The following is a 62,178-nucleotide window of genomic DNA, read 5'->3' on the forward strand; positions in this document are numbered from 1 at the left end:
CCATGTAGAGCAGACTGTCCTCCAATTTCTCTGTAGCAGAAGGGGCCTTGATCTCCAGATTCTCCTTGCTTATAGCCTCCACATGCTGGGCTTATAGGCATAAACCGCCATGGCTAGCACACAATCTAGCTGTTTTCTAAGTTGAAATGCTGTGTGTTCTTTTCCATAATCTTACCTTTAAGACTCCATAAAACTATGAAAGAGAAGAAAAGTCACAGAGGGGAGAAGAGGCAGAAACAGGAAGGCTAATGAAGGTGTGACTGATTGAATGGTGATATCGTGCCAAAGTCCTTCTGAAACTCAGTTTTGTTAGAGCGGATGCATCAATAACCTTCCATTACTATAACAAAATGGCTGAGGTAAACAACTTACAAAGAAGGTTTATTTTGCCTCGTATTTTTGTGGGTTTGCCTCTGTGGTCATCTGATCCTCCTGTTTTGGGGGCTGAGGTGAAGCAGGACATGACAGTAGATTATATGGCAGAAGCACTCTGGCCACCTAGTCACCAGGACACCATAAACAGACAGGATGAAAAAACTAGAGTCCCATCATACCATCATATCCTACTGAGCATGCCTCCCCCTATACTAGGATCTAACCTCCTTCAGTTAGCTCTGCTTTTTCCTCCCTCCCTTCCTTCCTTTCTTCTATCCTTCCTTCCTTCTGTCCTTCCTTTCTCTTGTTCTTTTCGTTTGTATGTGTCTCCTCATCATTCCCTATGTATGTGTGCACCTGTACACATGTACAGATATATGACACATATGCTCCAGCATACGTGTGGAGATCAGAGAACAGCCTTGGGGGTCAGCCTTTGCCTTCCACCTTTTTATGACAGGGTCTCTTCTTTGTTTTACTCTGCATAATCCAGGCTAGCTGGCCTGCAAACTTCTAGAGGTTCTCCTGGCTCCTCCTTGCATCTCACAGCAGAAACCCTGGGTGGGATCACAGACCCCAGGCTACTGAACCAGGTTGACATGGACTCTAGGGATCCAAACTTAGTTCCTCAAGTTTATATGGCAAGCTCTGTAACCTCTGAGCCATCCCCCCTCTTCTTAAAAGTTCTAAGCCCACTTCTTAAAAGTTCCACCACCTACGATAGTTTCACACTGGGGAACAAGTTTTTATCAGTTGAGTCTCTGGCTGACATTCCAGAGACTCCTTTGGGAAACAGCACAGGGAGATAATACCAGATAATAACAGGATGCAGAGGAGTTACCTCTCCTCATAGTAAAAACAACAGACTTCAATTCCAACAGCAGTGAACCCCTAAAAAGCCAGTTTGTGAGCTTCATGGAGGAAGGAATTGGAGTCACGGGCCTTAGAGCCAGCAGAGCTGCCCTCAAGAGGAAAGTGCGAGACCTGCAAAGTTTTGCTTTGTGTGTTCTAGTACCGTCTTCTGTTTTTAGCAAGCTGAAAGCAGGCACTCTTCATCTGCAGCCGCCCTGGCAGGACATTTACTGCCAGTGGCTCAGTTCTGTTGTCTACATCCAAATTCTCCCACCCCAGAGCTCTGTTCCTGTTCTGAGAAACCACTTCATTCTAACATGATAATGGATGCCACAGCAATTAGAACAATAATCTCTGCAATGTCTATGCCTTCACTCTTAGGACTGCGGAAGCCATTGTTGGACACAACAAAGGGGAGTTTATGAATGAGACTCAGGCTAAAGGCCTAGAGATGATCCCAGAGGATCCAAATTAGCCCAATCAAGTCACACAAGGCTTTAAAAGTGGAGGACTTCCGGTGAGGGTTAAACTGTTTACCATAGAAAGTTTAAGGGCCTGCTTCTCAGCATGCACTAAAGATAAAACATGGTTTATATACATTTTACTATTTATACTATATATAATTTATATGCAATAGGATAAATATCATATATATAGGGTATTTATATACAATAAAATATGCGCACAGACCTTTAACTCCAGCACTATTGGGCAGAGAGAAGAGGACCTTGGTGGCCAGCCATTCTAACCCAAAAGACAAGATCCAGCTTCAACTTCAATGAGAGCCTATCTAGGAGAATAAGCTGAGGAACTGAGGTGTACATAAAATATTCACTGCCATCTATCACACACACACACACACACACACACATACACACACACACTACACACTACACACACCACACATATACACACACACCACACACACACATACCACACACATACACACTACACACCACACACACACACACACACTACACACCACACATACACACCACACATACACACCACACACACACACACACTATACACCACACATACACACCACACACACACACACACACTACATACCACACACACACACACCACCACATACACACCATACACACTACACTATACACCACACACACACACACACACTACACACCACACATACACACCACACACACACACACTACATACCACACACACACACACACACCACCACATACACACCATACACACACACACTACATACCACACACACACACACACACTACACACCACACATACACACCACACACCACACACACACCACACACACACCACACACATACACAAACACACTACACACACACACACTACACACACACCACACACATACACACCACATACACACACCACACACATACACACACACACACCACACACACACACTACACACCACACACACACAACACACACATATACACAACACACACACACTACACAACACACATACACACCACACACACTACACACCACGCACACACACACACCACACCACATACACACCATACACACTACACACCACACACCACAATACACACTACACACCACACACACACCACACACACAGCATACATACACACACCACACACACACACACACACACACACACACACACATTCTTTTAATGGCCTACAAAGGTTGAGCCCAAGGCTTCAAGTTTTACAGAGAAAGAGAGAGAGACAGAGACAGACAGAGACAGAGACAGAGACAGAGACAGAGACAGAGACAGAGACAGAGACAGAGGAACTAGGCAGCCCAGCTAACTGTTTTCCCAGCTGTGAGGCATTACTCTATGTAGAGCAATGCAAGCGCTTTGAGACTGGCTAGAAAAGCCAGGGTAAGTGATGCAGTTGGACTTTTGAAATGGTTGAAAAAAAAAACCAAACTTGTAACATCAAACTTGTCACCTTAGCTGTCATTTAGCATGCTTCGGCATCTGCCCGCTGTATTGCGCAACCGTCTCCAGGCTGCTTTTTGTCTTGTGAAACTGAAACTCTTACCCACTAGGCCGCTCATTTCTCCCTTCTCCAGACCCTAGTAACTCAATTCTACTTTTGGCCTCTGTGAACTTGACTTTCAAGGCTCATCCCTGTCACCACCTATATCAGCACTTCCTTCATTTTTGAAGCTGAACGGTAGATACTCTGTTGTCTTAGGGCATCTATTGCAGTGATAAAACATAATGACAAAAAGCAACTTTGAGAGGAGAGAAGGTTTTCTTCCTCTTACAGTTCCACGTCTTTGGAGGAAGTCAGGACAGGCACTCGAAGCAGGGCAGGAAGCTGAAGGCAGGAATGGAAGCAGAGGTCATAGAGGAGCACTATGGACTAGCTCGTCCCTGATGCTCTCAAGTCAACTGGTAAGAAAGGAGTTAATAGCGTTAAGAGATGCGACTTCTGTCTGGGTCTTCAAAGATAGCACTGTACTCCCTCCACAAGGCTTTTGTGCTTGGCCTTGTTTCTTCTCCCTTAGTCATCTGGGTAAGATGGCACCTGTACTCACCATCTTCGTTTTCCTTGTATTTGGCAAAATTCATTTGATTTTGTCATCTTTTAGCTTAACAGTCTCTCGCACAAGAGTGCATGTTATGCGTTATACAACCATTACCTGTCCACAACACTCCCCCATGCACAGAATCATGCCTGACACTGCTGGTACTTACTACATATCTGTAGAAAAAAAGCATTGTTTATTGTATCCATATAATAGGATACAATATATGTTAGGATATAACAGGGGCCATCAAAGTTGCTCAGCAGGTAAAGGAGCTTGCCACCAACTCTGAAGATCTGTGTTCAATTCCTAGGATCCTGCAAGTTGTCCTCTCACCTCCACACACATGCCTTAGCATGCATGTTTACAACTACACCATATGTGTGTGTGTGTGTGTGTGTGTGTATGTGTGTGTATGCACTTGTATATACATATATATAAATAGAAATTTACAGGAGTTCAAAAATTCGAAGTCATGTCTACCAGCAAAAGAACATTGGATGAAGGTGCATAGTATGGAAAATCCTACACTCCTTTAAAAGTGTTCAGGCCATCTGTGGACATCTGCAAGAAAGAATACCTTCAAAGAAGGGTTGAGTTTTCCAAAGATAAACTGAAAAACAATGAATGTGCTATAATGTTAACTTTATGGTGTATCAAGGATAGCCAGGAGTAATGGCTCACATTTATGATCCCAGAATTAGGGAGGCAGAGGCAGCAGGAGCACCATGAGTCCTACAAAGTACAGGTGAGACTCTGTCTCCTCAGAAAATACAAATTAAATACACCTATTTCTATGGCTGTGGGAAGCACAGGCACTAGCAGTTATGACTGAAGATAAGACTGCAGAGAGAGAAGAGAGACTCTGTGCTTCACTTCATGCATCAGAGATTTTCAAAATGTTTTGCAATTGGCTTTAACTAACTTTCTCAGTTGGGGGGAGAGGAGGACTCACTATATTGGCCGAAGGGTTTGTGGAAATAATAGCCTGGTGTTTTCTGTTTACTTTGAAATGTATAAAGCCAAGAGTGGATTGAGAGATGGAAAGATGATTAGGTAATTATATGAAAATGTGATAAAGCAAGATATTCTTTGTGAGCTCTGAGAGGGTAGCCATGTGCATCTTCATGGTCCTTCGGCTTCTTGGTTGTTGGAAGCCTTCATGATAAAATATAGGTTAGAAAGCTTGCTATGTATTTGATACACATTTATCAAATGCTCGTGATATTAATACATATCTTCTTCACTCACACTGACAGGTACAACACAAGTCAACCTCCAGATTTCCTGGCATCCATAAATCCTAGACCCCAGGATTCCCTGTATGACATCTCACAGAGATTTACAGAGGCCGAACTGTCAGCTAACCAGCAAGGGTTCAAGTTCCAGCAAAATCCAAGTAGTATACTCCACACAGATAGCTGGATAGTCAATCAAGATAGCACTGAACCCCAAGAAGTAATTGCTCTGGTGGCAATGAACAATGTGACTGAGGCTTGGTCCCATGGAAGTCACGGACATAAGAAGTCTTTATACCTAATAGTTCCCAAAGGTGACAGCAGGATTAGCACTCTACTGCTCTTTTTCAATACCCCCAGCTTCTGCTCTTGCCACCCTGAGAAACAAGACAGGAACAGTGGCCATGTGACCATCTATGGAGAACAGAAATCCGGTCAACACAGGTCACAGACCAGGAGAAGAAGCTAGGGATAAGAAAGGACAAAATATGACAATGGGAGCTAACTCTCAGCAAATCCATCTCATCATTGATCATTTAAAACCAGCCACATAGGAAGTGAAAGAAATTATTAGTGATAAAATAAGGTCTACATGTGACCAGACCCTAAACAGTATGGGGTCTATTTGTCTATTCATATCCCCTCAACTTGACCAGAGGCGACCAAAGAGACACAAAGAGGTAGGGTGACTTGGTGAAGGTCCACAGCAAGGTAAGGACATAGATGGATAGATAAGGCCTTGGCCAATGGCCTGATGATTATTCACTGTATGTTCTCTTCGAGCCTGCCAAGTCTTCCTCACCTTTGGTTATGACCTCACCTCCTTCTGCATTTCACGGGCTTAATCGAGCTCTGCTCTCAATAGGCTCCTGTGGTGCTGTCACATGGTTTTGACATGGTTTTCTCTCCTATGAAGCTTGTGATCAGGTACACCTCTCCTCTAATTGTTCTTCCTCTTTTTTGTGATGGGATGCTGGGCTAGATGGAGGGAAAGGATGTAGGCATCCCTGGGGTTTCTTTGCTGTTTCATGAGATAAACAAAAGCCTGGTGAAGGATGAAATCCAGAGTAAAGCATGTGACAAAGTTCTCACCCGGTCTCAAAGGGGCTCCACGATGCCTCAGTCACCCCTCCCAGCCTATCTTATCTCTGGGGATGACTCTTGAAACTTCCAGGAAATACCCATTTGGAGAGTTAGTTCCTCATACACCTCTTATTGTTTAAATGTCTCTTAGATGGCACACATCATGCTAGGCAAATAATACATCAGAACAATGGAGAAAGATGTGGTTACGCTCTTGCGAAAATTCTCTTAAATAAGGGGGTGGATGTCAGATAATAGACAAATCAATTCACCTCAGAAATGAAATAGGATGATCTGACAAACAGCAACAGACAACATCTATTCTTGCCATACTTTGCTTCCTGACTGAAGCAAAGGTGTTCTGGAAACATACATGACCCTCCCTTTGCCTACTAGACTATTCAAATAGGGGATCCCAAGGAATTGGAACTTCCCTGGGAATCTCACTAGACAAGAAAAGTCTAGGGCCCTGGTACCAGCCAGGTCAGTAACTTTTCTCCCACAGTTCTAACAGTTTGTCAGACTACCTTGTAGCGGATATTGGAGCCAAGGCAATCATAGGCTAACTATGGACAGGACCATGTCTTGACCAGGACTCCTTAGTTAATGCACATGTTTGCCTTCTGTTTTAAGCTATGATGATGGACTTAGAGGTGATGGACACTGGATCTTCTTACTCTCCTTCTTCCTCTCCTCCTCCTCTGCTCCTTATTTTCATTCTTTTCTTTTTTTAAAATATGGAACGCTTCACGAATTTGCGTGTATGGCTACCCTGACTAAACCTCTGATGGGGGGAGGCAGTGGAGAGTAACACTTGGTCTCGTAAGATATTTAGGGTTGCTGTATAATAATAAAACATTTACCTGTCTTAGTCTAAGTCACTGTACTGTAGCTGACCTGCCTTCTGTGGGTTGTCTGAGGCTAGAAACTGTTTAGCACCTCATCATAAAACAGCAGGGGATTAAGTGAAAAGATTTATTGCTGGTGCTCCTTTCTCTGGTGAGTCAGCCAGAAACCTCTCTGGCTAAGCTGGTTAACTCTTTGTGAACCAGAGTGGAAGGAAAGGAAAAGAATTAAGATGCTGTATTGAGGCAGTTATGCACAGACACATATACATTCAATCATTCATATGCCTACACTCTGGCCGGGCCCGATTGTTGGTCACAATCAACTCAACAAGTATTCATGCATATTTACATACATATTCATATACCTACACAAACAGATAGACAAAAAGAAATAAAATTTTGATGGATGAACGGGTAGATGGAGCAAAACTCCCCAAGCCAAACCATTCAACCAGCAACTTTATTTCTTTTCTCTGGTCTTTTTATTCCTTCTTAGACAAAAAGTTCCTTAAAAAAATTATCTCAGAAATAAAATGTTACATAAAATAGGGATTACAGATGAGTATTGATATTGATTTCAAAGCAATGTTTCACTGTAAATTATTCATTAAAAGTTCAAAGCAACAGTTTTTACATGGCCTGCACACCTGTGACTTTATCCTTGGACCTAAATGTTTTTCCTTGAACACAAAATTGTCCCAAGTCTATTTCTCTTTTTAGTATGATTATGAAAACCCATTGTATTTCTTATTAAGCAGCCTTTATTTGCTATTCTGTGGAGTGGGCACATTCTATTCTTGATTCTAACTTTATAACATCTTTCAAGCAACTAAGACCAACTCTAAAAACTTTATTCCTAAAATTATTTAAATCAAATCAGGAACTCTATAGAATTATTATCTATTTGTCTATATAGCATCACTACAACATAGTACATCTTCATAGATCTGCAGAGATCTGCTCAAAAGGGTGGGAAAATACCTAGTGCTTGTTATATGTTTAATAATAACAGAAAGGCATATTAATAGCAGGAATCTTTCCCAAATGGATTTCTTCTGGGCCTTGCCTACTAGAGCAAATCTGTCGTAGATTTTTAATCCTAGGCAGACCTATCTCAAGAAGATCACCTGGTAGTTTTTAGCTTCTCCTATGATGGCTCCTGACAAACCTCCTTTATAAGTTATTCTCTATCATATTTCTCTTTGATTGACATACTGAGGGCTGGTGGCAAAGCTTAGATGGTTAGGTCTACTAAGGCCCAGGCTCTGCCCCCCAACAACTTCAGTAACATGCTCCTCTTTTCTCTACAACAACTTTCAGAGAGGGAAACTGTTACTACCTCTGTCTTACAGATCAATGTAGAAAGTATGGCACAAAAGGTTAGCCAATTGCCAATGTCAGTCGATGTGTGTGAGGTTCACACTTGGAGCTGAGATATTACACTTCAGAGCTGACATACATCACTAGCTCGACTAGGGGATGACGTCAAGGAAAGCCTTTCTGAGAAGACCTAGAAGCTGAATCGAGGCACACGGGTCAAGGGGATAATTATCTACAAAGAAGAGGAAGCAATGCATGTCAGTATATATGGGAACATGTGAGGTGTGAGAATCTGCATGGTCTGTGATCTTTTAGAAGGCCTGGGAGGATAGGCAGGGTCCTACATTATTTTTGGTGTTCTTTACAAACCTCCAAGGCACCCTACTTATGCTCATCTGATCATTAAACAGCCAGGTAATAGCAATTGAGTGGACGTTATGACCCATATCCTAGAACCAGCATACAATATTTCCAGGAACTTATGAATGGAGATGAGCCTGGACTGTGTCAAGTGCTCTCTCTATTCAGTCTCTCTGCTGAGGACCAACTTGCCACTTCTTCATTGTCCCTGGGGTTAGGTTTTCTAACACATCATCCCGAGACTCTCTTATTTCCTTCTTTGTCCTCTTCCTCTACCCCAGGATGTACCTCTCCATATGCCTCAACAACTTCACTTTTAGGGAAATCTGATAAGCAAGTTTTCCCTCATCCTCTGAAGTCCTAAAGTTGTATTGGAACTGCAGCCAACTCATCTTCACTTCCCTGTAAGAACGTCCAATGGTTTTCCCTTCCTCCACTCACAAGACTGCCTCAAGCTACTAGCCTTGCCTTCCCGGCCAAAGTTGAAGTCATTAGTTGATTACTGGTGCTCTCCCAAAGGAGTCTAGCCACAGTTGGAGCCTGGGGCCCTTGGTTAACAGGTGGAGGTTTGCAGAGGCCAAAAAAACAAGCATTGTTCCAACCAGCTAAGTTCTTATCTATGGAAATGATCTCACTTGCCTTGGAAACAACCTCTAGGAGAGGGGAGCGGTAAACCCAGTTTCCCCAGAGCTATCAAGTCCTCATTGTGAGCTCCAAACACTGCCTTCCTCTCAGCATAGGCTTGTTACTTTTGTCCTCTGACCTTGGCTTCCACAGCCATCATAGCCTCACCAGAGCTCACCAGAGTGTCTCACAGCTCTCTCTGCTGCCTCTCTACATTGCAACACCCTCTCGTCATCAGCCTGACTCCCTTACAGATGTCCAGACACAGCTGTACCACCAACCCAGGAAGCTATCCATACCTGTCCACATCTCACTGGGTCCCTTAGATCCTTCTCAGAGTTGCCATAGCTACAGTGAATGATATTCTTCATGTGTCTATAACACAATAAAACCAACTTAACCTGGATGATCCCTCTACATGGATCATCTCAATCTGATAACAACTCCACTGGGCAGCATCTAAAATCCTACTCTGTGAGAAAATAAGCAGAATCGTAACGTTGCAAAACTTGGGGTCACACTCTATACCCCTGGAACCCAAGTTTCACCACCAGTCTTCAAAAAATCAATTCAAAACACCCAAATTAATAGCAGAGAGCAGGAAAGGAAGGTTTGTTCAATGTGGCTTGTGGTAGTTTGAAAGAGAATATCCCCTACCCCCGCCCTTAGGCTCAGATATTTGAAAACTTGGTCTCCAGGTACTTGCACTGTCTGGGGAGGTTGTGGAACCTTTAAAGAGGTAGAGCCTTGCTGAAGGAAGCACATCCCTAGGCATGGGTTCTGAGTGTTTAGCCTCCCTCCATTTTCAATTCACACTCTCTACTTGCTTGCATTTTGAAGATGTGAGCTCTCCGCTTTCTGCTCCTGCCTTTAGGACTTGTTGCTATGCCTCTCCACCACAGTGAGCTCTTGTCCCTCTGAAATGGTAAACCAAGGAGTTACAAGCAACCCTTTCCTCCTTAAATTGCCCTTGGTCATAGTGTTTCATTACAGCAGGAGAAAAGTAACTAAGACATCAGGAAGAGAGATGACAAAGTCATGTTGCCCCTCTCTAATACCTCTTTTAGGGCCCTGAAGTGAGACTGACGTTTAAACAGAGAACTAAGAATACATACATGTAACCAGTACTGGTGAAAATGTGGTCCTGCCCAATTTGACCCATCATTGTCTGGATTCCAGAGTCCCAAGATGATGCACATCTGACAAGCTGTCAATACTATGTGGAAACTCTTTCCAGGACACAAGTGCCTGCTCTGGCTGGCTCCAGGCTCACAATATTTTCCTTCTCCTAGCAAGAGATTCCTGGGGAAATTCCCATTTTGTTGGGGGTCAGTTTTTCTCAATAGTCAGATTGAGAGACATGAGTGTCTGTCTAAATATCTTCATGTTTGCCAGGGCAGTTTCAAAAAACGGTGTGCCAATGATGCAACATCAAGTGGAGCAGGTGAGATTCAAACCCAGGCAGTGTGCAGACAGGAGGTGGTGAACCATCAGAATCTCCACTATCTGCTGTGTTCCTGGAATAATGGGTTTACCTCCCGAAGTTCTCAGTCTCCGCCACACACTCTCATGGAATTTCCATGAGAATGAGGTGCAATAGAGTACTTACATGACAGCTTTCACTCAGATCTCCATGTAGGGGGGAGGAGAGACCTGTAATTATTTGCAGATTTCATCAAACTGCACTGACACTACCTGGATCAGCTGAGGCCTCTCCTCATCTCATCTTGACCTCTACCCTTTTTTGCTTTTTCATTTTGAAAGATGTCTTTTCTTTTAAGTTGTGTATATGTGGGGCAGAGGGTATGCATTTGAGTACAGGTGCCTATGGAGACCAGAGGAGGTCAACAGATCTTCTGGAGCTGGAGTTACAAGCAGTTAGCCCTGCCATATGAGTGCTGGCAACTGAAACTACAAGAGTAGTCCCTGCTCCTGAGTGTTGCACTGTCTTTCCAGCCCTCCCCAAGCCCCACCTTTTCTCTTTCATAAGAACAAAAACTATGTTTTTGGAGATAATGTGCCTAGCATTTAAAAAAAAAAGAGGGCAAAGGTCAGACAACATGGACATGTCCCTCCCTCGTAGGTAGGTTAGAGGATAAATGTCTGTCGATATTTGTAGGATGGGGCTTTCCAAAGAAGTGGTCTGAAGAAGGTGTGCTCAGCCAACACCATTCTGTTCTTGCTCTTCTTTTTCTTCTGATTCGGGATGCAAAATCTGGATCACCAGCAGCTACCTTTTAGCCAGGAAGCGAAATTACTGAGCAGAGCAGAAGAAGCAGGCTTCCTGGGGACCTCACGGAGCTACCAACCAGTCCAGCTATGAATTTCAAGGAATGAAGAGTGAAAGAGCTTTTTAGCATCTCTATCTCTTGGACTCTATTACTTGAAGCCCAACAGCATTCTTTACACATTTGCTTTGCTGTAACTGGTGATCAGCAATTCCATGTAGCTCTGAGCTCTTCGTCTGGTCTGTGTCTGCATGGATGGATGACCCTCACACAGCATCTGGTCACCACATTCATGAAGTAACTCTGACTTTTGGCCCTGACTCCCTCACTCCCTACTCCTCTGTGAGTAAAGGAGGTTAACTTAAGAAAGTAAACATCTGCACAACTCTCTCTCTCTCCCTCACTCTCTCTCTCTCTGTCTCTCTCTGTCTCTCTCTCTGTCTCTCTCTCTCTCTCCCTCCCTCTCTCCCCAAGACAGGGAGCCTCTGTCTCAAACAACAGTGGGTTCATTCCTGTGTCTGAGAAACCCAGAGTCAGGAGTCAATTACATGCGAAGGGTGAAATCAGCAGATTGCTTGAGCCAGAGCTGGCTTAAAGCGTCTATGAAGCAACCAGTCTCCTAAGCATTGCCATGTGAGACACTCTGGGAATTACCTCACACATCTCCTGTTCCTTCCCCACATCTAGATTCGCTCCACAGGGTCACTAAGGTCCTGGAGGTGTGAGGATTCCCAGCCCCAGGCCCTTGGATGAGTGCATTGGCTACTAGGGAGAGCAGCCTTCTGGAACCTAAGCTCCCTCATCGGCACAGTAGAATTGACACTATCACCATCAGGCACACCCAAGTCGTGTGTGTGTGTGTGTGTGTGTGTGTGTGTGTGTGTGTGTGTGTGTGTGTGTATTTCTCAGACCTCTGCTTCCACAAATGATAGAAAGTTCCTTCCAATTCCAAATCTGTATTCACAGATATTGTTTGTAACACATGGGCATCAGTCACTGATAAAAGACTATTTTTCAAAATTAAAAAAAAAAAAAAAGGCATTTTCTGGCATGGAAAAGGTAGTTGAAGGGGGTGGGGTTCTACAGAATCCCAGGGAATATACCTAGAACTATGGTGAGGAAAGCCAGGAGAATGGAAGCAACATATATAAGGACTATGAGAAAACACTGTTGGTGGAAAAGTGGAAAGTGTTTGGTTGCTTGCTTGTTTGCTTAGGTTTGTTTGGTTCTTCTGAACACAAAACTACTCCAACTACAGGGGCCTTCTTTACCTTAGATGGTAACTTAACTTACCAATAAATTAACTTACCAATAAAAACTAACTTACCTATAAATTAACTTAACAATAAATAAACAGTATAATTTTGGAAGCATTAGGTTGGGGCTAGAAATAGGCAAGACTCTTTTGCTTTTTGTTCTTTTTTAGGGTTTGGGGGCTTTGGTTTTGTTTTTTTTTTTCCCCAAATGTGTGTTTACATGTTTGTCAAGACCTTAAAAATTAGCTATGATGGAAGGTCTTGAAGACTGTTATAGTTTTCACGGCCCTATTAGTTGATTTTTTTTCATTATCATGATGAAATGCCTGAGAAAAGAGGTTTTTAAAGAACAGAGGTTTGTTCAGGCCTCAGTTTTAGAAGCTGAAGTTTCAAGTAACATGGCACAGGCTCTGGTGAGGGCCTCATGGCTGGTAGCATAATGATGTAGGAGAAAGAGACCACATGATGTAGAAGAAGGCAGATGGGAGAGGCCAGTCTTGCTGCTTTTAACTATGGTAGCAGGAAACTTGAATTCTTTAGAACTACCAATAACATAACTACCTCCCACTAGGCCTCAACTCTTAAAAGTGTCCCTTACCTTCAACACTGTCACATTGGAGACTAATCTCCCAACAGGTAGATTTTTGAGGGACACATTAAAATCCTCATCCAACTAATAACACCCACTATTCCCCTTGTTAGGCCATCATGAAATTAAGAGATTTGGAGATTTCTGTCCAACAGCCAGGTTCTGGCCTTATTATGGATGCCATTCTTAGCAAGGTCAGCTGACAGCTGTCATCCAGCCTTGCCCAGAGCCTTTTGAAGATCAGGAAACTAGGTCTTGGGTGTGGCTACAGGAATGCCAAGCACAGTGTGAATTCCCACCGTTTGTCAATCAGAAGGGAAGCAATACTAACCGAATAACATTATGTCACAGGAGGAGTTGCCCATTAGCTAATTTACCCATTAGTAGCAATTAGTTTAGCTGCTTAGCTCATATTCCCACCCACTCCCACCAACAGAAAGAAGAACCCAAAGAGAAGAGCAAAGAAGCTTTTGTAGTAGTAAAAAAAAGAAGAAGAAAAAGTTAATTTCTTGAACATTAGGCTCAAAGGAGCTTAAAGGGTGAGCTAGTCAGGAGCTGGAGCATTAAAATGTTCCGACTGTGTTTATTTTGTTTGCCCATTGCACTGGCTAGTTTTATGTCAACTTGATGCAAGCTAAAGTCATCTGAGTGAAGGGAACCTCAATTAAGAAAGTGCCTCCATAAGATCAGGCCACGGGCAAACTATAAGACATTTTCTTAATTAGTGATTGACGTGGGAGGGCCCAACCCATTGTGGGTGAGACCACCCCTGAGCTAGTGGTCCTAGGTTCTATAAGAAAGTGGGCTGAGCAAGCTATGAGGAATGTGCCAGTGAGCAGCATCCCTCCATGGCCTCTGCATCAGCTCTTGATTCCAGGTTCCTGCCTTGTTTAAGTTCCTGCCCTAACTTCCTCCAGTGATGAACAGTGATCTGGACGTGTAAGCCAAGTAAGGCCCTTCCTTCTCACCTGATCATGGTCATGACATTTCATCACAGCAATAGTAACCCTAACTAGGACATCAGTGTTGGGATACTTTCACAGCATCAGGATATCTCCACACAAGCATCAATCCTTCTCTTCTCTTTGCTATCATAGACAGCAGTCCACCCTGATTCAATTTTTATCTTGGACATCTCTAGATGCCCACAGTTAACAAAGATCCAAAATTAAACAATTCATAAATTTCAAAGAACTTAAAGCATATGGTTACAACTGCTCTATTTGTTGTCATAAATTACATTTGTCATGGGTATATATCATAAGGAAAACAAAGTGTGTATAAAGCTTGCTAATACCTGTGGTTTTAGACATCCACTGAGGGTCTTGGAATTTATTCCCTGAGGACATGAAGGAACCATTACACCTAATTCCCTCTCATAATCAGGTTATCTCCTGGGCCCAGGAATGGACCATGCCAGGAATACAGAACTTTGGTTCCTATTTTGGTGTCCTTGGGTGATGGGGTAAGCATCTAAATCAATTACCACAAGATATCCTCAAGAAGGAAGGAACACCTAAAAGAGAGAGGATACAAAATAAATAAACAAATAGGTAGATAGATAGATAGATAGATAGATAGATAGATAGATAGATAGATAGATAGATGATAGATAGATAGAGCAGTCAAAAGGGTTATGACAGACACACTTTCTCTCAATCCTGGAAATCTCTGAGCATCTTTTATAAAATGAAGTTAACAGTATCCAGCTCAGAGTTGGAGGAACATCAAATGAGAGTGAGCATGTGGTCCAGGATACCAGAGGCCTTTAATGAGCTTCTGCTTTTTCCTTCTCAGAAGACTTCCAGTACTATATATATTGTCTTAAAGTCTACATCCAAGCCCATGGCTCAGTAAGTCACAGGGTCTATGTGAGAAACTACTATTGTTGTCTTGCTAAATGAAGACATCCATCATCAAGCTGCCTTCTAAATACTTGTGTTTATAGCCTCAGATTAGCTCTGCTCTCAACCTGGGCAGTAGAATCTTCTCTCTGAAGTGGCCAGCAGTTAATGTAGAAACCATAGCTGATCAAAATGCTTCAAAAAAAAATGTCTAGTGAGTGCTCAGCCCTAAGTAGGAACATCGAGTAGGAGCAGGTAGAGAGAATGGGGAGAAGTCCTGTGGAGTTCTGTCTTCTGGGCATCACATGGCCATTGCAGCCATGAATTCATAGAAGCTATGGTTGGTTACCTGCACAGGACCCAGCCAAGAGTATCAGTCAACATCCCAACAGGCAGGACTGGTTGTCCTCAGTGATTCACAGAAGCAGCAATAGAGGAGGAGGAGAGATGAAGGGGGAGGTGTTCTATGGGCTCCTGAGAGGATCAAGAGAGGTGAGTTAGGGGTGAATATGATCAAAATACAGATGTTTTTGTATTTACATTAATGAGGTTGTAAAGGGAAAAATATTCCCTTCCCCACCCTCACCCCCCACACACACACACATACAGGATCTCACTGTGTAGCTCTGACTGAACTGGAACTTACTGTGTAGACCAGCTCCCAGATCCACCTAGTTTTGGGACTAAGTTTGGGCACCACCATACTTAGCAGATTATTCTATATATTTTTTTAAAGTCCACATCCCTTTCCTGAATGAACAGCTCAGAATAAATTAATATGGAGGGGGCTCTCAAGAAGTTGAGCTGTAACAGGAAGAGGTCTGTCCTTGAGCAGTTGCTTCCACACAGTAGTCTAGCATCCCCTCCGCACTGAGCCAGCAGAGACTATGAGTGCCATGCAACAGCTCTACCAGACCACAGTGTGTAGCTGCCATCCCACCTACCTTAGCAGCCAATGCATGTCACAAATGGGACAGCCATGGCAAGAATGCACTGTCACTGACAGACTGACAGGTTTCTCTTTCCTTTCTTCTCCCTTCTTTTATCTTTTGGAGAATACGATACCACCAGCCAGGGCACGAGAACAGTGTGGCCTCATGAGCTAGGTGCCTCCAAAATGTCGCCTTGTGCCACTTGTGGGGTTCATCTTCAGGACAGTGTGACCTGGGTTAGTTTTCTGCACCACCTGTGTACCGAGCATTTATTCACTTGGACTTGCCCCTGAGTATCCATGGGCTTCAGATACACAGTGAGCTGTGGTTTTCTCACTCCTGGCAAGAACAGGAATGTTCATGGCAAGAATTGGAATATGGCACTGTGTATGTAACTACTCTGTCAGGTAGCCTGTGGTGTATCTTACATGGAATAGCTGGATGTGGTGATTCATGACTGTCACTCCAGCTCTCGGGAGAGCTGAAGCAGGAGGATGGAGAATTGAAGCTTAGCCCAGACTAAACAGGGAATTCAAGCCCAGCCTGAGCTATATAATGAGCTTCTGCCTCAATAAAGAGACAATTAAATAAATGAATGATTCCACCTTGCATTAAAGAAACATTACGACTAGCCCAATCTGATCTTTACTAAGACTTAATGCAGTGGGGTCATAGCTATGCTGCTTATGGATGAAAGCTCCCGACATCTCAGGAACGGGGTGGATGGCAATAATTAGGTTCCTGATTACAAAACAGATTGGATGGTCTATCTTTTGTATACTAGACTCTTAAACAATATGTCCCAGAAACTACCAAAGAAATTTTTAAACTGGTTTTAACTCACATTGTGTTTGTCCCTTTGGCAGAAGTCTCATAGAGCTGCTCCTGCTGAGAGTGTATCCCCTCATGAATGCTTACTTCGTTCCTTTTTGATCCTCTCTATCTTTAAGGCCCATTCAAAATAAGCAATATGGGACTGGAGAAATTTCTCAGAGATTAAGAGAGCCACTCTTCTAGAAGATCTAGGCTTGATTCCCAACACACCCATGGTGGCTCACGACCTTAACTCCAGCTATAGAGGATCTGATGAACTCTTCTGGCCTTTGGAGGCACTGGGCATGCCCATCATACACAGACATTCACACAGACAAAATACCTATATGCAGATAAAAAGATTAGAAATCATCAATGGGGCTGGGAGGCTAGCTCACTGGGTAAAAGCTCACCACCCAAGTCTGACTACCTGCTTTTAATCCCCAGAATGCACATAAAAGGCAGAATGTGGCACACATCTATGACCTCGGCATTCCGATGGAGAGATTGGAGGTTGCGAACGGAGAATGTCTGGAAGATCATTGCCCAGCTAGTTTGGAGGAGGGAGGGCAGTAGTAGAAACAAGAGAGACTTTGCTTCATAAAAGCAAGGTGAGAGCCGGGCGGTGGTGGCGCACGCCTTTAATCCCAGCACTTGGGAGGCAGAGGCAGGCGGATTTCTGAGTTCGAGGCCAGCCTGGTCTACAGAGTGAGTTCCAGGACAGCCAGGGCAACACAGAGGAACCCTGTCTCGAAAAACCAAAAAAAAAAAAAAAAAAAAAAAAAAAAAAGCAAGGTGAGAGACAAGAACCAGTGTCCAAAGTTGTCCATGCACACACACACAAACACACACACACACACCAATGATGTTTCTTTTTCTCTGAAGACACAGAAGACTTAAGCTTGCACTTCAGACTTGCTCACAAATTTGTTTATTTTCATGGGCCTGACTATCAGATAGTGAAATACTCTCATTGGTCTCTCGGTTTCATTTCAAGAAAGCCCATTTTCTTCACCATCTGAGAAATGTGGTTACATTCAGGATTTCATACATTTACTTGTGGTAGTGAAATGGATTTGTCAGTGTAGTTTCTGTGTTTAGCTGGGCTATTTCACAATCCGAACCTTTGATGCTTTTTTTTTAAAAAAAAATGAAATACTGACCTTATTAGAGACATTTCATAAATAACGGGAGTCTGTATGACTGGTGACTCCCCAAGGAGACTTATGAAAAGACAGGGCCCCTGTGGCGGGATGCTCACAACCATGTCCACCAAATTCAGTGGGATCTATGCTCCTGGCAGGCAAGTTTAGGTGCATTCTGTCACTGCTGCTTGCTGCCCAGGCTCCCTGCCACGTATTTTGCTGAAGGAGTCCAGGAAAGTTCTTAGGAAGGAAAATACATTGTGACAATCCTTAATCCAAAACTTACTGGGATAGTTTCTTACCCGGTGTCTAATAACCTGTTGCCATGGGTAGAAAATGCTGAGAAACTCAAGAAAAGGGCGGAGAAACTTCAGGGTCTCAAGAGGATAGCTTCTTTCAGACTCTTGTACGGAATACCTTCTCAGACAACAGACATGGGGATCTCAGTACTCCAGGGCAGGAGGGAAGGTTTTACACACTAAGCCAGACACAGATGGGCTCTCTTAGTTCTTCTCATGGCTGTGATAAAACGCATAATACATTCGACTTAAGGGAGGGAGGGTTCATTTTGGCTCCCATTCGACTTAAGGGAGGGAGGGTTCATTTTGGCTCCCATTTGGGAGCACATGCTATCATGGGAGGGGGGACGTGGCATCAGGAGTATGACGCAGGTGGTCAGGTCGCATCTGCTGCCAAGAAGTAGAGAGAGATGGGAGCTGGTCTTCAGCTCCCTTTCAAACCCTTTCTATTCCGTCCGGAATCTCAGTCCATGCTTCAGTTAAACCTTTCAAGCAACACTCTCATCAAAACACCTAGAGATATGCTTCCATAATGATTCTAAATACAGTCTAGGTGTCAATTAAGTCTAATCATCACAGGGGCTGCGGCTGACAGAGTGTGCCTAGGCTTTCTAAAAGGTTATTACCATGTCAAAGGTCAGTGGCTAGCAGGAAACCCTGAGCTGACTACCATAACAATTTTATTGTACAGGGCTTAGAATCAGGACCATTTCCCAATGTGTCCCATAATTGTGTGTATACCCACATTTAAATTTATTATCTTTTTCAATTCTGACAGCTACCCTTAGAGGTCGGTCAAGTTATTATTACTCCTTTCTAGAAAATTAGTGGAAGGAATCGGGTATCTTAGTACATTTTCTGATATATAACAGTAGGTGGGGCCTATAACATGTTTAAAAAAAAAAAGAATCTAATTTGTCCTCAGAAGTGAGCCTAACATCTGTGTCTCCACGTATTTATTCACAAGAGCCATGTAGATTGGGCATATTTCCAAAACCAACCACCACCCCTCATACTGCTAAGATGTCTCTGACTGGCCTCCTGATCTCAAGTACCGCACCCCCCAACCTCCCACCCCCACCCCGTTCCTTCACATCACCAGAACCTGTCCTGTAGACTTAAGGAAAGAGTCGACCACCTACCTCTTCAGTGCTCAGGCCTCTGGGCCTGAAACTGCCCCTTGCTGTGATATGACCTCTCACCTCACAATTCCCTTGCCTGTAAAGGAGGGAGAATCATCACATCCACTGTGTCTGTCTTCTAGGGTTACTATGAGAAAATGCCATGGACTGGGTGGCCTCTAAGCACTAGAGATCTATTCTTACAGTTGGCAGTTGTTCAGGGCAGGTAAAGGATGGCAGGCCTAAGACTGAAGTTCCAAAAAGCCTGGGACTGTTGGATTTGGCCTGTTTCCTCAAACCAAATGTGTTCCTCATGTGCTGCCAACCTAGTGGGAGAGACAGGCCATCTCCTGGCGTCTCTTTCACAAAATCCCTAATCACAATCGTGAGGGTTCTGTTCTCAAGATTTTATCACCCCATAAAGACCTCATTTTCTAATACCATCAGCTTAGGAGCCAAGAATTAGACATATGGATTGTGGCAGCGTACAGCTGTAGATCATCACCTAACATTCAGAGCATTTTAAAGGCTGACCCTTGACTCAGGTGGGGCTCAAGGGCTAAGATAAAAATTAAGTTTTCCATCAATATCGGGAAGAGCAGGACAGGTTCAAATAGCATAGCCATAACCTTCTACGCTGCTCCACCCTGAGGAGTTAAGTCCCACTGGGTGAGCAACCTTCATAGTACCACATCTGTGGTGGTTGGTCTTGGCTGTCAGCTTGATTGAATTGAGAGACAGCTGGGTTTGTGTGTGTGCAAGTGTGTTTCTAGAGACAATGAGACATGAGGGTTCTGACCTAATCAATAGCTTAATCTATTAACAGATTCATGATACAGTGGTATTATCCAGAGGTAGAATTGAGAAAAATAGGTCATGGGGGCATGCCATGGAAAAACATACCTCATTTTCTGGCTCCTCAACAGTAAGGATCCTGTCTCTTCCCTGCTTTTGTCAGACAGTGATCAGCCTCTGTCACAGGTTCCAGACACAATGTAATCATTCTACTTCACCTCAAGCATAAATTGATGAGTCCAGCTGGTCTTAGACCGATACCTCTGAAAATGTGGGGCAAAATAAACCCTTTATCACTTACACTGTTTCTCTCTGGTATTTGTCACAGGCACGAAACATCTGGCTCATGCTTTACTCTCTAATACAGTATTTCTCAGCCTTTGAGTCGTAACCCCACAGGGGTCATATATCAGATATCCTGCATATCATATATTTACATTACTAGTAGCAAAATTACAGTTATAAAGTATCAACAAAATAATTTTATGGCTTAGGGTCACCACAACCTGAGGAACTGTATTTAAGGGTCACAGCATTAGGAAGGTTGAGAAGCTCCGCCCTTGAGGAAAACGATGAGATTGAGTCTAGTGTCAGTCAAAGCCTGGCTTGTTCACATCAAATGTCTCATTCTGGCTTTGGGAGCATTCCACTTGGTATCCATTTCATAAAAAAAAGGAATTTCCACTGCCCCATCCTCATTCTTGGGACACTGAATCAATCCCATCACACAGGGTAGTCCCCTATGGATGCCACAGATATAAGTTCCTTAAGATAACAGATGTATTTTTGGAGGTATGTATCAAGTTGCAGGCCAGCCAGGACCACATAGTAAGATTTTGATTAAAGATGAATTATAAATAAATATGAATGTTTTTGATTTGTAGGAAATAGAAGAATGTTCTTAAAAGATGAATAAAACAGAAAACATTACTTTTTTTTTTAAAAAAAAAAAAAGGAGGGAGAGACTTTCACTAAGAATTGGGTCTCATTAGAAATGCAGATCACAACCATGGGTTCTTTTACCAAAGTCATCTTTCTGTAAGAGTTAGAGATTTCTTCTCCACACTGAAGTGGTTCAGGGGTTCAGTTGTCAAGGACTCAAGAATTCTCACCCAAGATTATGAGGATCCCACAACCCTCAAACTCTCCAGGCCTTTCCAAAAGTGTTCTCGACTTAACAGTTTTTACCAAGAACCACAGTCGAAAGTGAAGCCATTCCAAACCTCCTAACTGTACTTTCCAGGAGTACAGGGATCCACCTGAGGACAGTTGTCTTGCCTAATTAGATACTGGTGAGCCACAAAAACAATTTCCCCAGAGCGTATGGGACACAGAGTGGCAGAGATGCCCACAGCAGTTGATGAAGTCCCACTTTTGGGTCCCTAATGTGCCTGACAGACCTGCTGCCTCTGGTTCTATGACAGGGGAGCACTACTACAGTCCTAACAGAGTCGGGCAAGGAGTCACATGGCCTGGCTGAGAAAAACAACCCTCCGTAAACTAATGTAGAAGCCAGAACTTGATTTCCAACATAAGACCAGTTTCAATCCTGCTTTGAAAATCCTCTAACCTCCATTTCCTCATCTCTGGGGGAAAATAATGTCTGTCAAGAGATACTACCATGCAGTGAGGTCATGGGTAATCAAATGTCAGGGGTCTTTTTTTTTTTTCCTCTGTACCAGTGTTTTCCAGTGTGGCACACAAACCATTAGTAATACATCAGATCATTTTCAGTCATAACAAGCTTTTTCACTTTAATACTTATAAACAATTTAAAGGGCATTAGAAAATTGTAATTTGAGCTAAAGTGAAAAACAGAGGCAAAATACCTGCTTGATAGTTCTTATAAAGTAGGAAGTGGAGAAATAGTGAGGTACCTTCATAGGATATAAACATATAAAACAGCAACAACTTAAAAGAAAATTTTAAAATATTGAAAATGAAACATTATTCCAATATTAATATATTTCACATTTATTTAGTTAATTAGTTAGTTAGTCAGTCAGTGTCTAGGGTGATTACAGTGTTTATGGAAATGTCAGATCAATTTTTAATATATTTTTGCATTGATTTTGCATCATTCCTGTGGAGATTAGAAGACAGCTTGTGGGAATCAGTTCTCTCCTCTTCTGGAATGTGGATCCTAGGGTGGAACTCATTAGAATTAGTAGCAAGCCCCTTCACTCACAGGGCCATCTCAACAGCCGCATGACTACCATGTGAGAACTAATGCCCCTGGGGTAGGAAGGAGGACCTGTGGTCTCACAGTGCCTTCTTTCTAAAAGCCCGGGGACACATCATTTCTAGCCATAGCATCAAATACAATTATCCTTCTCCTAAAGGTTGGCTGCTTTGCCTCACAGTCTTAGTAAATCATGTAATAGGTTGGATTTTCCTATTTGTGTTCATAAGAAAAGCTTGAACACAACTTGGCACCCATTGTGCAATATGTGTGAATCTGAGTCACACTCATCATTTATTGGGCTTATCCCAAACTCCATTGCTATCATTTCCAATTTAATTTCTTTTTTCCTTTGAGTTTTATCACCTTCCTGTATGTTCATAATCTCTCATACTGTCCTGAATTCAGAATATGGGAAAACGTGAATTTCTGAGTACCTAAGTTTCTGTTCTTTTTTATTATTTCCTTTTTGTTTTCTTTGTGATGTGATTTTTCTAGGTTAAAAAGAAATGTTCTTAAATTGGAGGGGATTTTTAATTTGGAATCTTCCTGTGTCCCTAGACTAGTTTTATTTGAGTATGTTTTGGTAAGAGTGAAACAGCCGGCCCCTCAGTGTCATTTAGAAATAGGTCTTTGTCAAATGCATGCCTTTCAATGTTACATAATTATTTAACAGATTATTATCATCATTTATCTGGGCAACCCCATGGACTTTAAAGAACAAGAGGAAGTGAGTACCTCGGTAATAATGAACTTCCTTTTTTTTTCCTCAAAAGCCTAGGTTTTGTGACAACAACAACGGAAAAAAAAAAAAAAAAAACCCAACCTAAAATGATACCAAAATGTGGAATCAAAATGTTCAAAATGCCCTAATGTCAGGGAAGTGCTTTTGTTCCACAATGCACTGATACTCCTAAGATAGTGAATTTCTCATGAACCAACCAACTTTTTTGCCCCAGTAACAGAAGGCTATGTGTTTGTTTTGGTTCCATCCTAGTCTTCTTGATATCTTGGCTCCGTTTTTTTTCATAGAGATAATTCTTACTTTATTTATGATAACATAAAGTCCCAGACAACTTGAGGATGTAGTTACATGTGACAAAAGGCAAAAGCAAAGGTCCAGAGAGACAGCCCAGTGGGCAAAGTGCTTTGGTTGCAAACACGAAGGCTGGATATCAGACCCCTAGCATCTCCCTGGAACGGCTGCATAAAGAGGCATCACCAGAATAGAAAAGGCATCCCCAGAGTGAGCTGCCTAGCTGGATTGGCTGAATTACAAGCTCTTGGTTCAAGTGAGAGACACTTCCTTAATAATGAAGTGGAGAAAAGCCAAGGAAGACCACTGACACCAACCACTAACATCCACACGCATGCTCACATTCATATGCTCAGGTATGAACACACATGCTCTCACACCGAACCCAGTTCCAACAAGCAAAAGATACAAAGATGGTGGTGGCAGTGGAAATTATTAGAAATCACTCAGGTGCATCTGGGGATGTAGCTTGCCTAGCCTAAGACAAGGTCTGAGTTAGATCACTGCTAACACACATCACATATACTGAGCATGGGTCACACTTGTAATCCCAGCACTTTGAGAGTGGAAAAAGAAAGATCAGAGTTTCAAGAACATCTTCAGCTACATAGTAAGTGCAAGGCTACCCTGGGCTATATGAGACTCTGTCTCAAAAGAAGAAAAGCAAACAAACAACAAACAAACAAACAAAAACCCCAAGTATTCTTCAGATGAAGAGTAAATAGCCAGAGAAGCGTGTGTGGGTAGACCTGAATGACTCATGAAAGCAGAAACAGAAGCGTGGTCAGCTTTGTCTCTCTAGCTCTTGCATCATTCTGCCCCTATCTAGAGTATACAGAAAACTCAAGAAACTAAACATCAAATAAATAACTAAATAACTTAATTAAAAACTGGGGTATAGTGAGCCAAAGATGGAGCCCAGGCGACTCTGGGGAAGGTTGTTGTAGATTCCAGCGCGGGAGGACCTGGGCAAGCACGGGCGGCTGGGGAGGTGGCCATACACTGCCGTCATTCTGCCGAGTGGTCCAAGATGGAAAGTCATCAACCAAGTACTAGCAAAGATGATTTAATATTTAATGTCATATCCAGAAAAATTAAACAACTTCCAGAATCAGACAGGAATCTACTTGAATATGGATCAGCATATATTGGACTTAATGCTGCTTTGGGGGGCCTAATAGCAAACAGTCTATTTCGGCGAACCTTGAATGTGACACAAGCTCGAATAGCTTCTAGCTTACCGATGGCTGTGATCCCATTTTTGACAGCAAACCTGTCCTACCATAGTTTTGTGATCTGAACTGTGAAACCTGTACCACAACACGGGGTGCACTAGTTGGTTTTGTTATAGGTGGTCTGTACCCTATCCTTTTGGCCATACCTGTGAATGGGGGCCTTGCTGCCAGGTATGAATCAAGCCCCCTACCACAGAGGGGAAACATCCTCAATTACTGGATTACAGTTTCTAAGCCTGTCTTTAGAAAAATGTTATTTCCTACTTTACTTCAGACTGTGTTTGCATTGTATCTTGGGTCTAGACAATATAAACTCCTCGTAAAAGCCCTTCACTTACCTGAACCTGACTCAGAAATCCATTGGCTTGAAGCAAGTATGTACAGCAAAAATAAAATGGTGACAATAAAAAAAAAAACAAAAAAACTGGGGTATAGGTGACTCACATGCCCGCCACCAAAGCACAAGGACCTGAGGTGAGAGACCCAGAATTCAACATAGAAAGTCACATGCAGATGCACACACCTATAATCCTAGTGCTGGCAGGGGAAGACAGGAAGGTCCCTAGAGTGCAGTGACCAGATAATCTGGCCAACCAACAACTTCCACATTCCAATGGAGACCCTGTCACCAAAACTAAGGTGGAGAGTGATAGAAAAAGACCCCCAAGGTTAACTTCTAATCTTGACCCTGGCTTCCACAACTCCACATGTGCACATGTGAGGCAGGTGCGCACATCACACACACACACCACACACACACACACACATTTTTTAAGAAGAAAGAAAAAAATGCCCAGTAGAAATGAACAGACAATCCTTAAAAGAAGAAATACAAGCAACTGATAAATAGTTAAATGTTCATCCTTAGATGGATCTGAGGGATACAATTTAAAAAAAAAAAAAAAAAAAAAGAACAACTTTAAGGATTCCATCTCACTCCAGTCATGATGGTTATTATCAAAAATAAATAAATAACAGCAAATGCTAGTGGGAATGTGGGGGGAAGGGGAGCCTTTATACAGTGTTAGCAGGAGATAAACCAGAGAGGAAATCTAATTTCTCTAAAAGCTAAAGGCTGAACTATCGTGTGCCCAGCTATACCACTCCTAGACACCTAAGGAGATCATCTCCCATGACAGGGCTACCTGAGAATCCATGTGCACTACTTCTCTTTCCATTATAGCTACGAAGTAGAACCACTGAGACATCCACCAGCAGACAAATGTATAACTAAAATATACTACATACCCATAAGGAAAAACAGACTTACAAATTTCTCAGGAGAATGGTTGAAACTGGAAAATAGACTCAGTGGGGTATACCCAGGTCAAGAAATACAAGCACTGTACATTCTCAATATGTGAGTCCTTGCTGCAGCATTTTCTCTGTCCAATCACATTAGGGCAGTGACAGGCCTGTGACTGAACAGGAATAGAGAGGTGGAGCTAAAGTTGAAGAAGGAAAAAGGTCAGGAGCAGGAGGAGAAGAGAGATCATCATGGAGGCAGACAATGAGGACGAGTCAGGCCCGACGTGGTTATACAACCAAGCAAAGTTTTTGCAAAATAGATTAATTGGGTTAGAATATTGTCTTTATTATTTGGCTCTGAAATTATTGTATTGGCATCTTGTAAATTGTGCTCTTATTATTATATGAATTGATTGGATATTAAGGCCTTAAGAGTCATGCTTTACTTACCAGGTCCTAAGCGCTATCTACAGGAATGAGTGTGGGGGTGTGTAAAGAGTTGCATGTGAGCGAGATGTTGTAAATAGCTGGGAGAAAATCACAAAAGCCCGCCCGGACATGGTGATACCCAGACTGCACTGGCTCCAGAACGTGGCATTGAGCCGCAGGAAATTGAGTTTATGGGGTGGATTCATTTTTTATTATTCCTGCAACAAGTCCTCACTTAGAATGTCTAGGTTTCTCTATGTTTAAGTTGGGATGAGTATTTGTAGAGGCTAGGAAGCCAGAAATGAACTGGGGGTGTCTTAAAGAGTAAAACACTCAAGACCTGAAAATTCAGGGGTAGAACCAAACCAGCTGGGGATGGATAGGTTAACAGGAATGGGGTGAGTGTACTGGAAAATGGGAGAGAGTTAACTAAAACTAAGAGATATGGAAAGGCCATTCAAAAAACCCCTTGCCATATAAGCTAACTAAAAGTATAATTTACAAGAAAAGAAAGAATGTTTCAACGGAGGTATCCTGAATAATGCTGCTCCCAGAAGCAAGTTTTTAAGTTAAAACCCCAAAGTCAGACATGGGATATTCCTTGTGAGTGTTTGATCATTTGAAGTCCCCAATGTCCCCAAAATAATACAGGTTATTGTTACTGTTTTTGTCATTGCCCACCAAAACCAGACAGTCAAACCATAGCACTGAAGACATCAACCTAGTTTGGTTACAGGATATTAAGAAATCAAACTGGAGCCAGGCTGGAAGCCTCTTCCACTACCAGCTAGCGTTCATAGTGCTGGGAGGTGCTAGAAAGCTGAGGGTGGAGGGAAAATATCAAATATCTGCAACCCCTGCGTGTCAGAGTATGTGTGTGTCAGCTACCATAGCTGTAGCTATTGGTAGGGCAACTGATCACCGTCTGACTGGGCTTGAAGCCCAATCCACAGGAGGGAATTCAGGCCTGGTTTTGGAAATCTGGTCAAAAGATCAGAGCTGGAGAGGTTATAGATCCTAATACAGAAGTTAGTGCTGTTCTTATGCGAAATTGACGCACTGTGCCTGTGCAATTATCGTAAAGGTTCTGATTATGCCCAGAGATTAGTGCTGCTCTGGGCTTTCCTCTTGCACTGAGCACTGGTTACTACATAGACTCAGAGCTGGCCAGAGAGCTGAGAATAGTGACTGTTTAGTGTTCCATCCTAAACAGGACACCTGCGTCACCCCTCCCAAGAAGTTTTTATGTGGGGATCCCTGCGAATGCCACAGCCAGCAGAGTAGTGATCCAAGCGAAGCACGAAGGAAATCCAGCTCATCGCAACTTCTAGAGTTTATTTCAGACATATTTAAGTACATTACAATCTGGGGGAAAAGTTCCCTCTTAAGAATGATTCCAATCCCTTGTGCACAATAAAGCTTAAGGAGCGACGGCATTAAAACTCTTTTGCAAAGTGCCCATGACCTCTACCAGGAAGATGGGTTCTTATAGCTTCAGGGCTTAAGATCTGTTGTAGCATTGCCCGTGAAGATACGAGTAGAGGCTCCCGGGCTGTAGAGCACCGTTTGTGGCATCTCCTGTAAGGTTAGGTTCTATTGACTGAGAAACAAAGTGAAGGATAAAAGTCTAGGGAGAGTCTGGAATCAATGTAATGGTCTCCATGATTAAGGTGAGGCTTAGTCCTACAGATACCACAGATCTCCAGGCTATTAAATACATCCACCCCCAGCCTTGGGGTGGAAATGGGTATATACATCCCTTCCACTGAAGAGACAAGCCCACATGCTTAACACTCCTGTTTCTCTAGTGCCTATCTGTGAGCACAAAGACCACATGCCCTCTACATGTATCCACACATATGTACAGGAATACATTCCCAGGCAAGCTGGGAATCCAAGGAGACAAGTCTGACGTCTGGTCTGTAAGTCAGTGGACACATCACCCACACAATGCCCATGTTTCAGTTTAAGTCAAAACACAGGACAAAGTTGGTGTTACAACTCTAATATTTGTAATGGCACTGACATCTTGAGGCTGTGCAAAGATTAAATGAGATGATAATATCAAGGCTACAACAAATGAGCATTGGCTTTTATAAATGTTAGCCTTTATTATCAGACAGCCTCAAGGTATTATTCCCTTCAGTGGGGAGTTAACCTTAGGAAATAATTTCTTTGACGACCATGAAGTTACTCTTAAATTAGTTACAGGGGCTACATCTATAATCCTAGCACATGGGATGTTTGAAGCAGGAGGATCACCATGGGTCAAGGCCAGCCTGAAAACCATGAGTTCCAGGCCAGCATAGGATCCAGAGGTGTTAAGGAGAGTCACAAACTGAGCTGCCCCCAAGTGCTCTAACATCACATGGGCACTTGCCCTTTGGAAAACACTAGACCAGAAGCCCCAGGAGATCTGGTTCCTTTTTCTTGTGCCTTTCACCCATGGTGCCAGCTTCCCAGTAGAGGATTCCAGCAGGGTAGGTGGAGAACCCCTATTCACCTCCCTTCTCTCTCGTAGAGGGATTCCAAATGCTTGTATTGACATCACGCAAACAAGCCCCGCTTTCTATTTCAAAATGAATCTCCCCCACAGCTCACAGTTGAAAGTCTTAAGAGAAAACCACATCTGTCTTCTTTCATTTCCTCTCCAGAAGCCCCTCTATTTTTGCCTACCCAGGAGTGTCTGGCCTCGGAGAGAGGTGAGGTCAGCCTTGCCCTTTTGGCTCATAAGTGAAATATCAGCAGTGGATACAAAAGGAAAAAGAGAAGGAACAAAAAGGCACATGCCTTGCAGAGGGCCTTCTGCCACTCCCTTTCTATCTTTTTTCCTTTTGGATGCGTGAGCACCTAGCCACAGCCTGTCATGGGGGAAGCAGAGAGTCGAGACTGAAAGCTGAGGAGTTTTGAGTGGGGACTCCTGGTCACCAAGATATTGGGGTTTTTTTTCCCCCTCTGTCCTGGCTGTCACCAGTTGAACTGGGTGCCTGCCCACATGGACTTGGATATGAAAATGTCCTCAGGACAACATGGCAGCCAGAGCAGACAGACCAGCTCCCCAGAGAGCCGAGAAAGGCTTCTGACCCTCACTTTCTGTATTGAAACCTCAAATGCTGACAGTACCCACAGGAAGATAGCGGGCAAATTTTACCAGCTCACCAGCAAGCCCTGTCTCTCCTGCTTCCCAAAAAGCCTTAGATCAATGTCCCAGGTTACCTCACTGCTTCCAAAGAGCATTAGATCTTGCTGCACTCACAGTCTAGAGTGTCCTTCTGCCCTATCCCTTGTGTCAAAGTCTACACCCTTAAAGCCAGTTGTAAATGTGGCCTACCCTGCAAAGCCTATGATAATTCTCCCAGTCAAATAATGACAATATAATTGATTAAAATGTTCTCAATGATAGTTGTTGCTGAGCATTTTCTAGGCAGGCGCTGAACTCAAGGCTCACATACATGATCTCAGCCATGTCACAGACTAGGTAATATCTCACCATCTCTGCCTAGGCAACTCTTGACTGATATCATTGCTGTGATATCAGTCAACTCCCCATGTGTTCTCTCTGCATCTCACCAGACGCCAGTGGGGATCAAACAAGCCATTGTAGTCTGGTGACAAGAAAAGCATGTAGCTGAGGTTGTGGAGAAAGAGGAACACTGCTCCATTGTCGGTGGGATTGCAAGCTGGTACAACCACGCTGGAAATCAGTTTGGCCGTTCCTCTGGAAATTAGACATAGTACTACCAGAGGACCCAGGTATACCACTCCTGGGCATATACCCAGAAGATTCTCCAACATGTAATAAGGATGCATGCTCCACTATGTTCATAGCAGCCTTATTTACAATAGCCAGGATCTGGAAAGAACCCAGATGTCCTTCAACAGAGGAATGGACTGTACTACTACAATGGAGTACTACTCAGCTATTAAAAACAATAAATTTATGAAATTCTTAGGGAAATGGATGGATCTGGAGAATATCATCCTGAGTGAGGTAACCCAATCACAAAAGAAAACACATGATATGCACTCACTGATAAGTGGAAGCCCAGAAGTTTGGAATACCCAAAATACAATTCACAAACCACAAGAAACTCAAGAAGGAAGACCAAAGTGTGGATACCTCTATCCTTCTTAGAAGGGGAAACAAAATACCCATGGAAGGAGTTGCAGAGACAAGCTATAGACCAGACTGAAGGAAGGACAATACAGAGACTGCTCCACCTGGGAATCCTTCCCATATTCAATCACCAAACCCAGACACTATTGTGGATGCCAGCAAGTGCTGGCTGACAGGAGCCTGATATAGCTGTCTCCTGAGAGACTCTGATAGTGCCCAACTAATACAGAAGTAGAGGCTCACAGCCACCCATTGGACTGAGCACAGGGTCCCCAATGAAGGAGCTAGCGAAAAGGCCCAAGGAGCTGAATGGGTTTGCAGCCCCTTAGGACGAACAACAATATGAACTAACTAGTACCCTCAGAGCTCCCATGGACTAAACCACCAACCCAAGAGTACACATGGTGGGACTCATGGCTCCAGCAGCATATGTAGCAGAGGATGGCCTCGCTGGTCATCAATGGGAGGAGAGGCCCTTGTCCTGTGAAGGTTCTATGCCCCAGTGTAGGGGAATACCAGGGCCAGAAAGGAGGAGAGGGTGGAGGGAATAGGGTTCTTTTTGAGAGGGGAACCTGGGAAAGAGGATATCATTTGAAATGTAGATAAAGGAAATATCTAATAAAAAATAAATTAAAAAAAAAAAAGAGAAGCCTGAGCACATAGTACCTAGGCACATAGGTTTTGTTCGGTGAGCACTGTGACCTCTTGTGAAAGCATATAGGTCTATGTTGAGAACACCCCAATTTTACACATGAAGAAATTAAGGCAACAGAGAGATACAGTAAACAGCCCACACTCAGAGCAAGGCAGCATTTTACTTCCCTCTTGTTTGGGCTTTGTTTACATTGCCCAGCCACCCTTGTCAATACATGGTACATACGTCTATCTATGGTCTCTCAATTCCTTAGGTAGATATTATGCCCCAGGGCACAAGTATTATCTCCCAGACACTCAACCCTGGATTTTCTTAACTCATAATTTCCTGCCCATCCATACCCTCACCCTATGATTTTGATATAGTCCAGCCTTCCAATCCACGATGAATATTTCAACCATGGAATCTGGCTTCACCTACCCAACTGGGCATGGTCTCCCTGTCTCTTAAATTCCCTCAGCACATATCTGAACTTTGAGACTTTCTTTATCTTGCCTGTTTCGTGGTCTTATGAGTATTTGGTTTCTTTACCCTACTGAACACTGAAGTTCATGTAGAATGATTTTTCCTTTCAACCAAATACAGTAGTACACTGGACTGTTAATAAAAAGTTTTTGAGTAAATGGATGAACCAATTCATTTATTTCAATATTTTTCTTTTTTTAAATTCCTGGCCTCTTGAATGTGTGTGTGTGTGTGTGTGTGTGTGTGTGTGTGTATGTGTGTGTGTGTGTGTGTGTGTGTTGAATATATAGCTTGAATACACCAGTCAGCACCATCTAATTCAACTCACAAACATCTTTTATTTAGTGAGCACAGTATCTTTTTAAACAATTTTTGAATTTGAGTACATTCACATAGGATGTGACTTCCTCCTATTCCTCCAGGGCCACTTCATGTCAGGTACATCACGCTTCTTACATTTTCTGACTTCTAAAGGGCTGGAGACTTGCTGTCCCTGTAAAGGGTGACAAAGGGTCTTTACTTCAAGTCTTAGTTCCAGATCTGGTGGGGAAAAAACAAAAGAATGTGAATAAAAAAAACATTCAGTCCAAATACAATAATTCTGAGGGGATGCAGAAGAAAATGATGTTTATGCATCTGGAACTGTAATTGCACTTGTCACAAACATACACACACACACACACACACATGTACCTGCACACACACATGTTTCTGCACACACATGCATACACACAAATAAACCTTTATAATCACCAAGAACACTGTGTGGTCACAGCTTCCAGAAATGCCTGAGAATTCAAGCATAATATTCTCTCAAGTGTTTTAATCAACAGAGCATTTCCTTAGAATCAACTACATGCTCAATATTGCTCCAGACACTGAGGACAAGATAGCAATGGAAATATATATATATATGGAGGCTCAGCCACAGAGAAACTTACAACCTGTTCCTTCTGGGGAAGAGAAATCTTTATGGCAACAGTGTGTCTGTGGGGGGCAGGCTCAATACACCAAGTTCTAGCTCTCTCAACCTTGGAAACAGCTCTTTGTTGTGGGGCCACTGCTTTAACACAAAGAAAAAGCAGCATCAAAGGGTTGAGAGCCTTGCCCAACCTCCTTCAAGCAATACACGACAGAGTTGATATAGAAGCATCTGGGCTATTGGAAACCTTTATAGTTAAGTGCGCTCTACATGAAAAACTGGCATCCATACATAGTCAGGAAATAAGTTCCAGTTGTTATTTACTAACCTACTCACTACAACACTTTTAGTAACAGTCTAGTGTATGATTGTATATGGTCGTGAGCAAATTTCCTCAAACAGGAGCTTTCAGCTCAGCAGGAAAACAAGGCAAACATTTAGAAGGCCTTAATCCAGACAGGGTAAGAGGGCTGTTCTGACCCGGAGTTGAAATGACTAGCTCACTTATATAGCACCATTTTCCATCAAAACACACACACACACAAACATACACTCAAGTGTTCTTTTTCTACACAGGTTAACCATCACATCCAATTTGTTCATGGCACAATGTGGTAAAATTAAGTGGTACCAGAAGGACATGCCTTTCAATGAGAACTCAAATCATCCCACTCTGATATGTGCTAAGTTTCTAACTTGAAGATGTTTTTTCCTCCCTAAAAGAAATGTTTCTCACTTTGGTCACCTTAAGGCAACCTGGTAGCTCGCCCTTACTCAGCGCATCGTCCTTCTGCCTGAAATATTGACCAATAAGCACGTACCTTACATTTGAGTGATGGACTTCTCTATCCCAACACGCAGAGCAAGCCACCACAATGATGATGTAAGAAAAATGTCCCTCTGGTTTCACCCGTGACTCCAGCAGCCAGGAGGATTTGCATACATTATGTCACACAGAAAGAAAAAGTTGAGTGCACTTCAAGTCAACTAGTTCTACCAGCCATGGTCCTTTGAGACTGTGGTTGTCACATTGCATCATGACAGTGGGGTATTCCATCAGACAGAGATCTGATTACTAAGCCCCACACTTTCTCTCACCAGGAATGGGAACCAGCTGAGGAAGCAGATGAGAACAGTCAAAGGAATGTGCTGAAGGAGCTGGTGTTAGATTTCTTTTGTGCATGTCAACTCTCTTGCTCTTTAATTTCCTCCTGACAGGATGTTCCTAATCACAAGGGCAACGCCTGTACTTTGTCAGCTTAACTGCAGGTCTGACCCAAAAGCTGCCCTTAGAATTGCAGTGTGTTACATACTCATTTCCTCTTGGTTCCACCAGATGCGCTTGCACGCTGTTGGTAGACGGTTGTCCGTTTCTCACCCCTCTTCCTCTCCACCCGAATGAACCAGAAGTCTAGCACTCGCAGTTGATTCTGAGGTGACTGGATACAGTTTCAAAGGGGATGACAACTGGCCTGAAAACACTGCTCAGTCAGTAAAGTGTTTGCTTACTTTGTAAGAATGAAGAGTCAAGTTTAATACTTAGAACCTACGTTAAAACCCACATCGAACAACCTGGGTAGTATGTCTTATGATCCCTGCCCTGTAGAGACAAGGCAGAGATGGGCAGATCCCTGGGGCTTGCTGGCCAGGCAGCTGATCCTAATGGGCACATCGCAGTTCAATAGGAGATCCTGACCAAAAAAAAAAGAAGGTGGCACCTGAGGAACTGCACCCAGCATTATCGTCTGGCCTTCACACATGTGTACATGTGTACATGTACTGCCACACACATGTGTACACACATATACACACATATAAACACGCACACCAAAATTTAAAAAAAAATAGCAAAATCCTTTACACAATTTTCACACACAAAAATAGTGCTTAGATATTATGTGAGAAAGGATTTGATGGCAAAAGAACAGCTTAATTTTACAGTCTGGAAATGATAGCTGTGTGCTTCCCAGATCCTAATGGCTCACCACAAAGTTGCCTATCTTCAGAAGTGCCATAAGGGGTCTGAAGTCTCCAAGGCCCGCTAGTATTTATATCTATATCTAGATCTACCCTATCTATCTCTATATCTATATCATCTATGTATCTATGTCATCTATATCCATATCCATATCTATACCATCTACATCTATATCCATATCTACATAATCTATATCTATGTCCATATCTATACCATCTATAGCTATATCCATATCCATATCTATCAGTCGATCAATAGATACTGGACATTGTACAAGCAAGAGTGTTCTCTGTTTTAATCCTACCTCGTCCTCATACTACATCCCTTTCTATGGTGACAAGTTTGGTGGAGCCCATGCTCTCAGCAGTAAGAGAAAGCAATGGAATCAGTATGGGACAGGAAACAAGGAGAATGTTCTCCAACTAGGTTCCAAAGCTGGAGGAATTGAACTGTCAAACACACGCATGCCACTAGGTAACTGTGGGGATTTGAGAATGAAGTTAAAAAAAATTTTTTTTTCAAAAAGCTACTAAGATGGTTTACAACACCGCGTTTTTTGTTTTTGTTTTGTTTTGTTTTGTTTTTGTTTGTTGATTTTTGAGACAAAGTTTCTCTGCGTAACCCTGGCTATGTGTCTACGTATGTGTGTATATCTGTGTGGCTGTCTCTCTCTCTCTCTCTCTGTTGCCATAAATATTTCAGTTCTGTGCGTTTCCTATCTTCCCATGCTGTGTGCCCGCTTCACAGGGCTTTGTAGCTTCACATCTCTGCACTGCCCACCTCAGCCTCTCTGAGCATCATCCTCACTAGTCTGCTCACACACACACACACACACACACACACACACACACACACACACTGGCCTCATTTCAAATCCTCAAACACCCCCAAGCCCTTTCACATCCTCAGAGCTTCTTGCTGGTCATTTTCTGAGTCTACCTTTAGGTCTGACCTGAGATGTCATTCATCAGAGAGTGACATCCCCTTGCTTCTAAAAGGCCTTCTGCTCCTGCAGTTCTGACATTCTCTGAACAGTGGGAACTCATCCATTGCCTTCATAGGACTACCTTCTGAGCATGCACCTGACCCTCAGGATGGGGGTGGAGGGTCTCCTGTCCCCAAGGATGCACAGATGTTCCAGTCCCTAATAAATGTTTGCATCATGTTTACATATAATTTACACCCATCTCATGAACATTAAATCATCCCTGGGTGGCATACTACACCAAATACAATCTAAGTGGTACCCAAATAGCTATAATTTTAGGAATAAATGACCTCTTAAAAATGTCTCCACGTCTGGCCAATATTTGCTTTTATCCCCCTCAGATATAATCCATACCATTCTAATGCAATACAGTTCAACTATCCCATATTGGTTGGATTTGTGAGTGGGGAATCTACAGATAAGGAAACCTTTTTAAAAGAGAGAGAAATGGGGCTGCTCAACTCATGGTTGTAGTCACAGAAACTTACTTCTGTGCCTGGTGCACAACCATTGCTTGGTGTCAGGTCCTGAAGGACAAATGGCTAACTGGGGTTCTGCCTGTTAGCACAGCAACGCACATGCTGACCCCCAGGCTCTCTCAGCACTTCTTCTCACACCTCAGCCTTAGACTTCTCCAGCTCATGGACTTCCCTTCCCCCGGCTTCTCATTCCTATATAACTGCCATTTCTGCCATTCAGTTTCTTGGCTCTTGGTTCTTTCTCCTCTCTGCTCTCTCTCTCTCTCTCTCTCTCTCTCTCTCTCTCTCTCTCTCTCTCTCTCTCTCTCTCTCTCTCTGCTCTCTCTCTCTGTCTCTCTCTCTGTGTCTCTCTCTGTCTCTCTCTGTCTCTCTGTCTCTCTCTCTCTCCCCTCTCGCTCTCTTGCTCTCACTCCTTACAGCTTGGTTCAATCTACCTGCCATATTCCACCTACTGCTTTCTCCCCCAGCTCTGACTCTTACAGATGCCTCTGGCTGTGCTCTCCCTTGTAACTACAATAAAAACCTTCCCATCAATGGTACCTTGGAGCAGTTGAATCCTCACTTTAGCCAGTAAATAACTCTTAGGGGGCCAACATAGCAGTGGTAGAGCATTTGCCTAGCATATGTGAACTCTAGCTCTGATCACTAGCAGCAGGAGAAAACAAAAAACAAAAACAAAAACAACAACAACAAAAAAAAACAACAACAAAAAACCACCTAAATGGTGGTGCAGAGTGGGGCTTAAAAGGAAGAATCCCGGTGCTACCGGGCTCTCTGCTGTAAGTTACTGCTTCATCTCTAACTTCTCTGTGTGCCCTTGCCCGTAAAGGGCTGTGGGACCTAACTGTTAATGCTCTTAGGCATTCTCTGGCCAGACCCAAGCATTCTGAAGATGTTGGCCGCTACGATTGGGACAGCCTTCAAGGTCTGACTCCTTTTGTGCCCATGTGCCACTCTTAGGGGAAGTTTCTGCTTCAAAAGCTAACAGAGGCATGTAACTTTCGCTAACTTCAGAAGGCAAGACTTACTCCACAGAGTAATACCACTGGGTGAGGAGCCCCAGGCCCATCTGTGTTACAGGCTCAAGCCTAAAAAACCTAAAGGCCCCTGCTTGGCCCAGGTGGGACTTTGATTGCCCAAGTGGACTAAAGAAATGTTGGACAGTGTTAGATTGTTGCCAGTTCCTAGAAAGCACTTGCTGATGGCCACAGTGGTAGGAGTCCTTTATGGAACCTCTACCCTATCAACCCTTTATCCCCTTTCAGTCAGGCCTCTCTTGGTTTTGACCTATAAGCAGCCCAGTCCACCCTAGTGTCTTTCCCTTAGTATCTGGGTAGCCCGGGCCCCAACATCACTCAAGGTTGAAAAGAAAGGCCACGTGGCACCCCTCTGCTCTGGAAGGAAACTCAGCCGGTCCACACCAGACCACAGTCTCCTGTATCAAATGCCTCAAACAACATTCTTCCCAACGACTCTTCTCCTGTTTTCTAATTCCCACATCTCTCGGAAAGCCACTTAGTCCTTAGGTCTTCTGTGCTTGGTTTAGCTGCCTGCACTTTTGCTTCATTAATATAACAAAGAGTGGCCTCTTGTGACAAATGGGGTAGAGGGGCTTAAACCTACAGTCCAGGCATACTACTACAGAGACTGTACTCCTTCTCTGTCACAGAGCAAGTAATCCCTAAAAATCACATCAACTGTGAAAAATCAGTTAGTTAAACAGACAAGCAAAGACAAGCTATTTATTAAAATCTTGCTATGAGGCCAAGAAGGGTGATCTATGCTGACAAGGCTGAGGCACGAGGATGAAGAGTTTGAGGCTAGCCTGAGCTACATAGAAATACCCTGTATCAAAGAAACCAAGCAAAAATTGTCACTGTATTGACACCATAGACTCACAGTGTGCAGCCAACTGCACACAATTTTATGTTATTAAATCTTAGTAAGTGGGCCGGGCGGTGGTGGCTCACACCTTTAATCCCAGCACTTGGGAGGCAGAGGCAGGCGGATTTCTGAGTTCGAGGCCAGCCTGGTCTACAGAGTGAGTTCCAGGACAGCCAGGGCTACACAGAGAAACCCTGTCTCGAAAAGCCAAAAAAAAAAAAAAAAAAAAAAAATCTTAGTAAGCATTCATACAGACTTAGCTTGCCTTTTACATGAAATACAAAGTGATTATTCTATCTATTCCCTGAAGTAGAGATGCTTAGAGTCTCATTTGACACCATAGGAAACAGATAACAAGGGAACTGAGGTCATGTACCTATGATAACATAGGTGTTGGATCAAGCAGGGAACCAAACCCAAGGCAAGTCCAGTCCCATTGTCTAAACACATTGCCGACTCCTTATAGAACTGAGTACTCAAAATTTCCCATTTGCTAAATTTCTCCAGCCTCACCAGTATTCCCACATATCATTTCATGGTCGCTATTGTTGTTCATATACCAAGCACACTGAGCTTCATAGAAAAACCTTGTATCCCTGTATCCGAGAAATTGAACACATAAAAAATAAATTACCACATTAACACTATAGGCAAGCACTAAACTCCTGGGTGACTGATCACACTCTATCTTACCTTGGGCTTCCTCTGCTTCCATACTTCACCCCAGCTAACTGTAACCTCTTGGTTGTTGTGTCTAAGTTTCATGATTTTTCTATCGCCTGATATCAAAGAGGGATTTTTTTTTCTTATTGAGCAATGTAAATAAGATATGTGCCAACTGGCTGTAACATATTCAAATCAAGGCATGAGATCCCTATAAAAGTACCATCAAGGATAAATGAGGAGACTGTTAGAAGACTGTTGGATGGCAATCGCCGGTAATCCCATCTATTGCAGAGGTGGAGGTAGGAAAAGCTCGAGTTCAAAACCAGTCTGAACTACATGGAGAGCTCACACCAGCCTAAAATATATAGTGAGGCTGTCGCAGAATAAAATTTAGAAGATCTGGGAACGTAGTAGTAGAGTCCTTGCCTAGCATGTACAAGAACTTAGGTCCACAGTGATGATGTTGATGATGATGATGACGATGATGCCAAAGATAATAACGATGATGATTAACTTTTTAAAAAAGAGCAAATAATAATATATACAGATAAATAGGATTTTCAGAACAATATGCAATAAAGTCAAATGGGACTTTATTGAACTTCAGAGAAACAGACTCAGCTGTGCATCCCATGCCATCCTTCAGGAGAGAAGATGCTTATGTTGCAGCCCTGATGTGGGGTGAAGCTGCTTCTCCTATAGAGGATCATCTGGGCACCAGGACAGTGAAGTGTCCTGTTGGATGTTGGTTTAATATCCCATAAACATGGGCACGCAGCTGAGTACTTAACCAGAGTGTGTCGTATGGATGAGAAGTAAAAGGAGAACTTCAAACAGTCAAGGAAAGGTCGCCTTGTGGTGCCAGCCTCATCTGCCTACTGTCTTAGCATGGTTCAACCCAGACCAGCTGTTCCCACACACCTCCCTTAGTAGCAGCGTTTCTACATCTTGGCAGGTAGAGAGCCTAGGGCACACCCACTTCCTTCCGGTTCCCACTACACCCATCCCTTCCACTAGGATTAACCTAGAGAGGGAAACACTGTAAGGTCTCCACATGCACACAGCAGCAGCCATGTCCATTGGGAGCATCAACTTCACCCTGCAGTCAGTCCAATTGAGCAGGCCCAGGTGCCCACTGGGATGATGAAACAGTCCCGGCTTACTGCCATGCCCTCTGCCTTCCTATCACTGACCAAGGGAGGAAGTATGAGAGGACAGAAATATCCTCAGAGTCACTGTCGGGAGGAGGTTGGCTTGAATACGTCTTGGTCCCTTTAAGAATGAAGCTAATTCCACCTATCAGTCAAAGCACTGAAGGAGCAGGCCTAAGTCGGAAGGACATGTGGAAACCTGAGTGAGCTCACGTCAGACAACATGGGCTTCTCCAGCCCCACTGCACATCGCAGTAACAATTTGATGACCTGTATGGCCAGAAATGCTCTACCTAGGGGTGCGCTCAATTACATTTGAAATAGAACTGGGATCTGCTCCGAAGTCTGCTTCTGAAGTCTAGATTCCTGATCACTGCCATTTCTATGTCACTCATTCGCCTGTTCTTTCAGACACGTTTTTAAATGAGAAACAAGATACATAGGGCTGGGGAGATGCCTCAGTGGGTAAAAGGGGCAAGAGGTTGGCACAACAAAATGTGCCAGGAATTGTGGTCCTGGGAAGGTGCAGATAGGAGGGTCCCGAGGTTCAATGGCCTGACAGTCCAAATCCATCAGCTCCAGGTTACAAAACTAGGATGGTGAACTAGTAAGATGCCTCAGTAGGTAAATGTCCCTACCTCCAAGTCTAACAACTTAATTTCAATCCCTGGGAGCCACACAATAGGAGAGAACCAACTGCTACATGCCGTTCACACACATGTGCATATACACCTATGAATGTGCACACATGCACACACACACACAAACAAACTAACAAAATATGGCTTAAATTTTTTAAAAACATTAAGATGAAGAGCAATTAAGGTATCCATCCTACATCGAACCTGGCCACCATACACACCCACACTTTCACACATGTACATACACAAGGATGTGCACAACATATGAACATATATAAAAAGAGACCAAATTATTCTTTAAAGAGTGATACATGTTAGTTGTAAACATTTTGGGGAAAATAGGAAGCCAAGCCATTAAAAATAAATAAACAAACAAACAAACAAACCACAAAAATCATCTAGTCGCACAGTGACACATACACTCGGGGTATTCTCCCTGTCAAAGCTTCTACATCTGTAGAGAAGCAGGCATGAGCAACAACTATAGCCTGGGGGCAGACATATCTTTTGTAAATGATAGACTAAGAAGTAAGGTTTATTCCTCATTGCCTGATTACCCGATTTCTTCATTTTATGTCAGCAGTAACTACCAGACTTATCAGTACCTATGACTCCCTATTGCTCGCCTATGGCCTCCTAGTTGGCATACCCATTCCTCTGTGATCAGGACCGTGCCCAGCTCAGCTTTCAGTCACTGTAAGCACATTCTCCTCAGGAAGGCTGGATTACAGTTGGCCAGGGGACTGGTAGGAAAGGTTATGGGAGCTTCTGAGACAACTTTGCTCTTAAGAGAGACGAACAGGAAAAAGCTCTCTCCCCTCTCTTTTCTCTCTCACTCCTTCCTTTACTCCCTCCCTCCCTCCCTCCCTTTCTTCCTTTCTCTGAAACACAGACACACACACACAAACACACACACACACACACACACACACACACACAAACCCTGAATGTCATCCTGGATTATTTGTTACCTTGGAAATGCGGAGCCATCTGGCGAGAGAAGCTAGTTGGAAGACTAAGCCAAGTCTCTAACTGATCCAGGTGTGGAATCTCTTCGGTTAGGTCCAGCAAGAGACTAAAGCCATGGATGCACTCACTAAGGGCTGCTGAAGGGCTGCGGCTATAACTGAGTGGTAACGCTATTGACTAACGTGTTGGGAAAATGTGTGTTCAAGAGAACCCTTGTGACTATTTTTGAAACTTGGATCGTGATATAATTCAGCGCTGTCCATTTCCCAACCACTACATAAAAAGGAATTTTCAGAATCATGCCTCTAACAAGATCCTATTTAGACAACCAAATACATAAATATGTATACAGAGGGTACAGGAGGCTCTAGAGGATCACACAGCAAAACACTGGTAATGTCTACTGTTAGGCGTCTGTATATTAAAGCCTCAGCTTCTTATTCAAGGTCTATTTTGGTTTGGGATTTTTGACAATAGCAAGGATGCGTGTTTTGCTTTGTCATTGTATAAACACTAATGTTTTAAAGTGCACATGGTTTATATTGCATTTGAAACATATACTAAAGGCTGATAGCCATCTACTGATAAGGGAAGGGGCCTTTTGGGATATATATACAGACATACACACACATGGGCTCAACCCCAGCCAAGTAGCATCAGCCTGGTTATGAGCCCCACTGTTCATTCTCCACATCATTTCCTTGTGTCTTGTATTCCTCTAACTGTCTTTGACCTAGCCCCCAGGAGCCACCTCAAGCCCCCGCCCCCATCCAAATAAGCCCATGGAGCTCTTCTTTGGCCCCATATTGTTTTGTTCCGTTCTCATCGTGAAATCGCTTTCACTGTCACAGCTAGTCTAAGCTCAGGGGACATATATTAACCCTGCCCTGCAGCAGTGAGGCTAAGAGGAGTTGTATAGCTTGCTAAGAAGGTGATAGATCCAGTTCTTAGAGAGTCCAGAGCTTGTGCTCAAACGAACTCCTGATCTATCCTTGGGGGAGATGGGCAGAGGTGACCCTGAGCTTTGCCTGTAAGATCAGTCTGACCAGCAATCTTAGTCATAGAGATTCTGGCTGTCCTCAGAGCGTTGCCATAACCAGCACATTATTATTATTATTATTATTATTATTATTATTATTATTATTATTATTATTATTATTATTATTATTTTACTGAGATTTCAGTATGCAACGAAACCTACTTTGTTCACTTAAGAATAATCCTGTATACAAAACCAGTTTCACTCGAAGGCTAGGAGTACAGAGATGCTACTAGCTAGGTTGCTGTGACTGATGTCTCCACCCTCAGTCTGAAGCCAAATCAGGACCAGAAGGATTGCAGCTGGGCTGCAAGAGTGAGGAAGTGTGTGGCTGGGAAGCTCCGCAGTTCTCACCCGAGTTTCCAGTCCCCCTCCCCGCGCCCCAGGCAGACTGACACTTTGAAGAAAGTTGGGCCGGAAATCTACACCGCCCGAAACCTGACAGGGTCCAACCTCAGCCCTAGGAACTTCCCAGGCGTCGGGAACCCAGGCCAGGGACAGGAATGGAGAAGCGGCCGATTGCGTCCCGTGCATACCAACCGCGAGGATGCTCTGCGCCCTCTATCGGCGGCTCTGAGAGTGGCCCTCATGTGTATGCGAACTGGATGTGCAAGAAGAGCTAATGTTTCTGAGCACGGATAAGGAAGGAAGGTAACATCAACTTACAGGATTGCACACCTCTTTGCAATTTTAAATTCCTCAAGAGGAGAAACTACACAGGGTTTCTAGGACCACAGACACGTGATGACTGAAGTGAGAATATAGTATGGTTACCCATACTTTAAGTATGGCATAGGTCATCTGTATGCTTGCCTATGACTAGCTCAGTTCATGATGCTGTCAATCTGTCAATCTATGAGTAAGGACCTATAAGCATAAAAGACGCCCTCAAAACACAATGAATTTTATTAGTTGTTCACCTCCCCAGGGCTGTCTCTGGATACAGACAATATAGGTATGAGGAGGTTGAGAGGGGGCGGATGTAGCCAAACAGGAGGTTCTGAACTCAGAAGCTAACAAGAAAACATGGGGAAAGATGGCCCAGATACACTAGGCTCTTTATTCTTTGGGCCCCATAGTAGCACCTACTTGTTTGATTGTGGCATGAACCATGAACTCGGTTTGGGGCAAGTCCTTCCTTTTTCCCCCAGTCTGTGGAATCGGGAGAGGTTAGCCATCGCGACCTCTATTCACCTTAGGCATGATGTAAACAGAAATTAGTATCTCTGCCTTCTTCCTTTTTCCACACCCCGAAGTTATTTCCTCTTAACCTGGGATTTCGATGTCTATATTCCCTCTGTATGATAGATGCACCCAGAGAGGCAAGAAGTGGGGAGGAACTTCTTAAAATTCCCCCAGAATGTTTTGACACTAGTTTTCAGTGTTGCAATTGAGACTAGTCAGTTTCTAGTTCGGGTTTCCATCAGAAAGTTCTGTAGGAGTACTGTATATAAGCTCCAGGAGCAGCCACAACAGCAGAAGGAGCAGTGGGTGGCCAGGCACATCAGACCAGGCAGCCTGCAGCAAAGCAAGGTAAGTTCTCTCCTATTCCCTGTCACTAATTCCCTGCGTCTAGAGGCGGCCCAGATACAGACTCCAGAGGACAGGCTACCCCTGAACCAGGCAGTGTGGGAGTAAGAGATAAGTGGGTTCCGGAAGCATCCCGGATGGCTTACCTGCTGGTGAAAGCCAGGTGCTTTGGGGACAGGGGCTTCAAATATTCATTTAAAAAGTCAGCCAATTACAGATGTGATGGTGCACACCTGTAATCCCCAAATTTGGGAGGTAGGAAACAGAATGAGCAGGGACTTAAGGCCAGCTTCGCCTGTGTAATGAGTTTGAGACCCCGTCTCAAAAAAAAAGTGAGCTATTAATTATATGCACCAAACATTGTGGACAGATGTATATTTGATAGAAAGAACATACACGTGTGTATGTTCTTAAGTATTAATGCATATGTGTTACGTTAAAATTCTGTTCTTGACTTAATAGTGAAACTTTTAACAAGCCTTTCATGCGCCCCTGAAAGTTTAAGCTCATAGATGAATGTCCTGCCTGAGATGGCCTTTAGAATCAGCTATGATAATCAAAGTGGAGAGCTGGGTTTGGGGGTTCCTTTGGATTTTTAACTAACTTTGCCACCTCTTCAAAACTGAAAAGCTCAAGGCATCTTCCAAACTACTTCCTAAAGGATTCTAAAAATCTGTGAGAAAGGGAAAGAAAGTCTGCACAGGTTTGCTTCTTCTGCTTGCCCAGGTGAGATCCTTGGCATCAGAAGGGGCGGGGTGACATCTTGTTTTTACCCAGAAATCACTGAACCTCAGCTGATGTCTCGATCTGTCCAAGCAAGTATTTCAAGATGAGGTTAGGTCGCCCCCAAGAATTCATTTTGCTGAGATCTGAAATACTATGATTATTGCACCAACAATCCATGGACTGTCTCTAGACTAGAGTCTAGATATAAGACAAGACAGACGTGATGCCTGCCACACACCTTGGTATGGGCAGGGGATAGTCATTAAAGATGCAATCAAACCATCATCATTTCAGTAATGCTGAAGGAGAAGGGTAGGCATTTGGGGTCCTGTTTTCATTCGGGGAATCAAGCTGGCACTTTCTCTGGATCAGTCCATGAACTCCTATCCTGGCAGGGTTATTTTTAGCCTAGGAATACAGGTTTGAAGAAGTCAACACAACTTGTCAAGGTCACGTAACTAACAAGTGACAGACTGAGGTCTGTTCGGCTGTAGAACCAAGGCCCTTTGCCCGTGCCCTCCTTGCCATCCCTGACAGCCATGCCATCTGTTGTGTGCATTGTTGTTTTTGAGCATTTTTATTTTTACATGTCATTTCTCTTGTTAATTAAAAAATATAAGAATGAAATTTGCAAAGGGGACATCCACTCAGGCATTGGCTAGGAACAACGTTGGGAGCATTCGCATGCTCTAGGGAGCTAGAGTGTGTACCCCAGGGTTCCTGTGCTCTTTGCACAAGACTTTCAGGAGTTAAGAAAACTGACGAAATCACATGAAAACAAACAAGGAAACCAAATTGTTAAAATGTAGCATATGAAAGAATTGTGAAGTGAGAAGAAAACAGCTCCCAGCATATCTATGGATCAGCCAGAAAGCCCAAGCCTGGCTACATACCACACACATTTTGCTTGTGCAGATTTGATTAAGAGGCGACCTGCCACCATCTCCACCCTCTGCTGGTCTACTAGGATCTAAGATGTAGATGACGATGAAATGAAGATTGTTCCTTGGACCATTGCCAGGGTTCCCTTCAGCCTGAAATATGGTTCATATGTGATGCTCAAGTGCATCTGAGGCTGACAGAGGAAATGCTTGGCATGTAGTCAAAGGGGAAATCTCTGTGTTGAGAGCATATGAAGAGATCACCAGGAGATGCCAGGAATCTCTGCCTTTTTCCCTTCCCAGAGTCCTACCATCTGGGTTTTACAGCCATGTATAATTACATCACCTTCTCTGGGCATTTCTCTCTACTGCCTGGGAGGTTTTTATTTTTCAGCCCACTGTATACAAAACAGAAGAAATTTCAATTTTTTTTTCCTTAGGTCTTCTACTAGAATAAGGTATTATACTTACCATGTCATCTCATTGCTTACCCAACAGCTCTTTAAGACCACATAAGGCTTTATTATGTCTTTTTATATAAAGACATTAGGGCTCAGAGGAACTAGACCAACACCACACAGCCACTGAGTGGTAGGGCCAGAATCCAAGCCCATGTCTGATTGACTCCAAGCCTATGAATGTGGCAAGCCAGCACTCTTTTAGCGAGTGCTGGCTTGGCTATATGATAATTTGGACCTAGACAAGGCCTGACTCCTAGTCCTATCTCTGTCACTGATGATATCTGTAAGGAAGGAGAAATCATAGCAAGGTCCTCAAAGGTTAGCAGTAATTCTGTTCTCTAAAACTCCATGATCTCTAACCAAGGCCTGTTCATTTTTGAGGTATTTGCCTATAAACATTTAAGTCTTAATTCATATGGGTTAGACCTGTGGTCTCTCAAACCTTGTTCCTGACAGGTAGTAGCATCTGCCAAGATAGATGGAAGTATTTCTGAAGGGAATTAGTTAGACACTAATTATCTCAACCACATTTATGAGTAGGAGTATAATCTTTACAGTCTGAAGGTTTCTGTTGCCCTGGTGATAATCTAGACTGGGTTACCATATAAGATTGTGGCTGATCTATCTATTTCATGGTGGGTCAACCAATATATCTTCTGCAAAGGAACACCTTGAATTTTACAAGTTCTGGACCCTAAAACCTGACTAACACATTTGCCCTCACAGTGTGTTCATTGGATCAGAGCATCAGCTCCCGGCACCTTTAGGGCATGTCAAATCAAGACACTCTGGGCTGAGACCCAGCAGTCTTAGTGAGCCCAGGTTATATATTAACCCAAGCTTAAGAAATCCTACATTTTGTTTAGTGAGGGAGAGAATTATCTTAGAATTTGGAGCAATTTCTGCCTAACTTTAAAACAACAACAACAACAAAAAAAAAAAAAAAAAAAAAAAAAAAAAAAAAAAAAAAAAAAAAAACACAACAAAAAAACAATGAATCCACTACAGATCCTTGTCAGAACTCGGAAGTTTACCCTGTGTTGCCTTTCCCACACTTAACCTGGTCCATTAGCCCAGGGCATCCCAGTGCCTACTCTGCAGTAGAATGATACAGATGCTCAGTGACACCATCCTAGTCCGTACTGGGAGCACGGCGGTACTTTCCCATTCTCTTCAATGCGCTTTAGGTATTATATTATTATTATAGTCAGAGCTGAGTAAATGACTGATGAATGTGGACCCAGGAAGCCACATTCATATCTAAGCTTATGCTTCTGAGCCTTAAAAAAAAAAAATAAGATAGTGAGCTGGGTGTGATGGCTCTCACCTTTAATTCCAGCACTCGAGAAGCAGAGGCAGGTAGATCTCTGGGAGTTTGGGGTCAGCCTTATCTAAATAGTGAGTTCCAGGACAGCCAAAGCTGAGACTCTGTCTCAAAAAGAGGGAGGAGAGGGGTGATGTCGGGTATCAGGTAAAATCACTTGCTGCACAAGCCTGGTGACCTGGCTTTGAACCCTGATCCCATAGCGGAAGGAAACAGTCAACTCACAAAAGTTGTCCTCTGACCTCCACACACGCTAATACACATATGCACACAGACAATAGTAACAAATCAATATCTCTTAAAAGACAAAATAGAATCAGATGGCTGGGCCCTATGATTATTTCAGCTCCAGGTAGCCTCTAGTTCTTTATTTGGAGATGAACGGACCTCCTAAAATCCTGGTCCAACAGTGTGAAGAGAAGGGGGAAAATCATTATTTAGAAGGCAGATAAAATGGGGACCGGGATTGCTGGCTAACAGTTGATGTTCTCTCTCCTCTTCCTCCTCTTCCCTCTCTCCTGATCCCTCTCCTCCTCCTGCCCTGAATCCACACAGATGTCTTCTCAGAAGCTAACCATCTCCTGGTTTGCCATGGTTTTGCTGGTGTCTCCACTCATGGCCATGTGGGAGCTGGAGAAAGATGGTAAGCGGTCTTTCTCATTTTCTTTGGAGCTCCTGCCCCAAAGCTGGGGCTCTAGGCAGGCTGATGAGAAGGCTAGTGAAGGCTGAAGGAGGCAGCCACGCATAAGGTGTTCTCGGGAAGTCCTCCGCTGAAGAGGGAGGGTTAGCCTCTCTTCCTCCACCTGTCTCTCTCCCTTGTTTGGTTTTCATGTTGGATGTCAGGAAAGGAACTTAGGTGGACTGTGGTGGCAAACAGGATAAGATCTTTGCCTTAGATACCAGAAAGTGACTCTTCTAAGCAACTGAAATTCCCCGGTGGCAAGATTGTCTGCTGCTGTCGGCTGTCCTGCACGTTAGAACCTCCTCTCCTCATCATGGTGGGCACCATGATGGTTCACACCGACTCCATTTCAGGTCATGGTTCTGCCAGGGCCTTTGAGGTTAGGTTGTCTCGTGACCTCAGTGTTCTTAATTGGGTGTTGAATATTGCACAGCCCACATGGGCTACTGAGTATGTTAATGAATACAGAAAATAGCATGTGGTAGAGTGAGCATACACAATTAGCAAGTACTATTGTCTAAACCAAAAATCTCTGAACTTTTCATTACCCCAATGGCAATAAGATTATTAGTAGACAAATAATGAGGACATAGCGAGGGGCACACTCTGCCCTTGTACCATCTCAGTTAGCAAATGTCCATCAACTCAAGTCCTCACTCGTTCCTGACAGAATCTTAAAAGTTTCCTGAAATGCAAGGTAATCATGGCAGGAATTTCTGCTTCCATAGCTACACCTTAGTAATAATTAACATTTATTGAGCACAGAACATCACTTCATTTCACAATAGCCATGGAGAGTAGGAGCTATCTGTGTTCCATTTTACAGATAGTGAAAACCGAGGCTCACAAGGTTAAGTAACTTTCCCTCAAGGTGCAGAACAGAACTTGATTCCAGTTTAATTTCACTTCAGAGCCTGCGTGCTTAAATGCTAGATTTTACAAGTAAGTCATGGAACAACTGTTTCCTGTGGCCATAAATAGGAAATGGATGTAAATTAAAAATGAAAAGATCTCAGCTGCTGATTAGAAATCTTTTGAGAACCCAGAAAAAAAAAGTGAGCTGGTCTTTTCATTCTGAAGATTCACAAGAGTTAGAAGTATATTTAGCAGGAGGAGAGGACCCTCTAAACCATCCTCTGCTCTCCAGACATGAGCTGTGGCACACGTACACACACACACACATACACACACACACACACACACACATGAAAGAATTAAATACAACTTTAAAAAGAGTAATTTCAGGTCTGGCTACCCACCCCAATAGAATTTTCGATGTTTTCCTAAGTAAAGCCTTTGCCACAGTCAGAACTACAACTTAGGCCCTGGCAGAGTTAACCCCTTAGTTACTTCTGACCTGGTAAACCACAGATATTTCCAAAAATCAATGTGAGAAACACAGAGAGAGCTTGTGTTGGAGTCACAATGGTAGTCAGAAGCCCAGCAGATATCTAAGCTCTGATTCCAACATCCCCAAGAAGTTCTCTCCCTGCCCTTGAGCCAAGGTCTTCTGGGGTTTCTGAGTTCAGGTTCTAAAAGGAAAATAATGGACAGCGCTGTTTCCTGGCCTAGAGGACAAAGAGAAATTGGGAGGCAAAGGGTCCTGTGGATTGGAACCAGCTCAGGCTAATGATTTCCAAAGAGTTTGGCCTCTAGTGATTTGTACTTCTTATTTTTGCTCCCCCTTCAGCAGTTACAAATCTTACTTATAAAAGTAAGAATGTAGCATTTCTCAAGGCTTTAAACCCCAATGCCAATCATAGAGCCACCATTCACAAGGCCCTTAAGGGAACTGTCTTAAGCTTGCATACAAATTAGTTTAGATGTTACCTTCTAAAGAAATCACTAATATTTCACTTTCATTTTTTTAAAAGTCAAGACAGGAAGAAAGCCCAATTTTGTGGCCAGCCGGGGCTATAAAGTAAAATTCTAAGAAGCTGGGTGTCTCTTCCCACACCTGAGGCCATGGCTCTCTTAAAGCCTTTTGCTGGCTCTGCTCCACAGCTGTGCCATTCCCAAACCCAAGCTCTTCACCACTGTGCCTTCCATATTCAATTAGGCATCAGATCACTGGGACCATCCCGACATTTCTGGCTCAGCAGCCCAGAACCAACATTACTGATGAGTTTTCAGGTGACGCCGATAATGGAGACTGGGAGACCACCAGGCTTTATGGGCCACTGTATTAAGCTGGTCTTTCGATTAATCATTGATATATAGGTAACCCCTGAAGCTTTGTCACACGAAGCTTCAGTGTGACACACTCCAGAAGACCTTACAGGGATATTCTGGAGGCTCACTTAGAAACTGGCATCCGATATCCACTGCATAACACCAGAGACAAAAGATCTGATCCACAGCATTTGTTACACTTCACACTTGATGGGACCTCGCTCAGCCTTTTCGGCATCAGCAAAAACAGTTCCTTCAAAAACTGAGACTATCATCTACTGCTTCATAAGAGTGTAAAATAGCTTTTAAAAACAAGTAGCTAATGGCAATCTCCATTGACAAATTTCACACAGAAGGGAAAAAAAAAAAAACCTAAATCTTCCTGAATAATTTTAAGAGTTTTCCAGTGCATTTACCTGTGCATGATGATGGTGGTGATGATGATGATGTTGATGATGATGATGATGATGAGGAGGAGGAGGAGGAGGAGGAGGAGGAGGTGAAGGAGGAGGAGGAGAAGGTGGAGGAGGTGAAGGAGGTGGAGGAGGTGCAGGAGGAGGAGGAGGAGGACTAGGAGGAGGAGGAGGATGAAGAGGAGGAGGAGGAGGGTAAAAAAGCTAGCACAGGGTTATGCAGTAAACTTAGCTGCGCTAAGGTGCATGCTTTTCCCCATCTATCCTCACAGCTAATCCTATTAGCATAGACAATAATTGAGAAGACAGAATTTCCTAATTTTTCTTTCTCCACACCTATGCTTTAAAAGCCATTGTGTTACTCAGCTCAATACTCTGTCCTGTAAACTACAGCTTATTCCCCCTCATCCCCATCCCAACATGCACGTGCGCACACACACACACACACACACACACACACACACACACTCACACGCCAAGCATGCATGCGCATGCGCACATGCACCAATGCATGCACGCACACGGCTTCTGACAAGGGATCTTGTGCAGTTTGCATCTTTCTTGTTTCAGTGTCTTCCCTTGTTACAAGCCACATGTCAGTTTAATGACTTGGTGGCAGCTATAAAACGGCTTCTCTGTTCTGTCCTCGTGCCCTGAGATTGTCTCAGCAAGCACTTGCCAAACTTGTGAGCTATGATATTCCAAAGGCAATGGACAAGTCAAGACACTGAATGAAACCCAGTTCCGAGGTTCATTAGGCTCCTGGTCCAGGTCCTTACTGCTGGTGTGCTCCAGTTTATGTTGTAGAGGTGGACTGGTGTCCCGACACCCCTGGAGAAACAGTGAACCTCACCTGTGACACGCCTGAAGAAGATGGTATCACCTGGACCTCAGACCAAAGACGTGGAGTCATAAGCTCTGGGAAGACCCTGACCATCACGGTCAAAGAGTTTCTAGATGCTGGTCAATACACCTGCCACAAAGGAGGAGAGACTCTGAGCCACTCACGTCTGCTGCTCCACAAGAAGGAAAATGGAATTTGGTCCACTGAAATTTTAAAAAGTAATTCCATCCCCTTGATAGTATCTTTTCATCTACCTCTCCTTAAACAATAATAATCGCAAGTGTGTGTGTGTGTGTGTGTGTGTGTGTGTGTGTGTGTTGAGACTCAGAAATGTTTCTCATCTCCTCTGAGACAGGAACTCTCATTGGCCCATAGCTCACCAATGAGCTATTTTGGCTGGCCAGTGACATACAGACAATCCAGAGACCTTGTCTCAAAAACTCTCACCCTTGTAACCATGTAATGGCCAGTGCTCCATCCACGGGGAAAAAAAAAATTGAACAACAACAAAAACAAAATTCTTTATTAAAGTAAAACTCCTAAATATTTAATCGTTTTTCTTTTCAAATTCAGATTTCAAAAACAAGACTTTCCTGAAATGTGAGGCTCCAAATTACTCCGGACGGTTCACCTGCTCGTGGCTGGTGCAAAGAAATATTGACTTGAAGTTCAACATCAAGAGCAGCAGTAGGTAAGAGAGCTGTCATGATTTCTCAGTGCTTGGTTAGATCTACTTCATAACGAAGATAAGTACAAGCTGCCCGTGGCTTATCAGTGACTGGTAAAGGAACAGCAAAGTCAATTCTCTATTTTTTTCTCAGCTTCCCTCTGCTCGCCTAAGGAAATAGCCTGGAGCTTTAAGCCAGCCCTCTGAGAACAGTTGCCTGGGGCGTTTGCATTCACTCATCTGAGTTGCCTGGCTGTGCTTCATTAAGGCTCACCGCACCATGGGGAGAAATTAAAAAGAACCCACAGCTACAAATAACTTGCCAAAGCTTGACCTTGTGTCAAAAACAGAGTGGAGTGCTCCAGGGCCTTGAGGTGGGAAGCCCTGGAACAGATTCCAGAACCTTCCGAGGCCTTTTGAGATTTTCCTAGAGCCTTTTCAACTTCTTTCTAACCCTTCAAGACCATTATTCTGAAGTTCAGTTTCTCCAATGCACTTGGACTTTACCTAAAAAAAAAAAAAAAAAAATCATTTCCCAGGGCTGCAGAGCTGGTGTGCCAGCCTGGTCTACAGCTGAGTCAGTCAGCAACTAAATCCACGAGCCACATGGAGGGCAGGGAATAAGCACTCTGGCTCTCCTGCTATTTAAATGCATAAATGGGGGACTCCCTTTTTCACCTTTAGCATGATTTTTCTATGACATAAACATAGCTAAGGAAAATAATGGTTCAGGGGTGACATCAGAGTCTATGCTGCTTATATGAGAATTTTCTGAACATGGGTCCCGAAGGAGACCCATGTACGTTGCAGATGCTTACCTAGACAAACATGCCAGACCTCTATGCACTTAAAAAAAATTAGACAAGCTTGATACATTTCTTCTTGCTAGAGAAATCTTACACATGTTCTTGAAGAAACTGGTACATGGATAAGGGACACTGGAATATTTTGCATAATTAGCAAGAGCATGATCAAATAGAGCATTAATGTGCATCTATTGAAATAAATAACCCAACTTTCATGTTCTGCTCACAGAACTCCCCACAATACTTTCAGAGAGGAAAAATAAACATTAAAAACTCATGCATATGTATTTTTCATTTGTCTTTAAAGTTGTGCTACTATTTGGATAACTACATATGTACATATATGTGTGTGCATGTCTATCTTAAATTTTCATTGGAAAAACTATAGAAGTAACAAACTCTGAACAATGTCTGTATGTGGGACTCAGATGTGAGCTAAAGGGAGGATTGTGGAGGCAGGCGTGTTTTCTTTATAATCATCCTTGTAGCTCCAACTCTTTATAATTAAGCAGGTTTTCTTGCATTAAGATATTTTCAGATTCATTTAAGCCAGAGATGTAAGTTTCAATCTCTTACAGCTAAGCTTCCAATCTGGAAAGGTCTGGAGTGTTTTTGTTTTTGTTGTTGTTTTTGTTGTTTTACTCCAGAGGAGAAATCTAACCAGTTGGACGGTTTGATCTCAGACTGTAGTAGTCACGAGGCACTCGGTCTCCGATCTATAACACAGAACTCTTTCTGTCCTTGCCATCAGTTCCCCTGACTCTCGGGCAGTGACATGTGGGACAGCATCTCTGTCTGCAGAGAAGGTCACACTGAACCAAAGGGACTATGAGAAGTACTCAGTGTCGTGCCAGGAGGACGTCACCTGCCCAACTGCAGAGGAGACTCTGCCCATTGAACTGGCGTTGGAGGCACGGCAGCAGAATAAATATGAGAACTACAGCACCAGCTTCTTCATCAGGGATATCAGTGAGTTTTGCCTGGGAGCATGTGCTTGGGAAGCAAAGATGCTGATGCTGTCAGCCACACGCTCGCTCGGTGATACCCTGGGGTATAAGATTTGCCTGCATTCTTTTTCATTCTTCACCTCCTGAAAATCGTGATATAGACACTACCATCTGCCTCTTACAGATGAGGAAATTAAAGGGTTAAGCTACCTCTCTCCAGATCTCGAATCTCACAGATAGCAGCCCAGACCCAGATCTGCCCCAATGGTGGCATCTAATGGATTATGGGTTAACTACATGCTTAGTGTAAAGCAGGGAAACATGCACAGGGAGTGAGGGTTCCCTGACTGCAGAGCCCAGATATGAGACTTTATTAAGAAGAATGAGTCAACCAGCAGGGACTTCCAGTCTGTGCACTGAAGAAAGGGTCCTAAAATATAAGATGTGGCCAATAACGGTGACTTTCTCCAGTGGAAGGAACATTCTCAGGAGATACCTCACAGGCGTTGTCCTGATGCTCGGAGAAGTGAAAGAACTATCCCAGAAGACTAGACTGTGGATGGCTCAGTCATCCAAGCTCAGAAGCAAGCCTAAGCCCTAGCTCCAAAGCCTGGCCAGGATAATAAAAGATGCTTGTCTTCTTCTGCAGTCAAACCAGACCCGCCCAAGAACCTGCAGATGAAGCCTTTGAAAAACTCTCAGATGGAGGTCAGCTGGGAGTACCCCGACTCCTGGAGCACTCCCCATTCCTACTTCTCCCTCAAGTTCTTTGTTCGTATCCAGCGCAAGAAAGAAAAGATGAAGGAGACAGAGGAGGGGTGTAACCAGGTAGGATTTATGCAGCCCATGTTGGGGCCAATGGGAAGACCCTAAAAACCAGGTGCTCACTACAGAGCCAGAACTGTGTTAAGGGTTCTCCATATGTATCACACACAACCTACACAAAGACCTGAAGGCAGCCCAGTATTGCTGTCACCTCTTCGCAGAGAAGGCCAGGGAAGCTCAGAGAGGCTATGACTTGCCCAAGTTCACCCAGCTAGAGCAGTGGCAGGACCCGGACCCAGCATCAGCTTGATGGAGGCAAAGATGGTTAGCCCAGCCACCTCAATACCTCCAGTACAGTCGACTGTCAATCCTCAACTAAATTATTCATGATATAGAGACCTGGGATCCAGGAGCCTAAAATGATTGCTTCAACTTAGTAAATAGAAAAAATACTAGAACATAGGTGCTGGGTCTCACCAAATTTGGATAATCCCTACTTCTTTAATAGACTGTGCAATTATTTTACCTTTCAAGATGCCCACCCTTACACAGGCTAATATGGTGGCTTTCTACCTTCCTGGTCCTTAACACAGTGATCCCTTGCAAGGTTTAGGGGACAGTCTTACAGATCATTAAAGTCACAGGCCAAAGGCTTTTTCCTACATAGCATTGAGAACATGGTAACAATCCAGCTCAGAGATCCAATCACCCCCTAAAAACAGGAGCAGAAATGCCATTATTTTGAAACAGATTTCAACTGTCACCTAAAATCTTGCTAAGTTTCATCCTTGTGTGTGTGTATATATACATATATATGTGTACATATATATATTTAATATACCTATCTTAAATAGGTAATGTCTAGTGCTTTCTACTTGCTAGAAGCTCTCTAAGCATTTTTACATAAATGTTGTATTTAGCTGCTGCAACTCTTAGAGGCAGGCATTGTCATGGGACCTATTCATAAATAAGGAGAGACACAGAGAGTCAAAGACATTTTCCCGAAGCACCACAGCTGCTTAGTAGCATGCCAGGATTTGAAGTCACTTTCATAAGCTGACGGGCATGGTATTTCTTGATGTCTAGAGGACAGCTAAAGAAAGCTGCTCTCAGTACCAACATCAGCCTCATACAGGAGATCTTGGGACAATGCTGCTACTCTGAGAGACAGAAGGGGGAGCAAGCCATTTCTGTTGGAGCTTACTAAATAGAAAAGTGAGACTGGGGAGATGGATGAGTCATGCTCAAGTATGAAGACCTGAATTTTAACTCCCAGAAACTCTGTAAAACTAAATAATAATGCCTGCAACCCAGGCTCTGGGAAGAGGTGGGACACACAGGCGCATACGCGCGCACGCGCGCACACGCGCGCGCGCACAAACACTTCTGTTTACAGCTTCTGCCAGCCCATAAACTTCCCTCTCCTTTGCAGAAAGGTGCGTTCCTCGTAGAGAAGACCTCTACCGAAGTCCAATGCAAAGGCGCAAGTGTCTGCGTGCAAGCTCAGGATCGCTACTACAATTCCTCGTGCAGCAAGTGGGCATGTGTGCCCTGCAGGTGGGTGAGCAGGTCCATGAAGCCCAGCCACGCCCACAATTCAGTAGTCCTAGTGGAGAACGACAGGAGGCTTGTGAGGGAGAGAGTTGGGGGGAGGGGCTGGAGTTCCTGGCATAGGGATTCCGGAGTCAGAAATACATTAGTTCACTAGCAGATGTTAATTTGATGTCTATGTTAGGTCAGGCACTATGCTGGGCCAAGGATATTGCAATAAAGAAAACAGGCATGGGTCCTACCCTTGTACAGGGAAAAGCAAGAATGATCAGATGGGGAGAAAATCAGGAGTCAGATACGGGGACAGAAGTTGGAACCTTGTCCTAGGGGTTCTGGGGAAATACTGAAGTTCTTTTAATAAGAAAATCTCCCAGTTAAAGCCCTTTTAAGAAAAATCTCTCAAGAGATCCCCTGGTAAACAGGAGACCAGCTGAAGTCTGAGCCCTGTAAGAAAGGACTGGGCCTTGTCACACAGAACTCCTCAAGATCCAATGTCTGGGGATAATGTGTGGTGTGAAGGAGGAGGGCATCGAGGCTATACTTCTGACCAACATGGACTTACCTACCCACATTCCTTTACAGGGTCCGATCCTAGGATGCAGCGTTGGAAGGAAAGAAAAGTAGAGGATATTAGGGGAGAAAAATTTAAACTCGTGATGGAAGAGACCCCAAAAGCCATCTTCTGCTTGGTTGGCTTTTCCCAGTTTTTCTAAGTTCATCATGACACCTTTGCTATATTTCTACAAGTAAATGTTAAATGCCTGCCAAGACATTGAACTAATTTATGCATAGATATTTTAGCATTCCACTTGGCCTTATGCTATTGAAATACTTAAGTAATTTATATATTTATTAATTTATTTCTGTATTTAACATTTGTACACCAAGATGTATTGAATATTTTATGTGCTCATGGCCTGACCCACAGGGACCAGGCCCTATTATGCAAATTGTGAATTTGTTATCTTCTTCAATAGCTCTTCAACCTAGGCTGTGTAGGTACATTGGCTTTTGTGACAATTAATAAGAACATAATATTCTGGGGTTGAGGATTTAGCTCAGTAGTAGAGCGCTTGCCTAGCAAGCACAGGCCCTGGGTTCGGTCCTTAGCTCTGAAAAAAAAAAAGAACATAATATTCTGACACAAGCAGTGCTACGTATTTGTGACCAGTAAAGACTTAGGTGATGTTTAGAGACACGAAGAAGCTGTAAAGTAGACTCTGAGGATGTTAGCTCTAGTTTCAACACCAAGGAAGACTTTTTAGAAGTGATATTGCTAAGAAACCAGGACCTTCTTTGGAAAGGAAACCTTTGGGTACCTAGATTTAAAGGAATTTGGAAAGGCCAGGTGTTGGTGGCATATGCTTTTAATCCTAGCACTCGGGAGACCAAAGCTGGCAGATCTCTAATTTGAGGACAGCCTGGTGTACAGAAAGAGTTCCAGCACAGCCAGGGCCATACAGAAAATCTGTCTCAAAAACAATTAAAAAAAAAAAAAAGCTAGAAATTGAAATCCAGGTTTGGGTCTATAACTCAGATGGCAGTGTGCTGGCCTAACGTTCATGAAGAGCTGGCTTTGTTCCTCAGCACTGCATAAGCTAAGCATGATGGTGCATACCTTACTCCCTGCACTGAGGAGAGAGAGGCAGAAAACTCAGAAGTTCAGTGTCATCCTTAGCTACATAACAAGGCCAGGCTGGCCTGCATAATAGCATGATACAGTATCTCAAAAAGAAGGGAAGGACATAGGGGTGGGGAGAGGATTGTTTACCTCCTTGGCAGGCCCCACCTCCAACACTCCTAAGACAAGGGAGCAGAGACGTCCTGGGTATCCTGAAAGAACAGAAGCTCTTGGAAATGGGGGTGGGGGTAGGGGAGATAGCTGTGACTAAAGGACATAAAATCCAGGGTGGCTTAATAGCTACACAAATGGATGCAAAGAAAACCATCCAGGATCACCATGTCATCAGCCTGAGTGAGCCTAAGGTACAGAAATGACCAGACAAGATCCAGCAAATGAAGATGCGCCTGCTACATCAGGACCACGCTTCGTGTAGTGACTTGCATTTGCCTTTCATGTGTTGATTTATTTGTTTATGCTTTCTGAGGCCAAATAAATAAGAACTCTTCTTTGCAGTCATGGTTCCTGTACTTGGCTCAGCTGGCTCGGGCATTCCATTTCGAAGCCCATTTGGGTGCATGCCCTCCCCCAACCCCCGGCCCAGCCCCATCATGTAAGAACTGCTTCTCCTTGCAGCGATTTCATTTCTAATTATGCAGAATTGACCCTTCCCTTTCTAGTATTCCCAGCATCAGCATCTTGCTGAGCTCAGGGAAGGTCCCTGCAGGCTTCCCAGCAGGAACTCCATCAGGACACAAAACTGCACCGTGCCCTCTTTAGGGGTTTGCTACTCCATCACCAATCCTGAAATGATTCTCTGATTTCCCCCTTGCTTTAGTTTGCCCTTATTGCTGTGATAAACACAACCAAAAGCAATCTGGGCAGGAAAGTGTTTATTGTAGTTTACAGCTTGTAGTCAGTCCCATTGTGAAGGGAAATCACGGTAGGAACTCCAGACCGGAATGGAAGCAATGTAGTCTGGATCCTTTGCATCAACAATCCAAGAAGACAAGAACACCAAGAAAATGCCCTGCAGGCTTGCCTTTAGGCCAATGCTACAGGGGGAAATTTTCTTAGTAATTGAGGTTTCTTCTTCTCAGATGACTCTAGAAGGTTAACAAAAACTAAGCAACACACCCCTCCACCATGAAATAAAACTCTAATTGAGATGGATGAGCCCCGTGTCCACCTCATGTCCCCATTCCGTCCATTCAGCTCCAGTATATTAGCCCTTCATGTTTAGGGTTTCCAATGACTCCCATGTTGTTTTCCCCTCAAAAAGTACTCGTTCTTGACATTGCTTATAAAATAAGACTAAACACATTTAACCTCATTAAATGCTAAGACGCTCACTGTCTACGATGTCCCAAGATCTCAACAGAAAAGAGAAGTTCTGCTTTGTTCAAATCACGGGCAGGGCCTGTTGTGTTCTCCTGGTGGTTCTCTAAGTGCTGAACTTAGAGAGAATGGAGACCAACATCAATTCTGCTATTCTGAAAACCTGACCAGGCATATCTGAGCCTCCTTGCAAAGGCAGGATGACTCTTGGCAGAGTTATTTGCTTAGAGTCCTGGTTGTACTTTCTAGAAGGATAAGAGAAAGTTTCTATCATCCAGTGCAAGCCTTTGGAGGACAACATACTGTTATGGGCCCACACTTTTGAGAGTAGGGAATGGCTTCTAACAACTGTCAATCTTCCTGTGAAGTCTTTCATCTGGCAATAGCAAAACATATAATAGGTATGAAATGAACAATCCTAGTAAGGAAAAGAATAATCACATGTTATAAGCACAGAGACCCAGGACTTTTTTTTTTTCTTTTTTTGGAGACAGGGTTTCTCTGTGTAACCTTGGCTGTCCTGGAACTCACTCTGTAGACCAGGCTGGCCTCAAACTCAGAAATCCGCCTGCCTCTGCCTCCCAAGTGCTGGAATCAAAGGCGTGTGCCACCACTACCTGGCAGGACTGTTTTTCCAAACTTCCAGCAAGACCAGCTTAGCTGTTCTGGCCCTCACCATACAGTTTCTTTTCTGCTGTGACCTCTTAACATTTGATTGGCTTCAGTGCATGTGAGGTAGAGTTTCTCCATTTGAAAGACAGACTCTCTTAAAAGTCAAGTCACTGGATGAAGTAATGGCACCGGGTGCCAGCCGCCAGCCCTGGTACTGTTTCTGCCTGCTCAGAGTCCTAAGATCTGCTATGACCATCTTGCTGAGGGCAAGGTGTGGCAGGTGAAGAAGCTTGCAGTAGTGGACATAGCAGAGTTTGTTGTCCTGGTGGGGCATCACCAGCATCACCAACAGACCATGAAGCACTCCGAGGCTAGAGTTCATTCTTGAGGTACAGAAAATGCAGACGTCCGAGCCTGTATTCCTAGTGGAGCATAAGGCACAGGAGGACATCACTGGGCACTGGGAGCTGAAGGTCTGGAATTGGGTAGAGAGTCAGTAGCTACTGCAATAGATGAGTTGAAGCAGGAAGCAATACACAAGAGGAATGGCTGGCCCACCTAACCAGGAAGAACAGGCTTGGGCACAACTGAAAGAGAAAGCACTGAGACTACAGGAGAAGTTCTTTGGCACATTTCTCTCCATGAAGTGAAGACCAGTGCTCCATGCTCAGCAAAACCAAGGAGGCCACTTCTGGCCAACAAGAAGTAAGAAAACCCCACTGGAGAAATAAGTGGTGGAGACATCTTGGTTTTCCTTACAGAAGATAGAGGTATGAGCATCATTGCTTAACATCTTCAAGACCCAGCTTTCTCACCCTTTAATGGGATCATTGTAATACCTGCCACATAGGGAAATTGTAAGGATTAATGGGAAGCAAAACAGTAGATACCTCCTGTAGTCACCACATGAGTCATGCCAATTTCCCCATAGCCAAGGCAAGTTAACATGAGAAAAGTAACACTAACTTTATTGAATTAAACCATTTCAGAAATGAGCACAGGCTCAAAGCTCCAGTGGAAAAACGCTCTACACTTAGCTTAACTAAAGGACTGACAGCAGATAGACGTATGATCAGGTGAAAGGCTCTGATCTAATGGTGAGAGACTGGGGACAGGACCCCAGCAAGGCCTGTGTGTTCTTATTCTTCTTCATCTCTTTGTGCAGCAGTCCTTGCTCCCAGAAATGGAACAGGACACTTTCGGCATGAGGGTTTTTCGAAAAAGGAAGGAAGAAGGAGCGAGGCTAACTAAGCTCATTCTCCAGGCTTCCTAGCTTGCTTGGGTGTGAGAGGCTGTAGTTTCTATAATCTATCATGGAGAACATAATTTTATTTTATGCTAGTTGCTTTGGCGATAGAGGGAAAGAGAGAGCAATGGAACTAAGGGTCAGGTTCCAACAAAGTCACAGCATTGCAACAAGTCTCACCTGGGGAGCGGGTTATTAAGAGGGACGGGGGGGGGGGCGGGGGGGGGCGGGGCGGAGGACAGAGGCCCCACCGGGAGGAGGAAAGAAGAAGGCCCAGGCGCATGCGCAGGAGGACACGTGACAGGGCCTACAATGGGAATGTGTCACCTCTGCGCAGCTGGTGATGACACCTCTTGTGGTAATGCTGAGTCCCTCAGCATTCAGGAAGGTGCCTGACTGCAAACATTTTTGCAGGGTCCCTTTGCACTGGCTGGGGAGGTGCCTGATGGCTAACCTTCCTCTTTTTTTTAATCATAAAGAGAACAAAAGTGAGGCGGGGATGGGAGCATCAGATCTCTTAAACTGCTTCCTGCTGTCCAAAGGAGTCATCAGTTTCAGGCTGTAGTTGATCCTCCCCATCAGGACACATTTGAGGAAATGATTAATCATTTGGTTGAATTTTTCTTTGGTTTGGTTTGGTTTGGTTTGGTTTGGTTTTTGGATTTGTCGTTGGAGGAATGTGGGAATGGAATGTGGAGAAGAGATTGATGAAGCAGGGTTCAAATAGTAAACGCAGAAAAATGAGAAGAGGAGGGGTCAGGAAGGGCAGTATCCATTTCCATCTGGAGTTTTCAAAGGACTGGGATCAGAGGCATCCTTATGCTTCTGGAGGTCTGTTTGGAGTTGTTGGGTTGGTTTTTTGTTTTGTTTTGTTTTGTTTTTTGTTTTTGTTTTGTTTTTTGTTTTTTGTTTGTTTTTTTTTTACTATACCCGACTTGTTGATAGTTGAAGCAGCATTTTTCTTGGAGGAAAACGCAAAGGCCACTCTCTTCAGCTGTAAAAAAATGTCTCCATCAGTTTTGAAGTACCACTGCTGCCAGAGAATCTCTCTGTCCTTAGAGAGTAAGTATGCTTTGGGCCACCTGTTGAAGATCTTAGATGCACTGGAAAGAGGACTGGTGGTATAAGGTTAGGGAGGTGCATTTTTCTACATGTTAACCTCCAGTTGAGCCAGCACCATCTGTTGAAAATGCTGTTTTTTTCCCACTGGATGGTTTTAGCTCCTTTGTCAAAGATTAAGTGACCATAGGTGCGTGGGTTCAA

General features: G+C 43.6%; 1 protein-coding gene and 1 pseudogene across 1 annotated transcript; both read left to right on the forward strand.

Annotated features, from left to right (window-relative positions):
• Positions 1 to 24,446: 24,446 nt before the first annotated feature.
• LOC116078637 lies at positions 24,447 to 42,971 on the forward strand (annotated as a pseudogene).
• Positions 42,972 to 43,744: 773 nt separating this feature from the next.
• Il12b (interleukin 12B) lies at positions 43,745 to 56,868 on the forward strand. Its single transcript, XM_031352351.1, has 8 exons — positions 43,745 to 43,862; positions 47,807 to 47,894; positions 51,314 to 51,580; positions 51,936 to 52,053; positions 53,587 to 53,804; positions 54,432 to 54,610; positions 55,980 to 56,104; positions 56,681 to 56,868. Exons 2-8 carry the CDS (start codon positions 47,807 to 47,809, stop codon positions 56,691 to 56,693), a joined length of 1,008 nt encoding a protein of 335 aa, XP_031208211.1. The 5' UTR covers positions 43,745 to 43,862; the 3' UTR covers positions 56,694 to 56,868.
• Positions 56,869 to 62,178: the final 5,310 nt, after the last annotated feature.

Source organism: Mastomys coucha, unplaced genomic scaffold (assembly GCF_008632895.1).
Source record: "Mastomys coucha isolate ucsf_1 unplaced genomic scaffold, UCSF_Mcou_1 pScaffold5, whole genome shotgun sequence".
Classification (NCBI taxonomy): Eukaryota; Metazoa; Chordata; class Mammalia; order Rodentia; family Muridae; genus Mastomys; species Mastomys coucha.

Bases quoted from the DNA above. Each gene is read 5' to 3' on its own strand.
- Il12b (XM_031352351.1), top strand. From the start codon at position 47,807: ATGTCTTCTCAGAAGCTAACCATCTCCTGGTTTGCCATGGTTTTGCTG. The intron at 51,581-51,935 runs GTAATTCCATCC...TTTCAAATTCAG, and splicing joins GTCCACTGAAATTTTAAAAA to ATTTCAAAAACAAGACTTTC. The intron at 53,805-54,431 runs GTGAGTTTTGCC...CTTCTTCTGCAG, and splicing joins CTTCTTCATCAGGGATATCA to TCAAACCAGACCCGCCCAAG.